The sequence below is a fragment of the Pleurodeles waltl genome, chromosome 5, assembly GCF_031143425.1.
Source record: "Pleurodeles waltl isolate 20211129_DDA chromosome 5, aPleWal1.hap1.20221129, whole genome shotgun sequence".
In the NCBI taxonomy this organism is placed as follows: Eukaryota; Metazoa; Chordata; class Amphibia; order Caudata; family Salamandridae; genus Pleurodeles; species Pleurodeles waltl.
Genome location: NC_090444.1, coordinates 1,610,067,431 through 1,610,139,519, shown reverse-complemented (window position 1 = coordinate 1,610,139,519; position 72,089 = coordinate 1,610,067,431). Strand labels below are relative to the sequence as shown.

General features: G+C 43.7%; 1 protein-coding gene across 3 annotated transcripts; it reads left to right on the top strand.

Moving 5' to 3' along the window:
* The first annotated feature begins 11,597 nt into the window (after positions 1 to 11,597).
* Positions 11,598 to 71,736, top strand: KCTD21 (potassium channel tetramerization domain containing 21). 3 transcript variants are annotated; one of them, XM_069235941.1, is made up of 3 exons: positions 11,598 to 11,718; positions 28,408 to 28,589; positions 69,295 to 71,736. In XM_069235941.1, the coding sequence occupies exon 3, from the start codon at positions 69,321 to 69,323 to the stop codon at positions 70,101 to 70,103; it is 783 nt and encodes a 260-aa protein (XP_069092042.1). In that variant the 5' UTR covers positions 11,598 to 11,718; positions 28,408 to 28,589; positions 69,295 to 69,320; the 3' UTR covers positions 70,104 to 71,736. The 3 variants fall into 3 exon arrangements, with proteins under 3 accessions (XP_069092042.1, XP_069092043.1, XP_069092045.1); XM_069235942.1 differs by lacking the exon at positions 28,408 to 28,589 and having other exon boundaries at positions 11,621 to 11,718; XM_069235944.1 differs by lacking the exons at positions 11,598 to 11,718; positions 28,408 to 28,589 and adding an exon at positions 36,667 to 36,765.
* The last annotated feature ends 353 nt before the right edge of the window (positions 71,737 to 72,089 follow it).

Here is a 72,089-nt window from a genome sequence, read left to right as displayed (position 1 = left end):
TAGGTCTTTCCATCATATGAATGTGAGGAAATGTGTTTTATAGCCAATGTTTGATGTTTGCAAGGGATTCTGAGTAAAAAAAAAAAAAAGAAAAAAAAACTGGTGCCAGCCATGCAAGTCATCCCACCCTAGTTTCGCCGAGGTGTCTACTTTTCAAATATGTGCAAGTTTGCAAGGTTTCTCTAGGTGCCGGCTGACCTAGGGCCCAAAACACACAGCAATTCACCTTTGAAAAAAGGGTCTGTTTTGAGTGGAAAAATGAGATGTGCCAATGTTGCGTTTTGGGCTGTTTCCTGTTGCGGGCACTTAGGCCTACCCACGCATTTGAGGTACCATTTTTATCAGGAGGCTTACGAGAATGCAGGGTGAAAGGAAAAATGTATCTCCCTGCAGATTCCAGAACTTTCCATCACAGAACTGTGAGGAAAATGTGTTTATTTAGGCAAAGTTTGAGGGTTGCAAAGTATTCTAGGTAAAACAACAATTCACCCCTTCCTGGATATCCCAATTTTTCTTGTTTTCAAAAATGTGCATGTTTGCTAGGTTTCCGTATGTGCCGGCTGAGCTAGGGCCCAAAATGCACAGCAATCCACCTTGGAAATAAGGGTCAGTTTTGAGTGGAAAAACGTGATGTGTCCATGTTGCGTTTTGGGCTGTTTCCTGTTGCGGACACTTAGGCCTACCCACGCATTTGATGTACCATTTTTATCAGACTAAGGGGAATGCAGGGAGGAAGGAAGAATGTGTCCCCCTGCCGATTCTAGAACTTTCCATCACAGAAATGTGAGGGAAATGTGTTTAGTGAGTCAAAGTTTGAGGTGTGCAAAGGATTCTGGGTAAAACAACAATTCACCCCTTCCTGGAACCCCCCCATTTTTCTCGTCTTAAAAAATGTGCATGTTTGCTAGGTTTCCGTATGTGCCGGCTGAGCTAGGGCCCAAAATGCACAGCAATCCACCTTGGAAAAAAGGGTCAGTTTTGAGTGGAAAAATGTGATGTGTCCATGTTGCGTTTTGGGCTGTTTCCTGTTGCGGACACTTAGGCCTACCCACGCATTTAATGTACCATTTTTATCAGACTAAGGGGAATGACGGGAGGAAGGAAGAATGTGTCTCCCTGCAGATTCTAGAACTTTCCATCACAGAAATGTGAGGGAAATGTGTTTAGTAAGTCGAAGTTTGAGGTGTGCAAAGGATTCTGGGTAAAACAATTCACCCCTTCCTGGAACCCCCCCATTTTTCTCATCTTCAAAAATATGCATGTTTCTTAGGTTTCCCTAGGTGCCAGCTGAGCTTAGGCCCAAAATCCACACCTATTCTTTTTGCAATAAAGGGTGAGTTTCGACTGGAATATTTTGAGGTATCCAGGTTGTGTTTTGGGCTCTTTCCTGTCGCAGGCGCTAGGCCTATCCACACAAGTGTGATACCATTTTTCTTGGGAGACTTGGGGGAATACTGTGTACAAGGATGTCTGTGGCTCCCCGCATATTTCAAAACTTTTCTTAACAGAAATGTGGGGAAAATGTGCTTTTTAGTCGAACTTTGATGTTTTCAAGGATTTCTGGGTTAAAAAAAAAAAAAAAGATGAGAATCATGCAATTCACCACACCCTGGATTTCCCTGGGTGTCTAGTTTTAAAAAAGGAGCATGTTTGCTACGTTTTCCTAGGTGCCGGCTGAGCTAGGGTACTAAATCCACAGCTACCCACTTTGCAACAAAAAGGTGAGTTTTGAGTGGAAAAAAATGATGTATCCATGCTGCATTTTGTGCCATTTTCTGTCGGAGGCACTAGGCCTACCCATGGTCATTCCTCAAAGGTCTAGGGAGTTTCTGTTGACCTTGGCACATGACGTTCTCCTTGAAGGCCATTTAGGGCAAAGCAAGACTTGGGAAATACTTGTCCCTCACTTTCATTGGCCCTACATGTATGAAGACACCAAGGAGTTTTGTGGCTTCTGTGTCACCTGTCAAGCCAGTGGCAAGACAGGTGGGACCCCAAAGGCCCCCTTAATTTCACTACCAGTGGTTGGAGTAACCTTTGAGAGGGTAGGAGTGGATATTGTTGCCCCCCCTTGACCCTCCAACACCCTCTGGGGACAGGATTATACTGGTGGTGATGGATCATGCCACCAGGTACCCAGAAGCCATTCCCCTTAAGACCACTACAGCTCCTGCTGTGGCCAAGACCCTCCTGGGAATCTTTTCCAGGGTGGGCTTTCCTAAGGAGGTAGTATCAAACAGAGGTGCCAACTTCATGTTGGTGTACCTTAAAGCCATGTAGAAGGAGTGTGGTGCAATTTATAAATTCACCACCCCTTACCATCCACACCCGCAAAGGCATGATCATGGGACTCTCAGGAAAAACTCAGGAGGAGATGAGATGTCCTATTACCACAACTCCTCTTCGCCTATAGGGAAGTTCCACAAAAGGGAGTGCTCTACAGCCCCTTTGAGCTTTTGTTTGAACATCCTGTTAGGGGTACACTTGCCCTTGTGAGGGAGGGTTGGGAACAATCACTCAACACTCCCCCCCCCCCAAACAGGACGTAGTGCATTATGTACTGGACATTAGATCCAGAATGGCTGAGTACATGAAGATGGCATCTAAAAACCGTCAGGCCAGCCAAGAACTGCAAAAGCAGTGGCATGCCCAAAAGGGTGGGCTGACTGTTTATCAGACAGGACAAAAGGTATGGGTCTTGAAGCCTGTGGCCCCCAGGGCATTTTAGGACAAATGGAGTGGGCCTCACACTATTGTGGAAAAGAAAGATAAGGTCGCCTATTTGGTTGACCTGGGCACTCCTAGAAGCCCCCACAGGGTGCTTCAAGTGAATCGCCTCAAACCCTACTACGACAGGGCTGACATGACTTTGCTCATGGCCACTAATGAAAGTCAGGAAGAAGAGAGTGACCCTCTCCCTGACCTCTTGTCCCACGACCCAGCTGATAGTTCAGCAGAGGGAGTAGTTTTTGATGACTGCCTATCTGACCAACAGAAGGATGACTGAAAACATTTCTTAGGTAAATTCTCTGAACTGTTGTCCTTAACCCCCTGGTCAAACCACATGGTGTGAACACACCATTGACACAAGTGACAGTATGCCTGTCAAAAGTAAAATATACAGGCAGCCATATCATGTTAGGGAGTGCATCAAAGCAGAAGTGCAAAAGATGCTTGATGTAGGAGTCATTGTGCCTCCGGACAGCCGTTGGGCTAGTCCTGTAGTCTTAGTACCCAAACGTCACTCTCAAAATGGTGAAAAACAGACCAGGTGCTATGTTGACTACAGAGGCCTCAATTCAGTCACCAGGACAAATGCTCATCCAATCTTTAGGGCAGATGATCTGGCCTCTGCCCAGTATCAGAGTGCATTTGCAGGATATTGGCAGTTCAAGTTGTCCGATGATGCTAAAACTAAAACAGCATTCTCTACACCAACTGGGCATTATCACGTCAGTGTTGCAATATGGTTTGAAGAATGCCCCTGCAACATTTCAAAGGTTGGTGAATAAAGTTCTCCAAGGTCTGTAAAGCTTCTGTGCAGCATATCTAGATGATATAGCTGTCTTTAGCTCCACCTGGTCCACCTTGGAAATGTACTTGAGGACCTGGAAAAGGCAGGCCTCACTATCAAGGCATCAAAATGCCAGATAGGGCAGGGGAAAGTGGTTTATATGGGCCACCTGGTAGGTGGAGGCCAAATTCAGCCACTACATGGCAAAATCCAAACCATCATGGGTTGGGTAGCCCCTTCTACCCAAACCCAAGTCAGAGCCTTCTTCAGCCTGACTGGATACTACAGGAGGTTCATTAAGAACCCCCTTTGTCACCCCCTTAAATGACCTCACCTCTAAAAGAATGCCCAAGAAAGTTTTATGGATAGCTAGCTGCCAAAAAGCTTTTGATGACCTGAAACAGGCCATGTATTCTGCTCCCATTTTAAGAAGCTCTGACTACTCCAATCAATTCATTGTTCAAACAGTTGTTTCTGAGGTAGGAGTAGGGACAGTAATCTTACAACTAAATGATGAGGGCTAGGATCAACCAGTAGATTTTATTGTCACACATGAAAGAAACCACACAATGTTACAAAAATAAAGGTACTTTATTATAGTAACACTAAGTTAGATTACTTATAGGCAGTCCACCCAACTGGAGGTAAGAAAACACCATAGATACACAGTGAATTTTAGGCAACAGCATATAGAAACAACAAGCATTGGTAAGAAATAATGAAGAATAGTTAGGAGCACATGGGGGAGCTAAACCATATACTAAAATAGTAGAATGTGAGGAGAGGTCACCCACCAAAGGATGTGGATTAGGTAGAGGGGAGCTGGGAGAACTCGGAACCTCAAGAGATGAGTGCCTAGGTGACCACCAGTGACCAGGAGAGCAGAGGTAAGTAACCTGCTTTTCCCAGAGACAGCCTAGGGCACTTGGAGAAAGAAGATTGCAAGACCAGTCCAGTGGAACCCACCAGTGAATTTCCAAACAAGAGGACCTGCAAAAGAAGGGGACAGAGTCCAATCTACACAGGAGTGTCCAGGTGGGGCAGTAGCCAATGCCCACCCTTCTGAGGATGCAGATCTAGATCGACAGTGGATGAAGAAGGTCAGCTGCGGACTCTAGGAGCTGCAGAGGAGGTCCCTCGCCGGTCGCCAGGTCGTCGATGGTCAGTGGTCAGCAGGACCACCAACAAGCCTTAGCAAATGCAAGGCTAAGCAGAAGAAGTGTTGCAAAGAAAAAGAGGACCAGCAAGGTCCAGGGGACTCAATCCTTAGAGGGGAGTCCGGGCTGACCCTCAGCAGTTGGAGGAGCCAGCAGAAGCAGTTGCAGCCCCCACAGGCAACCCACTGGCAGCAGGCACAGTAAGTCACAATGAGGCCCAGTCAGCACACCTGGAGAGGACTTCCATGTCGCTGGAGCAGCAGGGAGGAGGCTGTCCTTGCAAGGATGAAGTGCTGGAAGCCAGGGCTACTTGGAGCCTGAAGATCCCTCGGAGCAGGAGTCAACAAGCCTTGGTTGCTGCAAGAGTTGCGGGCACAGGGGTAATGTCCTGCATTGGGTCGCCGGGTCATTGATGGTCAGTGGTCAGCAGGGCCACCAAAAAGCCTTGGCAAATGCAAGGCCAGGCAGAAGAAGTGTTGCAAAGAAGAAGAGGACAAGCAAGATCCAGGGGACTCAGTCCTTAGAGGGGAATCCGGGCTAACCCTCAACAGTCAGAAGAGCCAGCAGAAGCAGTTGCAACCCCCACAGGCAACTCACTGGCAGCAGGCACAGTAAGTCGCAGTGAGGCCCAGACAGAACACCTGGAGAAGAGTTCCACGTCGCCGGAGCAGCAGAGAGGAGACTGTTCTTGCAAGGATGAAGTGCTGGAGGCTGGGGCTACTTGGAGCCTGAAGATCCCTTGGAGTAGGAGTCAACAAGCCTGGGTTGCTGCAAGAGTCGCGGTGCACAGGGGTACTGTCCTGCAAGGAAAGGCAAGGGCTCACCTTCTCCAAATTGGACAGAGGGCAGAGAGGACCCAGGGAACCACTCAGCACCACCACCACCTGTGTTGGAGGATCCACGCAGTTCTTGTGGAAAGCAGATCTCAGCAGCCGGACAGCGTTGCCTTAGGTGCCTGCAGATGCAGGGGAGAGACTCCTTCACTCCAAAGGAGACTCCTTCCTGCTTCTTTTGTGCAGCTGAAGTCTTGCAGACCCCACAGGATGCACAACTGTGGAAATGTTGCAGATTCTGGAAGGAGCCAGAGAAACAATATTGCAAGTGAGGTTGTCGCAGGGTTGCAGGCTCGTTCGATCCTTGTGAAGTCCAGCAGTAGTTCCGGTGGCCAGGAGCAGAAGAGCTTGATGCAGAGCAGTCCTGGTGGAGTCTTGCATGCTGAATCTTGGGACTTACCCTCAAGGGAGTCCTATATAGCCCTAACTGGGGGCTTGGTCACTCTGCAGGGTGACCACCTATCAGAGAGGGCCATTGACATCACTCACCTGTCCTGACCACCCAGATGCTCCCAAGGGCCTCTGCACTCCTTGTTTTCAAGATGGCAGAATCAACTACCAGCTGGAGGAGCTCTGGGCACCTCCAGGTGGTGATGGACAGGGGAGTGGTCACTCCCCTTTCCTTTGTTAAGTGTCGCACCAGAGCAGGGTCCAGGAGTCCCTGTACTGGTGCAAACTGGCTTATGCAAGGAGGGCACCACGTGTGCCCTTAAAAAGGAAGCCTGTGGCGTGGGCTACCCCTCCCCAGCTATGTAAAACCTATTTCCAAGAAAGAGGGTGCTGCATCCCCTCTCCCACAGGAAATCCTTTGTCCGGCCTTCCCCTGCTTGAGCTGGTCAAGCAGCAGGAGGGCAGAACCCTGTCTGAGGGAAAGCAGCCGCATGGGCTGCCTGTAAATCCTGGAAGACTGGTGGAAGCAATACTGGGGGATCCTCTAAGGAGCCCCCAGAGTGCATGGAATCATGCCACCAATACTTGCATTACTACTGCGGTATGATTCAGACATGTTTGATACCAAACATGCCCAGGTTTGGAGTTACCATTATGTGGCTGGACCATAGGTAGTAAAATGGCTTCCATTCACTTACGAAGCCCAGTGCATTGGAACTGGAGTTCATAGGGGTACATCTGCTCATGCAGGGGTGCCCTCACACACAGGAACCTGCACCCTGCCCTTTGGGCTAAAAGGGCCTACCATAGGGGTGACTTACAGTGACCTGGTGTAGTGACCTATTGTGAAAGGGTGCATGACCCTTTACATGCAGGTTACACTGGCAGTCCTGCAGACACATTTTGCATGGGCTCCCAGAGGTGGCATAATACGTGCTGCAGCCCATGGGAGACCCCTGATGTACCAATGTCCTGGGTACCTAGGTACCATATACTAGGGGTACACCAGTATGCCAATTGAGGGGTGTAAAGGATGCCAGGCAACCAAATTTAGAGGACAGAGCACAATCACTGGGGTCCTGGCTAGCAGGATCCCAGTGAAAACAGTTTAAGCATACTGATAGCAGGCAAAAAGTGGAGGTAACCATGCCAAAAAGAGGGTACTTTCCTACAGTATCTGTGATGTATTTTGGGCCATTTCCTGTAGCAGGCACTAGGGGTACTGACACAAGTGAGGTAGCATTCTTTTTGGAAGACATATGGGAGCACAGAATAGTAGAACATTTGATATTCCCAGTTGGATTTTGCTCCATTTGTGGCTTCCAAATGTAAGCCAATGTGCAAGAGAGAAGACATTTTAAAAAAATACCCTCCAAATCATATGCTAGTAGGGGTACCCTCAAATTCAGAGATGTACAAATAACTTCTGCTCCTAAACACCATATCTTATGCCTATTTTAGAAATATATAGGTTTCCTTAATACACATTTTTCACTCTACACATTTCACCATATGAATTGGTCTGTACTCTGTATACAATGAAAAACCATTGTATGGTGAAGCTTAGTTGGTGGTTCTGGGTAACTTGGGTTTTTGGAGAACCTACAAACTCTTTATATCCTTGCAACCAACAGAGACTAGCGGACATAATGGGATATAGTTTTGTAAATCACCCATTGTGATAAAAATTTATAGATGCAAACATCACAAATGGCTGTTTTTTCCTACTCATTTTCAATATTTTTTTATTTCAACAGTGGGAAAACCTTGTGGGATCTACATATATGGCCCATCGCTGAATTCAGAAGTTTGTCTACTTTTCTGAAACCTATAGGTTCCCTGGATCACCCACTGGTTTCACACTATTTTCCTCAACAAAATGGAAGTAGGTTGAGAGCACAAAAAATAGGAAAGGTTTGCTACTTAGGGGCTCAGTAAAGGGGCTGAGGGAAGGTGAAGCCCAACAGTTATGTGGTTGTTTGCAGGAAAGAGCAACATATAGCTAATAACCCCAGGTAGGAGCCAATATTTTATATCTACAAAGAAGGCATTTTAGTTTGCACAACCAATGTATAGTTCGGAAAAATAAAGACTCTTTGTCTAATGTTAGCATGCCCGTCTCACTGACGGAATGCAGGATAACATCTCTGTCCCGTTAACTGAACAGCCGCTCAATCACCAGAAGTGGAGGTGCACCAGTAAAAGATATGGCAATGCTAGCACACTATGAGACCTTTCTATAATAAAATGTTGTGACAGACACTCCAGCGCTCTCCAGCTTTATATTCAGCACTCCAAGAAGGCAACCATAACACAGCCTTCTGCCCACTCAGGGAGACTAACAATTCTTATGTTATTGTGCCACGATCTACCATCTGCATCTTCCACTCTGACTTCCAACACTTGGAGTTTCTTTTGCATGTTGGATATCTTTTATCATGGATTGGAATTCACCCACGATTCTCTAGTTGGCCGATACCCTGTAGGAGACCGGCTCAGAAATAAGGTCTAGGAGATTTTCCATGTATTTGCTTTGTAATGTTGGGGAAAAAAGAAAAAAAGTATTTTTAGCTTCGTAGTAATTATGTGGGTAGGTGGCTTAGGTACTTGAAACCTTCACAATTATTCACTGATTCTTTATTTTCTCTCCTAGGTCTTCCTAATAGGACACCAGTCATCAGTCCCTAAAAAGAACATATTTAGAGTCGGTAAGTAAAGAAAATTATTAAAAATACAAGACAATTCATAAAGTTAGCTCTATTTATCTTTCAGAGATCTTAACTCTCACTCTTAAGGAACATTGAGACTCTGTAGGATATTTGTCTGTCCTGGATTTCTCATTGCCTTTTCCTCAAATGTTTTATCAGGCTTTAGAGAGATAGAGATGCAGGTAGTTTTTATAAAGCAACATGAACGCTCCTTCTAATTAGTGTGACCTTGACGGAGTAGTTTAGGCAAAATGTAGGCTTGGGTTTCTATGCCAAAACAAACACCAGAATAGTGGATAATAATAATAATAATAAAACAAATTCACCTAAATACTACAACACATTTCTTCCTCCCACCCTTCTTACTGCCGCCTGCTGAAATTGGTGCACCACCACTCACCCAGGGTGCCACCATCCTCTTGGACTGTGGCACACTTAAAAGCGCTTATTATTAGCATCAACCACTCCTTCCAGCAGACATCGTCATTCACGTCCTCTTCCCACTCAGGATTCCTTTCTTCCTTCACCATTGTCAGGTCCTTCCAGGGTGTTGAAAATGGTTCTTCAGCCATGCTTCTACTTTTCTCATTCGCAAGACATGACTGTCTTTTCTGTACTTCTCTTGCCTTCTTCTCCCAGTTTTAAATGTGAATCCTCTTTTACTTTTCCTGTCCGTCCCTCTGCCTTTTTCTCCCCCACCCCATCTTGGCTGGTGCTCTCTCTTTTTCCACCCTTTGACGCTGTTGACATTGTCTTTTTTTTCTTTCCATGGACACATGGATCATCTCAGCAGGGTAAGTGATTTTCTTTGTTCATTTGACTGATTTCCTCACATTCACTTTCCAGAGTCTTATGTTTACTTGCTTGTAGTAAGGTAAATGATATGACCACTAAGTCTATTTGGATATTCAACTCCTCTTTTAATTCCAGTGTTCTGTTCAGTTTGTCCTGTCTCATAACACTCTCTGCCTGCAGTGGAGGATAAGCCTAGGGTCCACCTCAGCTGTGGGACCTCCACTTTTAGGTGGTGTTTGTCTGATTATTGGTATCTCGCCAAGGGAGGGGGCAATCAGTTAACTCAAATGAGATCTCAGCCAAACCAGTCCCCATATCTGAAGGACTGGTTTCTCATAGGATCACCCAAAAAGTCCATATTTCACTAAAGGCCAAGTCCGTCCAGCGGTGAACAGCAGTATCCTGTGGTGGACCCTCCACAGGTCAATACTTCCTTTTCCAAGTCACAACAACTCACTGCATATGCATCAAGAAGACGGGGGTGAGCAGCCCGACCCCTCACCACTCGTTTCATGGGCTCCTATAGTGTACTATGTTGTGGGTACAGTATATAGGGCACTCTGTTTCTCCAAAGTGTGGGGGTCAACAACCAGCAAGCCTTGGGTCTTCAGAAAGGGGGACCATGCCATGGCCCAGATAGGATTCTGATGCTTGTCTGTGGTGTCGGCAGGAGGTTGCTCACATCAAATCTGGCTCCACTGGCTACAGGCCACGCAGCCCCCAACCCTGCAACTCGTAACTTCACTTGCCACATAATAATTATATGCTTAATGGAGTTATTATGCAGTACTTTTGTAACAAAGGTAAGACCTGTGGCAATACTTTTTTCGGCATAACTAATCATACTGGTATTAGTAAAGCTTGGTTCTGCTAGATATGTTAATAAAATAAAATGCATTAAATCAATACCCTGTATGAGTGGATTATAGGTCTAAGTAAAGGCTGCATTTAAAACATAGATTTTCCTTCTAAACTGCATGACCTGCACTTGCTTGACTTGCTAACATCAACAAATTCCAAACTGCCATAGCTCTGCTGAAATGTTTCTTTCATGACTTTTCACGACGCAAACTTCTTATTCTAACAAAGAAAGGTCCATGCGGCTACACCGTCCATACGTAATGAAATCAGATATTGAAAACACTAGTCTTGAAAAAGTCACGAGGGTAACGAAACGTGTTGGCTATCGATTACAAAAATGTTTTGTGACGAACGAATGCTTCTGCAAATACACAAGTTCAAAACTGACCTACTTTCTACAGACCCTAAGTTTGGAAGGTGCTTTTCTTTTATTTCTCGACTTCTTTTGAGTGCTACGATATCTTCTGATGTGAAACCCTAGGTCTGGCAAAGGCTTTAAGTCAGTGCTGAGTATAATAAACCATACTAATTCTGTAAAGTCATACATCCTACAGTTCAAAGTTTTCCTGTGTTCTTAAAACGAAACTTGAATTACAAGAAATAAATATTTCATAAAGAATCTTACTGAGTTATCGCATTGGGATTAAATTGACTGTTGTGTGTGGGCACATTCCTTAATGGAATTTGTGGCTAATGACGCGAGGGAGTTCCAATGTCCACGACGTTGGAATTCTCTTGTGGGCAGTTGAGCCAGGATGTTCGTCTGTACGGACCTGTTCCTAAAAGAATTAGTACTCACCTCGGATCCGATTCATCTATTGACGTTTACACTACTACATTGACTGCATTTATTTTTTCAGAGCGCTTGCGCTTTAGTCCTGTCTGGGAATTTGACTAGATTGTCTTCAGGGGTGAACAGTTTACACTAAAAGTACTTAACTACCACGGAGTTGGGTAACGATAACTCCTATGAAAATTGCTGTTGTACTGCAAGACTGACATAAGGTTGACAAAGAACGTGTGCAGCAAAGGGAGGCAACCAAGAAGTGTGTCACAGAAGGCCTAGTCCAGAGTTTGGCTAATCTGAAAATAACGTCTATTTTAAATATGCGAAACTGTGCTCTGAGAGTACCCCACAAAAACAATTCGTGTGTGCTTTCTCTAAGCAGGGAAACGATCCCAGCTCCTCGGCCGGTAATATGATGAGGTGTAATAATCACTTTGTGCAGTGGGCCACGCACGAAGAACGCACCTTCCGCACCGCTCCGGCAACCACTGCCACGCACCAGACCAACAACCCGGGCCTGCGCACCACAGCCCTGCGACGTCACCAGGTAACGTGCTGCGTCGCACCGCCCCGGCGCCGCTCATTCTTCGGAAGCCTCCTTCGCACGGAGGGGCTGTGGAGGGTCGGTCGCAGCTAGAGGGAGCTGTGGAGATCCAAGCCCCTCTGGAAGCAGGTGAGAACGGCGCCCGCCGTGCACCCTGGGAGTCTGGCGGCTTGAGGGAGGGGGTAGGCCTTAAGAACAATGAGAGGGGCGGCAGTCGGTGGCTGATTGCGGCACCGAGTGAGGGGCATGTTCACGAAAGGCATAGTGCTGTCCACTCCGAGTTAAAGGGGTTTGAAAGCTGACACTTCTTTGAGGGAGCCGGCTCGCAGGATGTGACAGGAAGCTCGGACGCACAGTTTGTTGTGTCCTATTCTGCCAGGCTACTGCGTTAATCACCTGATGCAGCACGAACAGCTGAGCGCTCTGTGCGTACACAGGACATGATGGGACAGTGGCCTCAGTTACACTGTGGCAGGGAAACGATTATGTAACAGCATTGACTGAGGCTGCCTGAACAAGAAAAAATTCAGGGACACGCGGTTTCACAGAGGAAACGGAAATAATTTTCAAGTGAAAGTCAGATTATGTGATTTTGATTTTTGGTATTACTGATGTAGAGCTCTCTTTCGAGGCAAAGATAAATCGGCTATCTTCATCATGCATTTTTATTTTAAAAATGTTGAAAGGTTTACCTTTTCTCCCACCAGGTTTGAAAACAGTGATTATCTCCTTAGTCTTGTTTTAAAAAATGTTGGAGAAAGTTTTACCTTTTATACCTCCAGATTTGAAAAGAAAGGAGATTAGTTCCTTAGTCTTGACAAGAGAGCCCTAAACAAGTTACAGAAATACTGTCTGCTGTATTATTGAATAATTCCTAAATCTAAGTCCGTAGCCAACGTTTTAGTGAAGCTCAATTGGCTCCCGGTCACGAAGAGGATTGCTTTTAAGGCTCTCTGTCTGGCATTTAAAGCGCCACATGGATCAGGCCCAGAATATCTTAAAAGCAGGTTTAGCTGGTATTGTCCCAAAAGATCCTGGTGGTCTGCTGTGTCTAGGTCAGTTGTAGTTTCCAGGATTAAGAAAGTGGCCTGGGGAGGTCGTAGTTCTCTTTACTCAACATGTGTTTTGTTTAATAAACATCCTCAGCATCTAAAATGTTAGACTAATTTGCTTTGCTTTTGTAAGTACTTAAAAACTTGGATTTTTTTTCCTCTTCTCTTTAGTATGATAGGTTTAGGTGCCAGCTTTTCATTGTTATTGGTTGGAGCTTAATTCGCTAGCGCCAATACGCTCTTGGCAGGGGTGTGGAATTTAATAAAATATCTACTTGTCCATGGGACAGGTTGCTTCTTAAATCTACTTGTACTGTAAAAAAATCTACTTGTCCCTTTGGTGCCATGTAGTGCGGAGACGAATTATGGTAGCAAACTCATTATGTAAGAGCTCTGGTAATAGCCCCTCTGATTATGCCAGGGCTACTACTATAGTAGGGCTGGAATACTTGAAACCTCAATCCCCACTATAGCAATTTCTTTATTTTTCCACCTTCCGCAGATCTATAGCATCTGCGGAGGATCCAGTAAGTTACATGGCTGGAATGCCATTGAGTCTGCAAACTTACTAATTTACATGTTTTAAGGATTTTCACCAGCTCTTCTCAGATTTTTTCCCATAATGAGAGAGGTTGGAAATTTACTCCTGACAATGGCAGAAGTAGAAGTTCTTCCAGGGTTTGGGGAAAAACGTTGTTGGAGGGAAAGTGAACTTGTAAACTCTCCATAGATTTTCACATGAACAAATCTACACATGCAAATTTGCTCGTGCTAAAATACAGTTCACAATTATTTTGTAGGAGTACGATTTCCTGATCTACTTCTGTAAGTTCTTGTAAATTCATGAAAGGCACTAATTCAGGGACATATACCATGGGTGCACTTTTGTGACTTTCTTTAAGAATTGGGTTGCTGATTAGGTCTGGCGTTAACAAAGGCATTTTGTGCCACATGTACGAAAGCATTTTCCCATAGACACAGAATGGGTAAAATGCTTTGATACATTTGGCCCTTTGTTTTTATTAAACTTCTATTTCTCTCTCGGCTGGCTTTACTGTGAGTGATCGCATTGTGCTCTTCCACAAGGAGCATATTGGCACAAAGTTTTGTTTCAGTGACAGGAACTACTGTGGCAATCTGTGGCGTAACGAAACTGGAGGTGGTCCCCCTGCAAAGAACATGTAGGGGGATCCCTTCACCCTCTCTCAGCGCAGGTGCCGTGCTGAGTGGGCTCCCTGGAGGGGGGCTGCAGGCCTTTGTTAGGCCACTGGTGGCAATGTGTGCTTTTTGAGAACTTTTTTGCTTTTTGCTAATGTTTGTTACAATGGTTAGGGCCTGGCAGCTCCCACAACAATAAAGGGTTACTAAAGCCATGTCAAAACAAGACCCGCATTGACGAAACCAAAAGAATCACAAAAATGGTGGATCGGTTGGCTTTGTCAGTGCTTATTTATTTTCATGTTTCCCATAATCTCATTGAAAATGGTTACACTGATTTTCCATTAGGAATATTTTTTTTTAGAAATACTAGCGTGCATCAACACATTTTACTAAATGACGCTTGAAAGAAATAGCACCTAAAATGTCATAGTATCAAAACTATTTACAAGCGTCTACAAACATTTGCATCTAATCAGAGAGCATTCTGGTAGCGTTATACTTAACCTCACATTGTCAAACTTTTCTAACATGTATGTACACTTTTTAGTTTTTTTAAAAATGGAACCACTGTCAGTAGTGCATTGTGACCATAAAACGTTTTACAGTGCACACCCTAATAATGAAGTCTTTTCATTAATGAACCATAAATACAAGTTTGAACAGCATTCAGGTATGTGCAAATATGACTTCAACTGCAGACAGTTCACTTCTCTGTAAAATGGCAGCCAAAGAGTTTGTGCTGCAGGGGGTTGGGCCCACCTGTACTAAGGACAAAAAAAACATGAAAACTTGTTGCCCTTGGCCGGGTGTCCGGCGATAGGAATTCCACATCCCTGTCTTGGGCAGTCGCGCACACCAGAAGTTTTGTAACTCTAATCATTAACTACATTTTCGGTGACATTGAATTGATACCTAGCTGTTGATACAAATTTAATTGCAAATGTTGTAGGAAATTAAAATATATATATATATATATATATATATATATATATATATATATATATATATATATATATATATATATATATATAGTAAGGAAATGCCTCCTTGGCATGGTTACCCCCTAACTTTTTGCCTTTGCTGATGCCAAGTTATGATTTGAAAGTGTGCTGAGGCCTGCTAACCAGGCCCCAGCACCGTTGTTCTTTCCCTAAACCTGTACCTTTGTTTTCACAATTGGCACACCCTGGCATCCAGGTAAGTCCCTTGTAACTGGTACCCCTGGTACCAAGGGCCCTGATGCCAGGGAAGGTCTCTAAGGGCTGCAGCATGTCTTATGCCACCCTGGGGGGGACCCCTCACTCAGCACAGACACACTGCTTGCCAGCTTGTGTGTGCTGGTGGGGAGAAAATGACTAAGTAGAAATGGCACTCCCTTCAGGGTGCCATGCCAAACTCGCTCTGCCCATGGTATAGATAAGTCACCCCTCTAGCAGGCCTTGCAGCCCTAAGGCAGGGTGCACTATACCATAGGTGAGGGCATAGGTGCTTGAGCACTATGCCCCTACAGTGTCTACGCAAAAACTTAGACATTGTAAGTGAAGGGTAGCCACAAGAGTATATGGTCTGGGAGTCTGTCATACACGAACTCCACAGCACCATAATGGCTACACTGAAAACTGGGAAGTTTGGTATCAAACTTCTCAGAACAATAAATGCACACTGATGCCAGTGTACATTTTATTGTGAAATACACCCCAGAGGGCATCCTAGAGATGCCCCCTGAAAACATACCCAACTTCCAGTGTGGGCTGACTAGTTTTACCAGCCTGCCACTCACCAGACATGTTGCTGGCCACATGGGGAGAGTTCCTTTGTCACTCTGTGGCTAGTAACAAAGCCTGTACTGGGTGGAGGTGCTTCTCACCTCCCCCTGCAGGAACTGTAACACCTGGCGGTGAGCCTCAAAGGCTCACCCCCTTTGTTACAGCGCCACAGGGCATTCCAGCTAGTGGAGTTGCCCGCCCCCTCCGGCCACGGCCCCACTTTTGGCGGCAAGACCGGAGGAGATAATGAGAAAAACAAGGAGGAGTCACTGGCCAGTCAGGACAACCCCTAAGGTGTCCTGGGCTGAGGTGACTCTGACTTTTAGAAATCCTCCATCTTGCAGATGGAGGATTCCCCCAATAGGATTAGGGATGTGCCCCCCTCCCCTCAGGGAGGAGGCACAAAGAGGGTCTAGCCACCCTCAGGGTTAGTAGCCATTGGCTACTAACCCCCCAGACCTAAACACCCCCCTAAATTGAGTATTTAGGGGCCCCCAAAACCTAGGAAAACAGATTCCTGCAACCTGAAGACGAAGAAGGACTGCTGACCTGAAGCCCTGCAGAGAAGACTGAGACACCAACTGCTTTGGCCCCAGCCCTACCGGCCTGTCTTCCCACTTCAAGAAAAACTGCAACAGCGACGCGTCCCCCAGGGTCCAGCGACCTCTGAAGCCTCAGAGGACTACCCTGCATCTAAAAGGACCAAGAACTCCAGAGGACAGCGGCCCTGTTCCACAAAGACTGCAACTTTGCAACAAATAAGTAACTTTTAGAGACCACACATTTCCCGCCGGAAGCGTGAGACTTTCCACTCTGCATCCGAGGCCCCCGGCTCGACCTTCCGAAAACCAACACTACAGGGAGGACTCCCCGGCGACTGCGACACTGTGAGTAGCCAGAGTTGGCCCCCCCAGCGACGCCTGCAGAGGATATCCAGAGGCTCCCCCTGACCGCAACTACCTGCTTCAAAGAACCCGACGCCTGGTAAAGATACTGCACCCGCAGCCCCCAGGACCTGAAGGATCCGACTTCCAGTGCAGAAGCGACCCCCAGGTGGCCCTCTCCCTTGCCCAGGTGGTGGCTACCCCGAGGAGCCACCCCCTTGCCTGCCTGCTTCGCTGAAGAGACCCCTGGGTCTCCCATTGAAACCAATTGCAAACCCGACGCCTGTTTTGCACTCTGCACCCGGCCACCCCCGTGCCGCTGAGGGTGTACTTTCTGTGCTGACTTGTGTTCCCCCCCTCCCCCGGTGCCCTACAAAACCCCCCTGGTCTGCCCTCCGAAGTTACAGGTACTTACCTGCTGGCAGACTGGAACCGGGGCACCCCCTTCTCCAATGAAGTCTATGCGTTTTGGGCACCACTTTGACCTCTGCACCTGACCGGCCCTGAGCTGCTGGTGTGGTAACTTTGGGGTTGCCCTGAACCCCCAACGGTGGGCTACTTTGGACCCAATTTTCAACCCTGTAGGTGGTTTACTTACTTGCAAAACTAACAAATACTTACCTCCCCCAGGTACTGTTGAAATTTGCACTGTCGAGTTTTAAAATAGCTTATTGCCATTTTTGCCAAAACTCTACATGTTATTTTGCTGATTCAAAGCTCCTATGGTACCTAAGTGAAGTACCTTTCATTTGAAGTATTGATTGTAAATCTTGAACCTGTGGTTCTTAAAATAAACTAAGAAAATTTATTTTTCCATATAAAAACCTATTGGCCTGGAATTGTCTTTGAGTGTGTGTTCCTCATTTATTGCCTGTGTGTGTACAACAAATGCTCAACACTACCCTCTGATTAGCCTACTGCTCGACCACACTACCACAAAATAGAGCATTAGAATTATCTCTTTTTGCCACTATCTTACCTCTAAGGGGAACCCTTGGACTCTGTGCATGCTATTTCTTACTTTGAAATAGTGCATACAGAGCCAACTTCCTACATATATATATATATATTCATTCATTCAAGTGTCCCAAGGACGGAGAGGTATTTTTTTTTTTTCCTTTTTCCAGAGGACAGATTTTGTGTTTCGCTCAAGTAGAAAATGACCAAGGCATAAACCATGTATGCACGGTGTAGTATACTTTTTATTACCATTGTGGAGGCAGGGAAGGTACATCATGAGACACTGAAGCATTACCCTCTCTTATTCATGGTTCCTCCCCACACTCAAAAATGTGGAGCCTGGGTTTGGCCAGAACCAAGGGAACCTTACCAACCTCAGTAGTTTCTTAAACATAATTGAGACCAAGAGAAAGGAAAAGGTGGTGTGGCTTTTGTGGCTCCAAGGATACATTCTTACCTAAAATGCCCTGCAGTAGTCCAAGTGTGGGTCATAAGACGCAGTGTTCCTCACATTTATTTGTCAGAAATCTCTGGCACTTTCAGCCAGTGGCAAAAGCCTTACCATTCTGCATTCCCCCATGTCTCTTGAAAAGAATGTACTCCATATTTGTGGGTGAGCTTAATTTTTAGCTAGGAATGGACCAAATCTTTAATAATTTGAAGAATACATTGACAGTACATTGATTTGAACATGATCTAAGTTTTGATTGGGTCCTGCCCGATAAATTAGGTAGGCCCACCCCCACACATAGGGTAACTTTTCTATTTAGAGAAGTGTTTGAATCCTGGTCAGGGATGTGGAATTCCTACCGCCCCACGCCCGGGACATCTTGTTTGGGGTCAAGAGCAACAAGTTTTTATGTTTACTTTGTCCTTGGGACAAGTAGGCCCAACCCTCTGCAGCACAAACCCTTTGGCTGCCTGTTTACAGAGAGTGGAACTCACTGCAGTTGAGGTAATGTTTCCGAAAGATAATGTTGTTCGAACTTGTATTTATGGTTCATTATTTGAAAGCCTTCATTATTAGGGTGAGTGCTGTAAATAAATGTTTTAAGGTCACACTTCACTACTGACGTTGGTTCCAGTACAAAAAAAAACATATATACACGTTTGAAAAGTTTAGGCTATGAGGCTAAGTATAATGCTCCCAGAATGCTCTCTGATTAGATGCAAATGAAGTGTCATTTAGTAAAATGTGTTGATGCATGCTAGTATTTCCCAAAAATATTTCTAATGGAAAATCAGTGTAACCATTTTCAACACGATTATGGGAAGCATGAAAATAAACAAACACTGACAAAGCCAACTGATCTGACATATTTTTATAAGTCTTTTAGTTTCATCAATGCGTGTCTTGTTTTGACATGGCTTTTGTAACACTTTATTGTTGTGGGAGCTACCAGGCCCTCAACATTGTAACAAACACTGGCAAAAAAAAAAAAAAAATGTTTTTGAACTCTAAAAGCACACGTTGTCACCAGTGGCATAACAAAGGCCCCGCAGCCGCCCTCCAGGGGACCCCTTCAGCACAGCACCTGCCCTGAGTGAGTCTGGAGAGGGGGCTCCTCCATGTTCTTTGCAAAGGGGCACCCTCCAGTTTCGTTACGTCACTGATTGCCACTGTAGTTCCCGACACTGAACAAAACTACTTTGTGTGCCAATATGCTCCTTGTGGAAGAGCAGAATGCAATCACTAACAGTAAAGCCAGCCGAAAGAGAGAGAAATAGAAGTTTAATAAAAACAAAATGTCTTTGTTAACACCAGACCTAATTAGGGACCAAAACCCACATGTAGGTAGCTTTTTGCATGTCGCAAACAGCGACTTTCGCTGTTTGCGACGTGCAAAAAGCACACTGCGATGCACAAACCCAGTTTTGCGATTCGGTAACCTAGTTACTGAATCGCAAAACAGGTTTGCGACTCTCAATTAGGAAGGGGTGTCCCCTTCCTAATTGCGACTCGCAGTGCAATGTAGGATTGTTTTGGGACCGCGGGCGCAAACCAATCACAGTTTGCACCCATTTCAAATGGGTGCTAACACTTTCGCAAAAGGGAAGGGGTCCCCATGGGACCCCTTCCTCATTGTGAATGTCACTGTAAACATTTTTTCATTCAGGCAGTGGTCCTGCGGACCACTGCCTGCTCTGAAGAAATGAAAACGTTTCATTTTTCGTTTTTGTAATGCATCTCGTTTTCCTTTAAGGAAAACGGGCTGCATTACAAAAAAAACCGCTTTATTGAAAAGCAGTCACCAACATGGTGGTCTGCTGTCTCCAGCAGGCCACCATCCCTGTGAGGGCCGCCATTCGCAAGGGGGTGGCAAATTGCGACCCACCTCATGATTATTCATGAGGTGGGCATTTGCGAAGCCCTTGCGAATCACAGATGGTGTCAGGGACACCATCCTACATTAGGATTTGCGACTCGCAAATTGCGAGTCGCTCTGACTAGCAATTTGCGGGTCGCAAATCTGAACCTACCTACATGTGGCCCCAAATTCTTAAAGTCACAAAAGTGCACCCATGGTATCTGTCATACCCCTATAAAATATTTGTGAACTGTATTTTAACATGGGTAACAGGGATGTGGAATTCCTATCGCCCGACGCCCGGGACATCTTGTTTGGGGTCAAGGGCAACAAGATTTTATGTTTACTTTGTCCTTGGGACAAGCAGACCCAACCCTCTGCAGCACAAACCCTTTGGCTGCCTGTTTACAGAGAGTGGAACTTTCTGCAGTTGAGGTAATGTGTTTCCAAGAGATAATGCTGTTGGAACTTGTATTTATGGTTCATTATTTGAAAACCTTCATTATTAGGGTGAGTGCTGTAAATAAATGTTTCAATGTCACACTTCACTACTGACGTTGGTTCCAGTACAAAAAAAAAAAAAACGTGTATACACATGTTTGAAAAGTTTAGGCTATGAGGCTAAGTATAATGCTCCCAGAATGCTCTCTGATTATATGCAAATGAAGTGTCATTTAGTAAAATGTTTTGATGCATGCTAGTATTTCCCAAAAATATTTCTAATGGAAAATCAGTGTAACCATTTTCAACACGATTATGGGAAGCATGAAAATAAACAAACACTGACAAAGCCAACTGATCTGACATATTTTTATAAGTCTTTTAGTTTCATCAATGCGTGTCTTGTTTTGACATGGCTTTTGTAACACTTTATTGTTGTGGGAGCTACCAGGTCCTCAACATTGTAACAAACACTGGCAAAAACCCCCCAAAACGTTTTTGAACTCTAAAAGCACATGTTGCCACCAGTGGCATAACAAAGGCCCCGCAGCCGCCCTCCAGGGGGCCCCTTCAGCACAGCATCTGCCCTGAGAGAGTCTGGAGAGGGGGCTCCTCCATGTTCTTTGCAAAGGGGCACCCTCCAGTTTCATTACGTCACTGATTGCCACTGTAGTTCCTGACACTGAATAAAACTACTTTGTGTGCCAATATGCTCCTTGTGGAAGAGAAGAATGCGATCACTCACAGTAAAGCCAGCCGAAAGAGAGAGAAATAGAAGTTTAATAAAAACAAAATGTCTTTGTTGACACCAGACCTAATTAGGGACCAAGACCCACATGTAGGTAGCTTTTTGCATGTCGCAAACAGCGACTTTCGCTGTTTTGCGACGTGCAAAAAGCACATTGCGATGCACAAACCCAGTTTTGCGATTCGGTAACCTGGTAACCGAATCGCAAAACTGGTTTGTGACTCGCAATTAGGAAGGGGTGTTCCCTTCCTAATTGCGACTCGCAGTGCAATGTAGGATTGTTTTGCGAATGCGGGCGCAAACCAATCTCAGTTTGCACCCATTTCAAATGGGTGCTAACACTTTCACAAAAGGGAAGGGGTCCCTCTGGGACCCCTTCCCCATTGTGAATGTCACTGTAAACATTTTTTCAGAGCAGGCAGTGGTCCTGCGGACCACTGCCTGCTCTGAAAAAATGAAACGAAAACGTTTCATTTTTCGTTTTTGTAATGCATCTCGTTTTCCTTTAAGGAAAACGGGCTGCATTACAAAAAAAAACAAAAAAAAAAAACTGCTTTATTGAAAAGCAGTCACAGACATGGTGGTCTGCTGTCTCCAGCAGGCCACCATCCCTGTGAGGCCGCCATTCGCAAGGGGGTCGCAAATTGCGACCCACCTCATGAGGTGAACATTTGCGAAGCCCTTGCAAATCACAGATGGTGTCAGGGACACCATCCTACATTCGGATTTGCGACTCGCAATTTGCGGGTCACAAATCTGAACCTACCTACATGTGGCCCCAAATTCTTAAAGAAAGTCACAAAAGTGCACCCATGGTATATGTCGTACCCCTATAAAATATTTGTGAACTGTATTTTAGCATGGGTAAATACGCATGTGTAGATTTGCTCATGTGAAAATCTATTGAGCATTTGCAAGTTCATTTTTCCTCCAGCCACTTTCTTCCCAACCCTGGAAGAAGTTCTAATTCTGCCATTGTCAGGAGTAAATGTCCAACCTTTCTTATTATGGGAAAATATTAGAGAGAAGCTGGTGAAAAACTTTAAAACATGCAGGTTAGTAGGTTTGCAGACTCAAAGGCATTCCAGCCCTGGAACTATTGCTTACTGCTTCCTCCAGCCCCAGTATGCAGATCTGCAGAAAGGTGGCAAAATAAGGAAATTGCTACAGTAGGGATTGAAACTGCAAGTATTTAAGCCCTACTATGGTAGTAGCCCTGGCATAATCAGAGAGGCTATTATCAGAGCTCTTACATAATAAGATTGCTGCTATAATTTGGCGCCACACTACATGGCACCAAAGGGACAAGTAGATCTTTTTACAGGACAAGTAGATTTGAGAAGCAACCTGTCCCGTGGACAAGTAGATATTTTAATAAATTCCACACCCCTGGGTAAATACGCATGTGTAGATTTGCTCATGTGAAAATCTATTGAGCATTTGCAAGTTCATTTTCCCTCCAGCCACTTTCTTCCCAACCCTAGAAGAAGAAGTTCTAATTCTGCCATTGTCAGGAGTAAATGTCCAACCTTTCTTATTATGGGAAAATATTAGAGAGAAGCTGGTGAAAATCTTTAAAACATGCAGGTTAGTAGGTTTGTGGACTCAAAGGCATTCCAGTCCTGGAACTATTGCTTACTGCTTCCTCCAGCCCCAGTATGCAGATCTGCAGAAAGGTGGCAAAATAAGGAAATTGCTACAGTAGGGATTGAAACTGCAAGTATTCAAGCCCTACTATGGTAGTAGCCCTGGCATAATCAGAGAGGCTATTATCAGAGCTCTTACTTAATGAGATTGCTGCCATAATTTGTCGCCACACTACATGGCACCAAAGGGAGAAGTAGATCTTTTTACAGGACAAGTAGATTTGAGAAGCAACCTGTCCCCTGGACAAGTAAATATTTTAATAAATTCCACACCCCTGCCTGGTGGTTGGACTTTTATGGATCCACTTAGACTGCAGAAATTTCCTTCTCAGAAATGTGATGAAAGCTTTGATTTGTAATGTCTGCAGGACATTCTGGGTAAATAAAAGTGGTGGGATCCACGTAAGCCACACCATGCTTGGCTGCCTTGAGCATGTATTTTTTGGAAATGTCTGAAGTTGGTAGGTTTCCCTGTATGCCAGTTGCCACTGGGCCCAAATACTGCTGCTACCCATACCCTCAGAAAGATTGAAATTTCAAGGGAAAATCTTGGTGTCTCCACGTTGCAGTTTTGCACCTGTACTATCGCAGGTGGTAGTCCCACTCCCCCAAGTGGGGTACCATTTTTATCAAGAAATGTGTGGAACACTGGGTAGTAGGACTTTTTTCAGTCTCTGCAGATTACAGAACTTTCCCTCTCATAAATGTGAGAACAATCCATTTTACCCGTAGTTAGATGTTTTCAGGATATTTTGAGTAAGAAAAAGTGGTGCTTTCCATGTAAGCGACTCTATTCTGGATTCCTCAGTGTGTCTAGTTTTCAGAAATTCCAAGGGGTAGTAGGTTTCCCTGGGTGACTGCCCATCCTCGACCCAATGCTGCACCTACCCCCATCCCCAGACAGATCGAAGTGCCAAGGAAAAATACTGAAGGGTCCATGTTGCACTTTGCAACATTTTTTTCTGTCATGGGTGATAGGCTCAGCCGCGCAGATGGAGTACAGTTTTAAACAAGATAAATTTGGTAATACAGAGTAGAAGAATATTTGTTGTTATCTATAGAATTTGTCTTAATTTTTGGCCTCCAAATGTAATACTGCTTGCAGGAAACAACCCATTTTGCAAAAAACCCACTGAATTACGACAGTATAAGCACATAAAAAATGTATAAGACATCCTTTAGACCCATTTTTCACTCAGTAGATTTTACCTTATTAATTCAGGCATGGTTGGCACACAATGCAATACATTATAATCTCTGACTTGCTTGGTGGTTCTGGGTAGGAGTTATTTATGGACAACCAATAGATGTAGATTTCCGTGAGGAATCTGAAGGGCGTAGTGTTACTTGTGTAGCTTAGCTATCAGGGCAAAACATTACAGATGAAGCAATTGTCACATATCTAGTTGTTTCCTACTTTCTCTTTGATTTCAAGGAATAGTTTATTTGAGAACCTGTGACTGATCTATACAAATAACTTGCGGAATTCATAATTTTGTCTGGTTTTCAGACACGTATTGCTTTCCAGTTTCACTAGTGGTTTAACAATTCTTCCTCCCAATCACAAAAATAATAAATAGTAACACCACTTTGAAAATTGCTGTAACAGTGGTGAAAAAATGGTAAGAGTCTGATCTCCGCACATCAAACCTTTTGTTGATGCCATTTTTAGGATGAAACACATACTTGTACATCATTTTCCCATTTTTTTATATTACTGCATTTTGGCTATGTTCCTGTAACCCCCAATGCCCCCCAGTGGAATCTACAAATGTTGGGTACCTTGGTACCTTTAGAATCCAGATCATGTGGGGAAAGAAATTATGCAAATTTGGACTGGGTGTCTTTTTTTTTTTTTGGGAAAGAAACTTATGAAGACTTAAGCGTAAACGACTCCAAATATAAAAAGGGCTCCATACTGAGATGAGGGAGGAGTGTTGGCATCAGCATTTAAGTGGTTAAATATATATCGTTAAATTAAGTTGTTTATTAGTATAACTATTATGCATTTAGGGACAAGTTATGATTTTGAGTCTGGGGTCATGAATTCTGGTTGCTAGCAGACCATAACTAGCGAATTTCTGGAAGTTTTATTACTTAATTTTGAACTTCAATGCCACCTTAACTTTTTTCCCAGTGAAAATATATATGTGGCAAAGTTGTGCTTAAGTATCTTTTGGTTCAAGTATAACTTTGGTGGTGTTTGAATCTGAACAAAACGTTCAATTTATATAGTGTAATTGTCAACATTTTCAAGCATGACAGGTTTTTGTAGGGGTGTGTGAAATTCGTGCAGTTCCTGTTTGCATAATTGAGAAAAATTGAAAAATAAGTACACAAAATAACGCATAATTATATGAAATGCGTCTCCTGCACCTAATGTTAAAAACACATTTCATATTAAAAAAGTAGTGTGAAACAGAAAGCTGCACTGCACAAGCTCGCTCCCATTTTAGTTATTCCAGATGGCTCCTGCCTAGCTATACAACGTTTCCCTGTTTCCTAGGCCCATCCACTCCATTTCTGTCCACTTGTCCTTCTTTTTTTTTTTTCAACTTTATTTTCACTTTTTGTTGCTTTTTGACTACTCCGTGTCCTTTTTTTCCATCTTTTGTCCCGTTTGACTTTTTATTTTATTTTATATATTCCCCTTTTTCTATAGAGTTTTCTATATTCCCTAACTATAGCAGAGTGAGGCAGTGCTGCTGGGCCCCCCGATCCCTTGGTGGTTGCCCACTGCGCAAGGGGTAATGCCCCACCAAGTTTTAACCCCTTCTGTGCCGAGGACGTAGTGGTTACGTCCTTTGGCACAGTGCTGCTGTGCCGAGGACGTAACCACTACGTCCTCGGCACACAGCCCAGAGGGAGTGCTCTCACTCCCTCTGTGTGCTTCCCCCCCCCCCCCATCCCCACCAAAGGCAGGGCCGCTCCCAGGGGGGGCATTTTTTTGGGAAGGCCTTTTCTGCCCCCCTTGGGGCAGATCGGCCTATTATTAGACCGATCTGCCCCCGGGGGGGCAAAAACCTCTAGACACCAGGGATCCTTTTTTTTTTTTTTTTTTTTTTTTTTTTTTTTGTGTTTCAGGTGTGGGGAGCGGCCCCTTAGGCAAGGGTCGCTCCCATAGGGGGCAAATTATATTTAGGCCATTTCTGATTGGCCTATTTTTATAAGGCCAATCTGCCCCCAAGGGGGGTAGAAACCACTAGACACCAGGGAGTTTTTGTTTTTTGTTTTTTGTTTTTCACGTAAGGGGAGCGGTTAGGCAAGGGTTGTTCCCCTGGGGGGCAAATTTATTTTAGGCCATTTCTGCCCCCCCCAGGGGGGGCAGAAACCTCTAGGTGCCAGGGCATTTTTTTTTTGTGTGTTGGTTTTTTTTTGTTTGTTTTTTCAGAGATGGGGAGCGGCCCATCAGGCAAGGGTGGCTCTCCTGGGGGGCAAATTGTATTTAGACCATTTCTGCCCCCCTTGGGGCAGATTGGCCGATTTTAGGTCCATCTGCCCCCAAGGGGCAGAAACCACTAGACACCGGGGATTTTTTTTTTTTTGGCGCCAATGTCACGCAGGGGGAGCGACCCCGTAGGCAAAGGTCGCTCCCGGGTGGGTTTGGGGTGTGGAGGGGCAAATTTATTTTAGGCCATTTCTGCCCCCCCTGGTGCCGGCTGAGCTAGAGGCCAAAATGCACAGGTAGGCACGGTTTTCTATGAAAGTAATCAATGAGGCCAATCTGCCCCCAAGGGGGGTAGAAACCACTAGACACCAGGGAGTTTTTTTTTTTCATTTTTTTTTTCACGTAAGGGGAGCGACCCCTTAGGCAAGGGTTGTTCCCCTGGGGGGCAAATTTATTTTAGGCCATTTCTGCCCCCCATGGGGGCAGATCAGCCTATTGTAATTAGGCCGATCTGCCCCCAAGGGGGGCAGAAACCACTAGGCACCTGGGATTTTTGCTGTTGTTGTTGTTTTACAGATTGGGAGCGTCCCCTTAGGCAAGGGTCGCTCTCCTGGAGGGGCAAATTGTATTTAGGCCATTTCTGCCCGCTTTGGGGGCAGATCGGCCGATTATAGGTCAGTCTGCCCCCAAAGGGGGCAGAAACCACTAGGCACCAGGGATCTTTTTTTTGGCGCCAATGTCACGCAGGGGGAGCGACCCCGTAGGCAAGGGTCGCTCCGGGGGGGGGAGTGGGGGCAAATTTATATTAGGCCATTTCTGCCCCCCCCCGGGACCGGCTGAGCTAGAGGCCAAAATGCACAGGTAGGCACTGTTTTCTATGAAAAAATGTGATGCGTCCACATTGCGGTTTGGGGCATTTCCTGACGCGGGCGCTAGACCTACCCACACAAGTGAGGTATAATTTTTATCGGGAGACTTGGGGGAACGCTGGGTGGAAGGAAATTTGTGGCTCCTCTCTGATTCCAGAACTTTCTGTCACCAAAATGTGAGGAACATGTGTTTTTTTTTAGCCAAATTTTGAGGTTTGCAAAGGATTCTGGGTAACAGAACCTGGTCAGAGCCCCACAAGTCACCCCATCTTGGATTCCCCTAGGTCTCTAGTTTTAAAAAATGCAGAGGTTTGGTAGGTTGAGCTAGAGGCCAAAATCTACAGGTAGGCACTTTGCAAAAACCACCTCTGTTTTCTTAAAAAAAATGTGATGTGTCCACGTTGCGTTTTGGGGCATTTCCTTTCGCTGGCGCTAGGCCTAACCACACAAGTGAGGTATCATTTTTATCGGGAGACTTGGGGGAACATAGATTAGCAAAACAAGTGTTATTGCCCCTTGTCTTTCTCTACATTTTTTCCTTCCAAATATAAGAGAGTGTGTAAAAAAGACATCTATTTCAGTAATGCCCTGTAATTCACATGCTAGTATGGTCACCCCGGAATTCAGAGATGTGCAAATAACCACTGCTTCTCAACACCTTATTTTGTGCCCTTTTTGGAAATACAAAGGTTTTCTTGATAGCTATTTTTCACTCTTTATATTTCAGCAAATGAATTGCTGTATACCCGGTATAGAGTGAAAACGCACTGCAGGGTGCAGCTCATTTATTGGCTCAGGGTACCTAGGGTTCTTGATGAACCTTCAAGCCCTATATATCCCCGCAACCAGAGGAGTCCAGCAGACGTAAAAGGATATTGCTTTCGAAAATGTGACATTGCAGGAAAAAGTTACAGAGTAAAACATAGAGAAAAAGTGATGTTTTTTTCACCTCAATCTCAATATTTTTCTTTTTCAGTTGTTATTTTCTGTAGGAAACCCTTGTAGGATCCACACAAATGACCCCTTGCTGAATTCAGAATTTTCTCTACTTGTTTCAGAAATGTTTAGGTTTCTGGGATCCAGCATTGGTTTCACGCCCATTTCTGTCACTGACTGGAAGGAGGCTGAACGCACAAAAAATTGTGAAAATGGGCTATGTCCCAGTAAAATGCCAAATTTGTGTTGAAAATTGTGTTTTCTGATTCAAGTCTGCCTGTTCCTGAAAGCTGGGAAGCTGGTGATTTTAGCACCGCAAACCCTTTGTTAATGCCATTTTCAGGGAAAAAACCCACAAGCCTTCTTCTGCAGCCCCTTTTTCCCATTTTGTTGAAAAAAATGAAATTTTCACTGTATTTTGGCTAATTTCTTGGCCTCCTTCTGGGGAACCCACAAAGTCTGGGTACCTCTAGAATCCCTAGGATGTTGGGGAAAAAAGGATGCAAATTTGGCGTGGGTAGCTTATGTGAACAAAAAGTTATGAGGGCCTAAGCGCGAACTGCCCCAAATAGCCAAAAAAAGGCTCGGCACAGGAGGGGGAAAAGGCCTGGCAGCGAAGGGGTTAATAAGTTTGCAGCACTATTTTGTTTTTGTGCAGCACCATCTCCTCCTCATGCTGGCGGCAAGCAGCAGGCCATGAAAATGGTAACAATTGGTAGATTGCAAGTTGTGACGTGGGAGAGCGCTGCACAGTATGCACCAACCTGCAGGTGATGTACTGCTGAGCTGACCTAATAGACCAGGAGGAGGACCTACTTGGCATTGAGGTGGCAGAGCTAGGTAAGTCATGTTTTCATTTTATATTTATTTCTTTTCAGGGGGCATTATTTATATCACAGTTAAGTTTAATTGATATTTATTATATGTACATAAATATATATAAATATGTATCACATGTACACATTTTGTACATAAGTAAATGTATCTAATATATAAATACATATTTTATAAATACAAATGAGTATAATACACAAAGTATATGTGTAGATATATATACACAGATGGGGCTAAAGTATATATTCATATTTTATATCTATATGGTTGTATTTTAGTTATTTATTTGCCTGCTGTCAGAATCCCTTTCAGATGGCCATGGGGACACACGAGCTACTGGGCCCAACTGTTGTGGTTAAGATCTTTTATTGCTGATGTCCTGGACCCTATCTACTACGGCTCGTGAGCAACTGGGCCAAGTACCGTTTCTGTGCTTGGCTCTCAGTGGTAGGTGTGGACGAGCAGTCAAAAGGTTCCCTTGGGGGGGGGAAGTGTAGATACAGAGTAGTGAACGAAACTCATAGCTCAAAGTGCACTCAGTAATGTCAGTAAATCAATGTCCAGACAAATGCTTATTTTTATATTAAAAAATAAGTATTTTATTTCTAACTTTATACATTTAAAGAAGTATTGCAATAACACAATCCCCTTGAGTTGGAGGCTCTAATGTTTTACTGGGAATTCTCTGTCCCACTCTCTTCCTTTTAGTGCAGTTGGGTTATTCCCCATTCACTAGAGGCCACAACCATGGAATGCTCAGTAGTAGGCCTTAGTCAAGAGTCCACTCTGATTCTTAGGAAACAGTCAAGTGTCCAAGTGCCACATCACCACAGAGTTCCCCGGAGCCTGACAGACCTGTATCAAGTCTTAACTGCCACGTTTTCTCTGTGACAACTGATGCATGTATTAAGGTAATCTCTCCTTGAAACCAAGCCCGGATACCAATCCTTTTTTAATTATCCATCTTCCTATGTTTCTGTCTCATCCTCTCTTTCTTTGACAGTAATTTTGAGAAGAATGGGTATTTTGCTCAGTGCCTACTCATACCGATCACCCACTTTCCCATTCAGTCCCAGCTAGTCCACAATCCCATCTTGGCACATATCACATTCCTCTAACAGTTTCTGCCTAAGTATCATCTTCTCGTAGTTTCCATTACATTGTTCCTTCTTCTACATTCCATTAGCCACACAACTAATCCTACTATATTTGACATTGACCCAACCTGCCCATAGCCAAACCTAAATCTAGCCCAAGCTCTGATGTTCTAGTACACCTTACCTTACCCATTACTCACTTGCTCTGTTGCTCAGGAATAAAATATGTTGTACATTTAATGAATTTGTGGTGGAGGATGTAGTGTGGGACTCAGTCTAGAGACTCCGGGTGGATTCAGGAGGGAGTAGGATAAGAGCAGGGGCTCTGGAATTGTTATGACATGCCATTAGTTGTCCAAAAATAATTAAAAAAAATGCTGCCCTTCAGGTTGGCTCAATAAGTGTTGCAGAGTATATACAGGGCTCGAAAAATCTACTGGACTACTTGCTATGGCAAGTTTTATTTTATGAGGTCGAGCTACTTTTAGATTCCACTGGTCCCTTCTGGCCAGTGGGCAAATAACAGGCATTCGGTTCAGTCAGAAACTGAATTAGCAATTAAGATACCTTTAAATATTGTTCTTGTCACATTTCTGTGTTCAGAGATAGAGGTAAAAGGTCATTTTGTTTTCTTGCAATGCAAACACTTTTCCTTGTGACTGCAGAGTTCCAGGATTTTGTACGTGAACTGTCTGACCTATGTTAAATGAAAGGCTCTTGGTGTGAGGTTTTTCCTAACATAAAACATTTATATAACTAAGTCACTTTTACAAACTTTTCAAAATATATTTCAGTAGCTGTGAAAGACTGTTTTTTGTACTTCTGTGTGATGAAAAAATATGTTAATAGGATGAAAAAAAAGTCTGAACACTTTACTTGATGATGTGCAAATGATAAATGTTTTCTGAAACCCAGTTTTCACAGCTTATTGTTAATACATTCTATAGTTTTATCAGTAAAGATGCAAGTTAGTGGGAAGGTTTTTGGATATTTCTTGGAAATTTACTGTCTGTAATTAACAGTGCGATACCAGTAATATATTTATTAAAAGGGAGTGGTTAAACGTAAACTGAAAAATACTCCTACTCTGATGGCAAAGCTATTAGTAAACTAAGAGGCTAGATTTATTAAACATGGAGCAAACATTTAGGCGCTCATTACAACTTCGGCGGTCTTTCACAAAGACTGCCGAAGCTGCAGGTGCCAGTATACCGCCAGTGGCGGTATATCTGGCTCCCTATTATGACTGTTCTGCTGGTCCAGCAGACGGTAACAGTGTTTCCGTCCGCTGGCCCAGCGGAAAAGTCACATCAACATTGCTGCCGGCTCGTAATAGAGCCGGCGGCAATGTTGATGTGCAGCGGGTCCAGTAGCACCGGTCGCACATTTCACTGTGGAAGCCTGGCGGTATGTTGGAGGGGCCGGCGGTATGGCCTTGGCTTTTGCTCCAGGGTCATAATAGCTGGTGGAACACCGCCAGCCTGTTGGCGGTGTTACTGCCAGCTTGCCACCAGGGCCGTAATGAGGCCTTTAGTGTATTTAATCAAACAAAACAGGATTTTTTTTTTTTTTTTACAGCAGAAATAGAGAATGAAGAAAAAGACAATTGTAAAATAAATATTTGCCTAGGATCACACAATTTGAGAGCCATTTCCGTGTCAAGTACATTACAGTTAGGTCGAGTAGATTATTCAAGCTACTCGACCTGCAGGTCTAGTAACATTTGAATGATTTTTTGAGGCCTGATATATCATTGCCAATTAAATTGTGCTGCATAGATTTACACACAGAAAAACCACCAGGGAGACCAATTTTGTCTGCCTGCGGGTCTATTTTAGGACCCTTAGCGCAATTTGTGGACGTTTTTTTAAAAACCTTTTGTCACCCAAACTCATTCATATGTCTGCGATTCCATGGACATGATCAACAAGATAGAAGCGTGTCCCTTTAATGAGAACACACAGTTGTTGGTCACATTTGACATAGAATCACTATATACGAACATCCCCCAAGATGAATCAATAGAGGTGATCAGGAAAGTGCTAGACACCAATATTGGGCCAAAAAAATACCCCCACAGAATTTCTAGTCTCCCTAGCCACACTATGCCTCAAACAGAATTTCTTCAAATACAAAGGAAACTGGTACCGACCAATTAAAGGTGTAGCTATGGGGTGCAGCTTTGCACCTAAAATAGCTAATTTAGTTATGGACTGCTTCAAACAGGAGTGGATTTATTCACACTCCAATCCCTTCGAAAAAAACATCAAGAAATGGTATAGATATATCGACGATGTGTTGATGATCTGGGAGGGTACAGAAGAAGTGCTCAGTTTGTTCCATGATTGGCTGAACCAACGTACAGCTAATTTCAAGTTCACTATAAGTAAAGATAACAAAAGAATACATTTTCTCGACCTGTGGATCCTAGCAAGAAACGGGCAATTAGAAGTAAGTCTCTATAGGAAACCTACATACCGTAACACGCTACTGCATTTCTCAAGTGGACATCCGAGGAGAGAATCTGCCATATGGTCAGTTTCTCCGGATCTGGAGGAATTGCAGTGATAAAGAGGATTACTTCCACAAAGCTTTGGAGCTAAAAGAAAAATTGATACACAGAGGCTATCCTAAAAAGCTAGTGAAAGCAGCGTCTAAAAAAGCCTGGTATACCCCCAGGGAGACACTTCTAGTTCCTAAAGTAAAGAAAAAAGAAACTCCTCTTACCTGCGTCATCACATTCAGCCCCAAGGCCAATAAAATTCGTTCCATCATAGAGAGGAACTGGAAAATAGTTGAAAACCTAGTCATAACAAAACCCCTGTTTGCATTAAAAAAGCCAGAAGTTTAAAAGACCAGTGGGTGAGAGCAGCTAACACACATACACAAAGAAGTGGGCTCAGAACAATGTTGCAGTTACCAGCCATTCAAGGCCATTTCAGATGCTGTAAATGTTTGGCGTGCCAGTATACACGAGATTCGAAAGAGGTGGTACTAAATGTAAAAGATCACTTCCAAAGAGATTTTTCTAATTGTAACACTAAAAATTTCGTTTACTGCATTATGTGTCCTTGCGAAAAAGTATATATCGGACAAACTTCCCAATTGGTCAAGACTCAAATTTTGCAACATAGATCAAGGATAAAATGTGCGCCGTTGGTGGAACATTTTACTGAATCCAAACATACAGCAGAGGATATGCACTGGACAGTGTTGGCTGTGGTACAAGCCAAGCTAGATGGACAATCCACAATGAATAAACTGTTGAGACTGGAAGCAAGGCTAATTGAAAACTACCAAACAGCCCGTCAAGGGCTAAATGACATTGAGGAACTCTGGGCACTGATTTAGAAAATGTAAAACTGTACCTTTCTGTTTTCCTTCCCCTGTGTATAACTTTACAAAATTACAGGTTACACTGTGCTTACGCAAGCACCGCAACATGTGTATGTAGGATTATTTCCAGACACTACATCTTCCACACACGGTTCTCCCTAGGGATCGCTCTGCTCTAATTCTATGTAGCAAGTACACTCGTCACGTTAATGCACCCCCCGATTCTCTTAGTCCTTTACATGTTGCAGTTTGGTTTCAGAAAAATAAGGGGAGGTTGATTGTCCGAGAGTAAGAACAAGAATCAGATTGCAGTGTTGGCCCACAATGGCTGAAAGTTTTTTTTGGTATAGACGCACTGCAGATTTGGTAGTACTAGCACCGTAATGAGCAGCGATTCTCTTTTTGATTTGCACTTTTTAATTTCCTCAGGGAGAAGGACGATTGACACGACCGTCTACATAGGTTCCTTAGTGCAGGCCCTTTGTAAGTCGCAACGAGGACCTCCTTTCCCTTGCACATGTCACACTAGTTGAAGCAGGGGTCTCAGCCCCCCTTTCCAGCCATCCAGTCTTCTCCAAGATGGCCGATACATTTTTAAAGGGGTTTCCTCCTCCTGGAGCCGACGCGTGTTGATGACGTGACGGCTATTTAGCAATGAGCTTCCCAATCCGGCGTTGCACGTAATTTCCATACGCCCGCTAATCGGGCTCGACACTCCGCTGCATTCGATGGGAGAATTGCCTCCTGTGCCGGATGCACGCTGTGCGCGGACTAGCGACACAGCAGAAGGACCCTCCACTAACATACTTTACACAGTAAGTCCAGATTTTTAGCCAGCGCTAGACTTTCTGTACTGGGTTGACCAGTTCCCCTTTGTTCCCTTCGCCGGACTAACAGCCGCGTTATTTTCTATTTTCTCTTCTTGTGTTAAGGCTTCCTTAGGACGAAAAACCCCTGGGCCCAGACAAAGGTTTTGGACCAGTTAAGGTATTTAGCTCTTGGCTGCTCCTTCTTTTACCACGGCAATAGACCCACCAGCCAGCAGCATGTGAATATGTTTTACATGTTTGTCCTTTAGCCCACGATGGGACATTGTGCATGAGTTTCACTTTAAGAGTTTGTGGCATATTCTTGATTCACACAGGCACCGTGTGCTCATTTTGGTTTTGTAGGGATGCATGTAGGGGCGTTTAGACTCCATTCAGCCACATAGCCTGCACCAATAAATTTTCGGTCCTTTTTAAGTGTTTTCAGCTTATTGTGTCTTTTTCGGTTTGTTATTAGGCAATGTTGTCCCTTTGTAGTCCTGATGAGGCCCTTATTGAAAGGGCCTAAACGCGTCGACATTTTGTGGATCTCGGCGAGGGTGGATATAAAGTGTATTTGACCCTTCAAAGTGGCACCACACATTGCAAGGAACACCAAGAAGAAATTGATAGGTGTCCAGCATTTGTGGGTACAGGAATCCACAACCATTGCATTTGAGTGGATTACGACTACAAGTGCTCTACGTAACCACTACCTCTTATTGAGGAGATTAATTTGGGGCAATCTACAGAGGTTTTTTTTCTTTTGTGTGATTTCCGATGACGTGTTTTTTAACTGTTGATGGCTTTCTTGTGCTATGTTTTGATATCACTGAGACATTTCGTCATTTTTGAGTCATTTTTGGGTGTTTTCTTTCTTCATCCTGCTTTAAAAACGTTCAAATAAATGTTATAAAGAAATTACTTCTCGAAGAGAGTATTAATCACTTCCTTCATAAATAGGATAATTAATCCCAGCCTTTTGACCAATCTTGTTTTGTATTATTTTTTCTTACCTAGGTCAGGTAGGGTTTGTTGGGTAAACCTCTTCTTCTCTACAAGAATAGATTTAATGTGCCATAGTTTTCTTTGGTGGTATCTATGCATATTTTGCAGGTCAGTCATTTTTAATAACACATTAAGGGGGTCATTACAAGTGTGGCAGTCTAGACTTCTGCCAATGTAGTGGTCTGACTGCCATATTACAACTCTGACGGTCGGACCACCAGGGAACCGGCAGCTCCAGCTGTGGCGGAGATTCAAATTCGCTAGGGCAGCTCTATAGGCAGCGCTGCCCTGGGGATTATGGCCTCATTCTACACCAGCCTTTTCATGGCGGTAATACCGACATGAAAAGACTGGTGGAGAATAGGTGCAGGGGGACATAGGGAGGGCCCCTGCACTTCCCATGCACTTGGCATCGTCTCTGTAGGGGCCCCCCTGCCCAGTACCGTTGCAATGTTTACCGTCTGCTCTACAGACAATTAACATTTCAAGGGTGCTGGTGCACCATGTAGGCGACCGCATTCCCGCCGGCTCAATTACAAGCCGGATATTATACTGTAGCCTGTTTCCAGCTAAGCCAGTGTGCGGAAACTAAGGTTTCTGCCCGCTGATCTAACGGGAAACCCATAATAACTCTGGTGGGGTGGTTGCTGCCTAGGCGACGGCCACCCTGTCGGGGTCGCCAAACTCGCAATGACGGCCCAAGTGTGTGGTAATAGTCACCTCACAAATTTATTTGAAACTTTTCACACATTTTGGCAAAAAAATCTATTTTTGAATTTGGCAGTGTTTGTTCATTATGTCAATTCTTTGTAGGGGGTGGGGTAATCCCTGTGACAAATAAACAAAAAAAAATCCTAGAGGCCCAAGGCAGGGCTCAAAAACTCTACTTGACTCTTCGCCAGGCCAAGCTATTTTTAGGACTCGCTCGCCCCTTCTGGCGAGTTGACAGAGAATGGGTGTTGTGTTCAGTTGAAAAGTGAAAGTGCAATAAAAAATTCCTTCAAATCTTGTTCTTCTGTCACATTTACTCTCTCTGTTCACAGACAAAGGTCAAAAGTCAGTTTGCCCTACAATGGAATGAAAACAACTCAGAATACACTGTGTTGATGTGCAAGGGATGTCTTTTGAAACCCAATTGTCCCATATTGTTAATACACTACATAGTTTAGTCAGTAAAACTGCAAGTTAGTTGAAAGGTTTTGGGCATTTCTTGGAAATTTAGTGTGTGTAGATGACAATATGCTAACAAATCATGGTTTAGTAATATATTTATTAAAAGTGAGTGTATAAACAAACTGAGAAACACTCCTGCCTTGATGGCAATGCTGTTAGTAAACTAAAAGAAGTCAGGAGTCACGTGTCCCCTGTATGTGGGCTAGATTCTTGTGATACATGCAGCAAACTTTGGTCTACTTAATCAAACAGAAGAGTTTTTTTGTACTGCAGAACTGCTGAGCTCACATATTTGAAGTTGCAATCATATGTGAGAATGAACAAAAAGGCGACTCTGTAAACTATTTGCCTAGGATCGTACAATTTGAGACCCGTTTACGGGTCAAGTACATTACAGTTGGGTCAAGTAGATTATTTGGGTTACTCGACCTGCAGGTCTAGTAACATTTTAATGATTTTTCAAGGCCTGTAAGGGACGAGCAATGTTGTTACTGTCTGACAATGTAAACAGTTGTTTGTGGTGAATACTAATATTGTTTTCCTTCCTTCCTCCATCCCTTTCTCCCTCTTCTCCTGCCAGACCTATAATACCGGTTAGAGATAGTTGCTCGGCTTCCCCTCAGAAAATGAAAGCCATTTCACATGAGTATTGTTTGCTTGTGGTTCTGGAATGGGAAGAAGCAGTCACCACAATTACTGCAGCTTCCTTAGATAACCAGGAGCATTCTGCCCACTGCATCGCTACCACTGTAGGCAGCTGAGGTAAGCAACCACCCTTCAACCACAGAGACCCTCCCAATCATAAAATGACTGAAAGAGGTGAAGGAGGTCCATTGGGCCCTACAAAGTACCCAGAAGGTCATTCTAAGGATCCTGGATTCTAAGGCGGGATATTTCTATTAGGGTAGAGTTGGGACCTCTGTGGGAGGTGAGTTTGGGAAGAATATTTGGGGCTGACGCAGGTAGTTTAGTGGGTGTATGAGGGCAAGCGTTAGGCTCAGGGGTGAGCTTATTGTGAGAGGTGAGGTTGGGTGCTTAGATTCCTTTTTTTTAATTTTTTTTATTAAATGTAAATGGGTTTCTTTCTTGAATATTGGTCTCTTTTTAATTTATAACAAAACATTACTTGTTAGTCTAGCATCCCTGTTAATTAAACAGGAAGATCCAGCAACTTAGTATTAACCAAAGCTGAGCCCCACCCCCGGCAAATGTCCAACTATGTCTATCACTTATCATCCTTTCGTTAGTCTCTCTCCCTCTACTTGAGCTCACTCCTTTGCTAGGTTAGGTAGGTTATTATCTTTAGCTTATTATCTTAACTCTTCTAGTCCATTAACTGTTATCAGTGCTGGAAATCTGTTCATGACCATGCCCAACCCCCCCCACCCCCTTTCCCATTTCAATGGTTGATCGGGCTTACTTGCACCTAACATGCATCAGTAATAGTAGCGTACTTAATGCTTTTGCCCTACCGCTCTTCACGTTCTTAGAACTTCTTTTCTTACCCGAATAAAAACAGTGATGCCTGCTATTTCCTCCAGTCAGCCCAATACCTTAAGGTTGGGTTTTTTCAAAGGGCATTAGTGCTGGTGGTAGCCCAATGCTAACAGGGAAGGTATCACTGGCAAAACAAGGTTGTTTCTATTTTGACTGATGCTGGATAACCAGTCAGAGGATTCTTATTCTTCATCAAAGGTATCTAGAATAGAAGAAAAAACAGAGTTCAAGACAGAAACCATCACAATAAAACCACTAGCAACAAAATAGCGTTATTTACTAAAGTAGGCAGTTCTAAAGCTCTTCGAGTTGTTAGGAGAGGGTTACTCTAGTAGGATCCGTGGACTATAGTTTGTGGGAAGAAAAGTGCACACTGCCTATGCTTAGCCAACCTGTGTTGTAATTTATAATACGTAGTATGAAATAGCTTTGTTCCCTTGGTAGGAGGTGTGGCGGGTGAATTTGCATTTTGTTAAAAAAAAATTAATCAACTTCTCCTGTAACAGTTGGCGTAGCTTTAACCACATCTGCCCCACCAAGTTTGAGATCTGTTGATGGTGGAATTTATCAACACAATAGATCACACAGTGTGGGGTAAGAGGGTTAGGGATTTCATGAATGGGGGGGGGGGGGGGTTTAGATAAAGGTGAGAGATAGACCAACGCAACCTCCATCAAGTCCATGAACTTGTTGAATCTTTCATGGAAAGATGATGAGAGATCAGTTGCCATATTCAAAGAATCTTTCAGCCCCAGACCTGTGATGTTAGACTGAGTGACCTAGCTAATCATTACCTAGACTTCAAAAATGCAAAACAGGGAAGAAACAATGCACTGTAAGAAAAATTATACTATATACAAATGACCAGTGCCACTGTATTCTTTTGGCATTTTCTGTCTTGGGTGCGGGGGTGAACCCAAAGCAGGAGCGCCATGGAGTTTTCTTGCAGAAGAGAAGGCCTGTAGAATGCAAAAATAAAATTACAGTATTGGAGAGTCAAGCATGGTGCATGAGAGTCAGAGGGCGGCACTTAGGCTTGTACAGTAGTGTGCCATTAACTAAGAGCCTATCTCGTACATATAACAGACAACTAGCTGCATGTACCTGGCTGATAACCCACACGATAAAAACGTTTATCTGTACCCATCATGTGAGATATCCAGACCACAACCACTTAGTTTCCACTTGACCCACTAGTCTGCATTTTCCTAATCATCACACCTCTCTCCACTACAAGGGGTATGAGCTTAGAGTTCTCTTGTTTCCCTTAGAAGTAGATAGTCATTAGTCCTTGTGGCTGTTGTCGACAGTACTTGAAGATTTCATCTAAAAAGAGACCAACCTGTTGAACCAGAAAATGAAAATAAATTGAGTACTAATCTAGTCTAGGTAAACCGTGGTCTCCAAAGGACCTAGAAACGAAATTCTTAAGTTAACAAAAAGACAGTACCTGTAAAGACCCTCCCATCCATCACATTAATCACCATAATTTGGTAATCCTTCATGCAGGTTACCTATTCAAGCATGCTGTAAATTTTCCTATGTCTCTCTCTCTGTGATGGAAATGTTATACAATACATGGGATCAGTGCAGCCTTTTTAGAATCATCACTGGCATCACAGTATGGAAATGAAACAAATGATAGCGGTGGAAGAGAACTCTGTTCTTTTATGAAATGGAGACTTTCAGTGCAGGCTTTGATGCCTTTGCTGTTTTCTAAGTCCACTGTTGAACCGAAGGTTTTAATTAGTCTTTCTTACCTCGCACTGCACGTTCAGCCCCAGCAAAAACATTGCAATGTCCTTGAGTGATTATCTGTGCTGTTGTTTTGCTACACTAATGACCAAGCTAAAACACTCGTGCACTGGCAAAAATCTCTGGAATGTGCTTCTTAGTCCAAAGAAGACATTTATTATTTCACTACGCAAAGTTCCTAAAAGGAGATTAGCATGCTGAAAACACACGTTCAAAAATGGTCACAGCAATGAAATCTCCACTGCAATATACACTGCAAATATATGTATCTATATTATAATGCAAAGCAAATAATGAAATAAAAAATATGCATCACCATGAGAAAAGGGTATCACTGCTTCATCTCCCTTCTATTCAGAATCAGATCGCCAGAATCGATCAAGGAGAGAAAGATCAATTATCCTCACGGGAAGGATGGGACACTCCAGCATCCTGGAGGTGCCCGAGATCTGCAAACACACTGTCCCCACTCCATCTGGTCTCGGCTTTTTATACTTTGAACAAACAAGAGAGGAACATTTTAGAACCTCTCTCTCCCTGCAGAAGTTTTATTTAATCAAAAAATTTTGATTGCTTAAGGCCTGCTTTGAAAAAAAAACATGTCGGGACTTCGCCACAATCCCAAGGTGTCAATTCAAAACAAGACCATTCCCTGCTGTCTTAGTACACTTTTATCAGCCTAAGCCCTTGGTGGGGAAAAACACGAAGAATAAAAAGTTGTGCACCTTGTACAATGTGGAAAACTACTTGCAGCTTTTAACGTGGCAGTTTCTAATGCTAAAATAAAGTCAATAGCAAAATGAAGTTGGTGGTCACTAATGTGACGGTATGCTGCTAAGCTAAGTGCAACATGGAGTCAGTGGTCAAAACACACATCATTACATTCCACTCTTTTGACCAATGACTCATATCTTATAGTCCTAAAATCAACTTCTCTTTTTTTTCTTTTAAAAAACAACATGACAAGCAAATTGGGTATGCATTGTACACAGCAAAGTAATGAAATGACGAGCAATTACTATAAAGCAATTGAAGTGGGATTTACTTATTGATATTATAAACAGTTAAACCAGGCACACCTACAATAAAAAGACTGAAGCTTATATTTTCTGATTGGGATAATAACTGATTGAATAGTGTCTCTAGTATAACGAGTTGGTATAGAGTTAGATGGAAAACACATGAGTCCTAATCATGTGATGATACACGGTCCACCTGTAAGGTTTGCTGGAATGTAAGTAAAAGTAAGGTTCCCATACGAGAATACTCCGCCAACTGGCAACTTAACATGCTTAATGTGACTGGCAGCAGTCATCCGGTGATAACAAGCCATGTTGTTTGTTCCATTCAAATTGCAATCAAACGGGTTGATAGAACATCCATGGTACTCTGCATTATTCCCATGCAGAACTTTAAACGGTGAAGCATGATTTGTACCACATGCTTCCATAGGTATTGCCCATCAAAAGCAACAGGAGTGTTGCACAACGTTATTGATAAATCCGGTTCAAGTTGGGGTTGCTGTCTTACCCAACTGCACACGCCCGAAGGGAGACCACACGGCACACTCATGGTCAGAGGCAAGTTGTAGTATGATATGTAAAAGGAACAAGTATGATCTTTCTTGCCAATAATGTTTTTCAGTGGAAAGGTACTCCCCTTTTCCTTTCCTTGTTTTATGATAAGCAGAACATTATAAGGGCCCTTGCCTATAATTTCTGGAGGGCCATTTGTGGATTCCACCCACACCTTAGCATCAGGGTTTTTGTCAGTTGAACTAAAACCTCCTTTTCCTTGTACTGTCAGAAGTGCTGGGGCAGTCCCCTTCCTCACCAATCCTCCATACACCGGACTTATGACAAGTTGGGCAATTGTGTAAGCATGTAGGGCAAGTCCTGCAGATTCTGGCATAGCTCTGTAAGGAGCTGAAGCTCCAGGGTTGATTTCCCAGTACACAATGGTGTTGGTGGCCACATGTGATTGCATCTGAGTTAACATTTTCATCAGGGCAGTCTCAGCCTTTTGTTATGGTCTGTTATTCAGAATCTGGAGGGCTTCCGTTAAATGCTCTCTCTAGTTTTGCAAAGTCCCATCAGATTTTTTTTGTCCAAAACACCAGGGACACTACTGTTCTTCTCTGCTTTTGCCACTTGCTCCAATCCACATATTGTCCCTGGATAGTTACATGTAGCACAATGTCTCCTTCCTGCACTGTCCACAAGTCTAAAGCGTGTTGAATTATTTATTTTGCCAAATCAAAAGCACACTGCTGCACTTCACCCCATTCAAACTCATGTTTTTTTTTCTTGTCACTTTGTAACAAAGGGTTAAGATTTTACTCCGATGACCGTCATGCTGTCTCCAAAAATCAAACAATGTCCTGAATCGCGGTGTCTCTTGCCTAGTGCTAGAAGTAGCAAACTCCTGAAACTTTTGTTTTACCTATAGCAAATTCTCTCTATGTCCTGGCCACATTTTACTCTGCAAAAGCTCCGTGAATATATCGTTAACATCCTTAACATCTTGCTTGGCGTAATCTTTTAAAGAATGCATTTCAATGCCTGCCAATTTCTGTGAGCTACTCTCTATTTTTCGTCTAAACATTGGCTGTGCATACACAACGTTCTGCTCATGTAGCTCACACTGGCCCCCACCTTTTTTAACCTTCCCATTACTAGAATGTGAAAAATCAGTTTCCCTGTGACGGCTTGGTAGATATCAGCCTTATCTTGTAATAACTTATTCTGACAAGACAGTATAGTTATAGTATTTTTTTTGTGTCAATCTGTGTCTGTAATTTCTGATTTTCATATTCTAACTGTTTACATCTCTCATGCATTTTTCTGTAAGAAGATAAAATTATCCAAACCCTCCTATCAAGAAGAAAAGGAACATCATTCCATTCAAAAAGCGCCTTTAAAAAAAATATAAGTACAGTTATTAATTCTGTTTTATCCAAGCACCCATGCCAAAACTTAGAAAGTCCTGATAAACAAGAAAACACATTGGCCAAGACATAAGGCATTTTAATTTCACATGCATTTTCAGAAACGGTTTGCGGTCCTTCCTTTAACTCTCTGAATAAAAACATATTTTCACTTTTAATTCGTATACTTTCAACTTCCAACCTCCCTTTAGACTGCAGACTGCAGCAAAATGTTTTGCTACACTAATGGCCAAGCTGAAATGCTCACGTACTGACAAAAATCTCTGGAACGCGCTTCTTAGTCCAAAAGAAGACATTTAAAATTTGACTACGCAAGGTTCCTAAAAGGAGATTAACTGCTGAAAGCACACGTTTAAAAATGGCCAGTGCAATGAAATGCTCCACTGCAATATACACTGCAAATATATGTATCTGTATTATAATGCAAAGCAAATAATGAATTAAAAAATATGCATCACCATGAGAAAAGGGCATCACTGCTTCATCTCCCTCCTATTCAGCAACACTCTCTGTCCCCGGTCCATCTGGTCTCGGCCTTTTATACTTTGAACAAACAAGAGAGGAAAATTTTAGAATCTCCCTCTCCTTGCAGAAGTTTATTTATTAAAAAAATGCTGAGTGCTTTAGGCCTGCTTTGAAAATAACACATTGGGACTTGGCCACACTCCCAAGGTGCCAATCCAAAACAAGACCATTCCCTGCCATCTGAGTACATTCCTATCTGAGTACATTCTTATCAGCCTAAGCCCTTTCAGGGAAAAGAACACAAAGAATAAAAGCAAGTGCACATTGTACAGTGTGGAAAACTACTTGCAGCTTTTAATGTGGCAGTGTCCAATGCTAAAATAAAATCAATAGGCAAAATGAAGTTGGTGGTCACTAATGTGACGGTATGCTGCTAAGCTAAGTGCAACACGGAGTCAGTGGTCAAAACACACACATCATTACAGCCGTGCATACTGATCCATTTAGTTTATTTTCAGTAGCCACCAAAAGCTGCACTACTTCATACCAAATATATTTACATGTGTTTTATTTACCTTTTAAAGCAGTCATTGGTTGGTTTCTTATGTATTTAATTAGGAAAGTATAGTTTTTCCCCAAACTCGGGGGGTGGGGGGTATCATCCTGCATATGATCACTCACTACACTTGCGATGTCAAACCGAGTGCCCTCATACACAGGTGTGTCTTTGGAGTCTTTTCATTTTTTGGGAATTAAATATTTACTGTCCACATTTCGAGGAGAGGGAGAGACTGGTCCTTCTGACTGTGACAACTGCCCCAGCTGCCTTGAAAATGCTCCAAAGACAAGCTGACTACCGGACATTCTAGATACTTTACTGGAAGTCCCTGAGTTCTGGCCACTGTTCCTTCTTCCTAAGCCAGTAGGTCAATGGGTCTGGATCCCGGTATATCTCAGTGGGGTCAGATTCGAGCTCACTCAATCTGTAACTCTTCCAGACTACTGGACTATCCTTGTGATAGTATGGATACTTTTTTTTTGGAATATGGATTCAAAAACTTGAGAACTTGATGGTCTTGGATTTTTGAAAGACTATGGGGCTGATTCCCACTTCAGCGGAGGGGATTACTCCGTCCCAAATGTGACGGATATCCCGCCTGCCGAATTACAAGTCCATTATATCCTATGGAACTCGTAATACGGCAGGCGGGATATCCGTCACATTTGGGACGGAGTAATCCCCTCCGCCGAAGTCATAATGTGGCCCTATATTTTGTATACTGAAAGCCCTGGTGAAGGGTGTTGGCGAAACGTGTTTGATGGAACATGATTGACGGAATGGAACTATTTCATGGCTAAGAGCAAGACCATTGAATAAAGAAGACTTTCAATAACTTATGGACTTTGGGTTGATTTGGGAAATTACTTTCAAGATTTTAGTGTATGATTGAGGGATACAGTTGTATTTGAGATCTATTTGGTCTTGTCAAGAGTTGGGTGGTCACTCTTTAATGCTTCTTGGAGCACCACCCAAAAACATAAGTTTTTTTAATTATTTTTTTTATTATATGTGTTCCTTAGTAGTGCACCTGTATTATGTTCCCACATACCTGTGATTGATGCTTGGGCCAAAGTTTACATGGTGGAAAGAGATAAACGTTTGCTTGGATGACACAAACAAATGTCATTGGGAATTGTTTTGTACCTCAGTCATCCAGAGCAGGTGATGGTAATGAGAAGTAATAGCATTGTGGAATGGGTTCAAAAGTTTCAGTCTGTTTACTGCAAAGGTAGGGTATTTGAAGACATTTCACTGTTGCATTGTTGAAAGAAAATTCCCAACCATGCTTTCTCAAGGTACAGAATGTTCCATTGTATTTGCTGAAGGAAGAACTGGATGTTTTATGCAGTGCCAAGGTGATGAACCATTGAAATCTTCAGAAGGTTGAGTCCTGTAGTAATCCAAGGATTTGTGTAGACCTTGTCTACCTCAACCACTATATCTGGTTGGACAGGCATCATTTGCCAGACAAAGATGAGTGGCTGACAAGTGTCAGAGTTTCTGAATTGTTCATTTCCCCAGGTATTTGCCCTCCTTTATGATGTTTGTGATGTTGGAGGGAGCATGTTTTTTTTGTACGAATGCCATATAGTTTAGCGGTGGCAACTGTGATTTTACAAAAGACCATACAAAGACTTTGGGAGGTTTATAAAAATGTATCATTTTTCCAGGATGATGTATTTGTGTAGGAAAGAACAGAATGGAATATGATGAAAATCTGAATGAAGTGCTTGGTACGTTGGAAAAATGAGGTTTGGCATTGGAAGTGGACCAGTGCAAGTTTGCTGTTTATGAGGTAGATTATTTAGGTGCTGTTTGGAAGCTAAAAAGGATTCTTCTAACCCAGACAATAAAAAACAGCTTTGTTCATTCTTAGGACTGGCTGAGTATACGCCACATTTGTGGATCATTTTTGTGATTGCACAAGGGCATTGAGAGAGTGTTAATGGAGAAAGGTGAGACATTTCTGTGGTTGAAGCAATGTCGGTGACGGCAACAAAGGTTTTGTAAATGCTGTGTAACTAAAGCCTTATGTCACAAAGGATTAATCCATCATAGTCACTGATGTAAGTTCACATGGTTTGGGAGCAGTTCTTATGTGGTCTAAAGATGATCATGAAAGAGACCTGTCGGCTGCTTCAAGAACTCGCCATGGTGCCAAGGCAATTTACTCAGCAATAGAAAATAATGCTTTAGCTTGATGGTGGGGTTACAGCATTCCAGAAAAGTTGCTCGAAAATTGATTTTCCAGTAGAGAACAGATCATAGACTGCTCATTGATCTATTTCCAACAATAGGATCAAAAAAAGTTACTCCCAGCACAACCAACTGGCTACTTAGACTGCAGGAATACACATTTGAGATAAAGTATGTGCCAGGCATAACGATTGTAAATGCAGATTGCCCATATTACCTCTCATGGACGAAAGCTGGGTGGAAGTTGATGATTGGCTGGTGACCTAAGTCAGACATGTCATGGGACGATTATGGAGGAAAAGTGGCAGTGGCTGAGAAAGTCTTGAAAGAGGTGATAGAAAGATTATGTGAAAATTGGCAGAGGTCATGGAATGACACTATGGAATTGATTAGATTCAGGCCAGTCTGGTCAAAATTATCTGTAGAGAAAAAAGTATTGATTAAAAAAGGACAGATTGTTAGTGCTGGATTTTTTTTATTATTTTTTTTAAAATTATTTTAATTAAGATTGATTAAACTAGTATGTATGCCTTAAAAAGAACAGCTTGCCTTTACTTCTGGTGACCCAGCATTTATAGCAATATAGAGCGTTTTGTAAGGGGATGTGTAGTATTATGCGATCAGTGACCAGTCTCGCATTTCACTAGAGATGCCTTTATTATCTTGTTGCATTTCCTAAGCGAGCATGTTAAAAGTTGAGAATGAACATTTATGGCCCATTTAGTTCAAGAAATTTCACTGCCATTGATTATTACTGTTAATGCCCAGAAGTAGGATTTTTCAAGGAAGTGATAAGTGCCAACGCAATGTGTTTTTGTGCAGAACTTTGCAGGAAAGAAGGTTTTCCTGAGGAGGTGATAATGGATTTGAAGTTTGTCATAACACAGGCCTTTGCTATTCTAGAGAGAATGGTCAGGTGGAAGCTTTAGTTGCCCTTTAATAATGCACAGCTTAAAACTTCACTTACAGATGGTCAGGTGGAACCTTTAGTTGACTCTTTTTGAGTGCAAAGCTTCCAATTTCAGTTAAACCATGCCACCCAATTTCTATTGTCTTTTTGTACCCATACATTTTATACGGTGTCGTTAAGCATATGTTTCCTGGGCAAAATGCACCCTCTTCCTTAAACACCCATTGTTCCCTTTTTGTTTTTCTTCTGCACCCATCCTTTCCATCCAACCTGCTGTGACTACAATGCTTGGAACTCTACTGTTTAGACAGATAATCAGAATCTTACTAGTCTCCATACTCCTAAACTCAAAAAAACATGGCTTTATTGCCCATGACTATTCCTCCTGGGTCTAGTTTTCACCTCCACCTGCCTCCAGGACACTTGTAAGATACTAATGCACTTAAGAAATCAATTAACATTAGCCAGATCCCAAGGAAATACAAGAAGTGAAAACTTAGTGTGGGCTTTCATCATGGCAAAAGGTCAACTGTGGTGAAAGTCACTGCATGTAGTGAGGGAGAAACAAATTGTGGAGAAAAGATCATGACTGAAATGAGAAGTATTATGATGTGGTTGAATGAATGAGGAGAGCGAAATCATTTTGTGGCCTGTCTTGCTAAGGTCTAAGAAATTAGGAATATGTCCGTATTATCAAGAAAGGAATGTGAATAGCTATACAACTAACATTTAGTGTTGGTTTTGGATAACCTGCAACGTTTTATTGTTTAGGTAAATAGTTTTAGTTTGTATGCATACTTTTTCATAAGGTTGTACCTTGTTTTCTGTAAGTCACTTGTTCAAGGAGGATATTATGTAAAAAAAAAAAGAGGGATCTGTTGTGTTTTCTGATGTGTTTTCTATGTAGTTATGGAATCTTTCCTCTGTTGCTAATTGGTGTCATCATGGATTCCAGAATCGTAGAGAGTGATATTTTTGGGAAGTTTCTTGGAGTAGACGATGAGGGCTGCTACTCTGTTGCCTAAATGTTCTGTTTTTAAACTTAAGTAAAGGGCTGAACGAGACCCTCTGATTACAGGATAATTTTAACACCCAGTATTGTGGCACAGATGTATTCTTGGTTGGGCACAATTTCTTTTATAGCCTTTGATTGGTGTTCGAGCGAATGATTGAGCTATTGGCCAAAGCAGCTGCATCTTCATTCCACCTTTTGCAGATATTCATGCAGTAGGTGCCAGGTTTATTTGGCTTATGTCACTCTCACTGCCTTCATGTGTCATAATCTCAAGTATCAGGCACTTCACTAGCTCCTTGGTCATTGGATTGGCAGTTGCTTTCTGTCTCCTTTGAAGTACATAATCATTGATATGCTTGTACTGCTCAAACATGCATTACAGCATGTCGGAGGTGGAGTTCAAATTTGTTGGCACCTCCTTATGAGAATTTTACAGGCTTTTACTCTTAGTGTGCTGAATGATCCTCGTCTGCTTCTGGGCTTAGAAATAATGACTATAATTATTTCTAATTCTGCAACAGTTGACCATTATGTTGTTGATGACTACTTTTTTTGAGGATTTCCTACACAATTCGGTTTATGCAGTGCGCTAAACAGAGGACTCTGTAGTATTGTCTGCTAGGCATAGCTTTTACACTATTACTGCCATTATCAGTGGCAACTAATCCAGTGCTGAGACCTCTGAGTTGAAGCCATTCGTAGACTTTGGTATTGAATTTGTCCCAAATGTTAGCTGCTGTATACAATTTCCTCTTAGCAAACATCACAACTGTGCATGCGGCCAAATGCCCTGGAAAGCATCATCAATAGTGAGACCAGCAGTTAGCTCTTGCATCACTTCCTTAAAGAAGATCCAGTGTGCAGTGATGCACATATAATCTGTTGCAAGCCAACTGGTCAACATCTGTTGTGAGGTGGATGGACTGAACAGAACTTTCCTTTATAGCTTTGTCGACTGGTTGCTGCACGTAATGGTGCAGGGCTGGCACAGCAACATTAGAAAAATGCACCTTGGAACCTTCCATATTAGGCAGAGGGTTTCCACAAATTCAAGATGCCCCTCTCCTTCCATAAGAGAAAAAGTGAGGAGGTGAATTAGTAGCTTCTTGGCCAGCTTCTCATTGTATAAAATGAACTTTGTTGTTTGGTTTGGTGGTACGCCAACTTCTTGATGAACATAGCCTTGATAGTTGGGTGGTGTTACTGTTTTCTTTGTGATACCTCCACTATTAACCTATGGGTGGCAGGTAAGCGATTTGTGCGCTTTGGGAAGACCATATTCCTCAGTCCCTTGTGCCATTCCAATGTTGCTGTGGGTGACGACTGCACACTATGAGCAATGGTCACAGAGCTGCTTCCATGGCACTGACATCTCTTCTTCTGTCACAACTTCTTCTTTCTCACCAGCAGCTATCTTTTGAGGTGTTCTTTCCACACAATTGTTGTTTTTTCAGATGTCAATGGCCACTGTAATGTCCACCTGGCAAACCACGGCATACTTTTGTGCAGGGAGTTGAGCATTGTGGGGTTGCTTCCCATGATGGGGAGGAAAGCTTTCTTATTCTGCCAAAACCTGAAGAACTTGTTGATGAGGAGATAGGCTGTTTTGTTTGCCTTTCACTAGAGTGGGCTGTGACTGCAGTGGTGTAGTGATTGCTACAGGGTTTTGGCATTTTGAAAAGATGAAAGCAAGCAGTGTTGATGGAACTACGTGACTCAAAGCAGATTGAATACAGGTGATCTGTACTTCTCCTGTGCCACTCTCCACACTAACAATCACTAGCTAATTGTCATCTCCCTCACTTGGAAGACTTTCTGGAACCTTCCCTTTTCTCTTGTGGTAGGTTTAGTTCGGGTTCCAATCCATGTCAAGTTCATTGGAAGAGGGGCTTGGAGTAGATGGGGGGGTTATTGGTGGTGATTGTGAAGCTGATTTGTCCACTGGAAGAGCAGTCGCAACAGCATCCTGCTCTGCAGCAAGCTCAAATCGCTAATTCCGTAAGATAGTGTTGTATGCAATGGTACGTGTGGAATCCTGTGAAAATTAGTTTTCTGCTGGGACAAACTGATTTCAGTCTAACCTCTCTCCATGATTACAGCCATTGCCTCACTGAGGGACATGGGTTTGGTTTTGGTAGTGGTGTCATTGAGCCAAGGGTGATTCTTCTCCTTCCAGACTCTTCCTCCACATAAAAGGACGCAGTTGGTGTCACTTTTATGGAAAAATGAGGAGGGCTTGATGTCAGTAGTGACATTGGCATTAAACTTCTTCTCCTCGCTGGCCACTTTCTTGGCGGGAGCCTCCTTCTTTGGGGCTATCTTTATTTGACCCTAATCTAACGGGCAACCTCTGCTGAGGCCTTAGCCAGAGGTAGTGCCTAGAAGAGGTTAGGTGTACAGAAGTTGGGTGCAAGACTTGACTGAAGAATGTGCAAGGCCGCCGTTTGGTGTATAAGATGTGATGTGTGAGGTCATGAGCAGTGAACTGCGGGGTCGGGTGAGCTATGGTTTGCCAACAATTAAAAGTCCTATGTTTCTGTATTACTTTATTCCTAAGTCACAGTCATGGTTGTCTCCATGGTCTGACCTCTCCTCGATATCCCAAACAGCTAATTTCAGCTGTACATGGTCTTCCACCTTTCACTGAAGGCGCTGACCTGAGGCCTGAGAACCCACATGCAACTCACTATGCTGTTAACTACCACTGTGCATGGCCAGAGGCTGTGCACAGTGGGGATGGCAGCAGAACTTCCACTCAGCCCTCCTGGGACCCAACCTGTGCTACATATGCCCTTTCTCCGTGCACCCTGCTTGTCACATACGCACAGCTTCCCATGCACCAAAACCAAATGGCAGGGTGTAGCAGGGGGTGGGCCATTTGTTAGGCTAGAACATGCCCTGCGTTATTGAAGGGTTCACAAAACTGGTGCTGGAAAAAAGTTATATTTTTACTTTCTTTCTTGTATTTTTTTATTTTTTTAAGGGAATTATTCAGGTCTGGAATTCAGTGCTAAATGTCTGTTCACTGAATCGGTTAATCCAGGGGCTTTTATTTTTTAGAGTTGGGGGGGGGGGGGGGTAGGATCTGCTCTTCTGGGCTGTCTCTTTCCCATCCTCCAAACATCCACTCTTTGGTCTGGGCATAATCCCTCTGGCCCTTATATCCTGGCTCTTTTTTCAGGAGCTGGATTTGTTTCACAGCAGCTTGTTAGTGTGTGGTTGACATCACTATATAGATTGTGAAATTGTTGCAGTCAAGTATTTTATCAATTCTTGGTTCTGACCCTGCCAGCTGGATTCTCGTGCTAAGAATAAAAACTTGACCAGAATGCAGAATCTTGATATTTTTAGTGGTGATGAGTGCTGACAGGGTTCCCGTGAACTCATATGAGTTGCTGGCAGCTGTGAGTTCCTGGCAGGTAGCCTTTGTTTTCACTATGGATAGCGGATAGTTTCTGGTCTTTCCTCATCTCAGCCTATGCTGTCCTAGAGTCTTAATTACCTGCTTCACCCCTGTAGTACTTAATCGTCACATGGAGGACGTTTCACCTTTTTAAGGAATTTCAGTATTGGCCCCACATTTCCCTTGCAAGGAGGTAAGGTGTGTGTGTTTGTGTATACATACATGTATATATTTTCACTGAGAAAACTAAGGGTTACAGGGACGTTATAGTTGGGTTGACATTTTAGCCACACAAAACCATAGAAATTCTTCAGTTATAGTTATACTTCTAGTTATATCTGAAGAAACTATGACTCGTGCCTTAACGTAACTTTAGGCCACGAGTTATAGTTACTTAACATATTTATATCTACAAATATAACTATAACTGCACATTTCTATGGTTTTGTGTGGTCAAAACATCAACCTAACTATGACTATATTCACTGAAGAAACCAAAGGTTACAGAGACGTTATAGTTAGGTTCTGAATTTACTCATACAAAACCATAGAAATTCAGCAGTTATAGTTAGAGTTCTTTCAAGTAACTATATAACTCTTGCCCTAAAGTAACTATAGCTTGGGCCATCGCCTTGCACTGCTTTTTCTTCACAAATCTGACTGCTAATGTTTCAATAATACTTTTAAAGACTATACAGGAATTGTAATGTCTGCTGTAAAATCTGGGGTAATTAGCAGTGCATGGCAAGAGTTGCGGCCAACCCCTATAACAACCCAACACCACATGTCGTCCCCAGCAGATCTTTTCTTGGGGGAGGTATGTGCCCCCCAGTTCAAACTCTGCCATCGGAGGGATCCCACCCCCCAAGGCCTGGCCCAAATACTTTTGTTTTTTGGGGGGGGGCAGGCGCACAGCCCACCTCCCCAGCCCGATCAAGGCCCTGTGGACCCCATCCCCCAGGGCTCGGGTTAATTATTTATTAATTTCTGGGAAGGCGCATGCCTCTTCCCTCCCCCCCCCCCCCCCTCCACTGGCCGAACTAGGCCCCCGGGGGCCTCCATCCCCAAGGGCCTGGCCATGTGACTTGGGTGTCCCCCAGTGCACCCAGTCACAATCTTGGGGACTGTGGGGGAGCCTGAAGGCCTCTGTGGTGCCAGCTGGCTACCTGTCTCCTTCCGAAGCCAGCATTGCTGTCACAGAGAGGGCCTGTGACAGCAGTTGGTTCCTCTGTCTCCATGCCTGCGTCTCCACAGCCCGAGAGACCAAGGTAACCTCTGCTCGCAACTAAGGAGAGATGTTTTGACAGCTCTCCCTTGCTGCAAGCAGAATGTTTGCTGTGGCCCGCCAGGCCATAGCAAATAGCTATGTCCCGGGGTTGGGCACCCTAGACATAACAGGAGCTGGCCCTAGGGGGGTGGTGGCTCCTCAAGGGCAGCAGCGTGGCCCCCCTCCAACTAAAATAGCCCCAGGGATGTGTTGGTCCCCAGGGCTGCTGGGGTCCAAAACTGACCCCCCTTTTCTTTTTTTTATGTTTGACCTGGGAAGGTGGTGTGGTCCATGGGGCTGTGAGGGGGGGCGGGAGGATTATGGGGCCCTGCACATAATTACAGAAAATTATTTTAATAGTTTGGGCTGTAGTCGTCAAACTGTGTCAAAAATATAGGCAAGTCAACTAGGTAATATACAAAATGTCCAAGTGCAAATAATTCACCACACTTCATGGAGTGAGGTTTACAAACTTTATTGGCTTGCTAATAAAGTTTGTAAATTGCGCTTTCTGGAGTGCAGCAATTTATTTGCACTTGGAAGAATAATTATCGGAAAGGATTGGTCTGCCTTCCTTGCCGGCACCAGTTGACAATGTGCGCCTTGGTATCTGTATCCCGACCACATTGCACTATACATCACTAAAGAAATAAAGGATAAAGTGACATTATTGTTAAAATTTTTAATGAGAACGTAACTGTTTAAAGGTTATCTCTAATGACTATAAATCGTGCAGCCGCCATACACACTTTTGTCAATTATGTAATTTTAAATGTTGCAGTGATGTTATCAATGGTGTTATAGAACATGCCATGAGTGATGTAATATGTGGACTAATTAACTTTGCATGGCAAGTAATTGTTACTTTAGGGCACTAGTTAGGGAGTTAGAGTTAATAGAGAAAGATGTGTTTTTTTTTCCTGTGAATTTCTTGTGTTTTTTTTTTATTTTATTTTTTACATAGTGATATTTTACTATACGTAAAACCAGCACTTTGCCACATGTGGACAGGCCCTGCATACAAATGCACCCCCCTCACAGACCGCTAGCCCCACGTCACACATGGCCTTCTGGCTTGCACTTGGTCTCACTGGCCACATTCCTGCAGATTCATTGACTTTCTCAGTCTTACAACACCAAAATATGAAAATTGAGGCTATTGGCTTTCTCAAGGGGTGACATATCAATATATATAATAATGCAGATCTATCACCTTTCTCCAAAAATCACCAATATTTTTAATCTGTCGTGCATTGCAGTAATTCACACCCTGCAGTGTTTAATAATAGTGATTATCATAAAAATGTTTAAACTTCTGAAAAAAAAAAAAAAATATGTCTGAGTCTTTTTAAAAATAGTTTTAATATGACATTTCTGGGTTGAAAAATGTTAAAAGAAAAACTGAGACCGTTTTTTTTTTTTTTTTTTTTTTTTTTTAATGCAACCAACGTATCTCAGTCTTCTAGCATTTGTTTAGCCCACAAAATACAATCATAAAAATAATAAAAAGAGGACATTGTACTCCACAGAGTTCCAGCCAGGAGTGCTTTAAAAATATATGGTAAGTTCTTCTTGGTGGAGTTTACTACACTCCTTGCTGCCCCCTACAGCATGAGAAAACATGCTTTGTGGTGTCCCTGCCCCTTGTAGGGACATTACCATGGTACAAACAAAAAAAGAATATATAAATAGCTTTCGCAGGGCATTACGGGGCGCTTTTCAGTGAGCAGTGAATAATAAATGAACTTCTCCTGTCACTCATTTATTATTCATGTGTCTTTTAAAAGATTTTTGTTGGTGTCCCTTTACCCTAACCTTCCTCCCCCCACCCCGACACCCACAACTTGTATTTGGAGTCATGGGTGGGGAGCCCGAGTGCCCCCACAGTCCCATATGGCTACCAATCCGGCACACATTGGAGGTCATTAAAAGTTCCCCGCTGGATCAGCGGGCGGAAACTGTGTTTCCACCCACTGGCCTAGCGGGCAACAGCCCACAACATTGATGCTGGTTCATAATTGCGCTGGCGGCAATGTTGCGGTGCGTAGGGTGCAACAGCACCCGTTGCGCTTTTCACTGTCTGCATTGCAGACAGTGAAAAGCACAACAGGGCTGTCCATGGGGGCCCCTGCACTGCCCATGCCTACCCCGTTGCACTGCCATGTAAAAGCTGGAGCAGAGGGGGGTCGTAATCCCCAGGGTGGCGCTGTATGCAGCGCTGCCCTGGTGGCTTAGGACCGCCAGTCCGTCCAGTGGAGGGAAACTGGTGGTGCTGGCTGTCCGACCATGGCCCAACCGCCACAGTCATAATGTGGCAGTCTGACCACCGCAAAGCGATCGGACCACATTTTTGGCGGCGGTCAGACCGCCAGGGTATTAATTAGGACCATTGTGTGTGCTGGCAAGAGCCAGGGTATTTATCATTATGTGGTGGGAGCAAAGTGAAATTCCCTGCCCGCAAGTGTGCGGGCCGTATATGGTTGCATTCTTCCGAGCCAGGAACCAGTGTCCCAGGGATAGTGATGGGGTCCTTGGGGTGGATACCAGCAGGAGGATGGTGGTGTGCGGCCACACCTCTTCTTGCTCAAGAAATTGAGCCCAGGGGATAGGGTCCCTAGCTCCCAGTGGTGGCTTGGAGAGGGGACCGCATGCCACCTCCCCTTTAATGTGCTTTTGGACCCGGGAGAGGGGTGCCCAGGGCCAGGAGTGGCTCAGAGAGCAGATCCTCTCAACCCCCACCCTCTCCCCTCCCCCCCAACCCCCCAATAAGAAAGTTCCTTATCTAGGATAGTACCACAAATGCCAACCTGTCTATGCTCCCTGTCTGACTAAATGGAGTCAAATTGAAATGAGAAATCTTCTCAGGAGTATGGACGGGCATTTAGTCGTATTCATTGCATGGGAATTATATTGGTTAGGGAACCTGAATGATTTGAGGCGAGGTGCATCTCGACCTATGAGATGGTTCGCTTGACTTTAGTACCACATCAAATTCTGGTCTTGGTACTGCTTTAGTATTGCTTGTCTCTCAATCTGGTGATTGAAAACCTAGATGTGAGGTCCTATAAAGTGGGCAATCATGCCCCAAGAATTAAGGGAAGCATCTGGGTCAACAAACTGGTTGGGGGGGGGGGTGGAGAGGGGTGGTAGGGCATCCAGGGACCTCCCTGCCACCATAAAGTGTTTTTGTAGAGCTGAACTTTGGGAAGCACGTCAGGAGGTAGCTTTTGGCAAATTTGATACGCTGAGTAGATTGTGTGTTCGGTCAAGTGTGCTATCCACTCAGTTGTCAGAGAATGTTGACATACCATTTGAGTTCCACATTGGTAAGTTCCAACTTGATGCCTTTGATCCTAATGTTGTTTCTCCTGGACCTGTTTTCATTGTCATTGTCCTCCGATTTCTCTAGGATCAGAGTTTTGGTGAGCCTCAAATGCTTCGATTCTCGGCGAGGACTTCCTGCTCATGTGCTTGGTCTGCCATGAAGGTTTTGATTTTGATACATTTCTTCTAGGGGGTTGCAGATTTCAACCCAAATCAGATATGGATTTTGCCAAATCTTAACGAAGAGCAGACATTTCAGCTTTGAACTTCTTGATGAGGAGCAATTGCTAGCTGGGCATCTAGTATTGGCTGCGGCAGTTGAGCCCCAAGGGAAACTTCATTCTGTCTGCTCTGCCTCTCTTCTGGTTTAGAATCAGATCCTTAATGGATGTCATCTTGATTGCCTTTTGCATAGAGGTTGCCAGGGTTTCTGGGCACAAATTGAGGGCCACAGGAGCTAATCCCCTCCCACTGTATCTCGTTCCTGACTGGTGTCCGTGGGTCACACTCGCTACTGGACCCGTGTCTGTTACCACCGCCCTGTCCAGAAGTGAAACCTCACCCCTCCACCCACTTCTCCGGCATTGGAGGTTGGCCCCCCACACCAGGCATGCTGGCCAACCCCTCATGCAAGTCTCAATGATTTCTGAGCTACGGCCCTCAAAGAAGACCATGAGCTGGGCAGAAAGAGCCACAAACAGTAGAAATTCATAGTCATCGTTGAAAATAAATCGCATGTCACCTTAGGCGCGCTCCTGATTACTCCAATGAGCACTCAATCAAGGTACTGGTCTTCTTGCTCACACCTTGTTACCACTTACCTTGTTGCTAGTCCCTCCACTGGGGTGGAGCCACAGACTTGGGACTCCGAGTTTAGTGTTATCATATCTTGGTAATCTTTTGTGGCCTATTGTCTGATAAAGGGAGGAACCACCAGGTTCAGGGTTGTCTGGGGCCAACGCCTGTCTCTTGCCGCTTTCTGGATCAATATGAAAAATGGGTGCGGAGCAATATCAGTTGCTCTACCCAGGGTCTAAAAATTCAATAGGTGGGTTCTCAGGTGGCAACTTTTGGATCAGTTATAGCAGGCATCATTGCATGCACTTGGCTAGTTGCAACTGCTACACCATCAGGGTCACTATTCTCGCCTGTGGCAGGGATTGACGTAATTCAGTACAGGTGCACTTTCCACTCTTAGTCGATGTAAGGGGGGGCTGCCTCCGAGGGTCCAAAACTGCAGCAAGTGAGCCCCCAAACAGCACTGTTTTGATCTATTGTTATAGGGGCCATCTTGTTTTCTCAGCCAATCACACATGTGACACCACTGGCCTTATTTTTAGCTTTGGCAGTCATCTGATGCAGGGGGGCTGCATGTCTCAAATGTGCTCCAGGTTCTTGTAGTCTGACCTCCAAAGCACACTGCTGACCTCCAGCTGTGAGCCTTGTGCAGAGTTCAGTAAGGACGCCTGTTGCCACAGTCCCCTGTCTGAAAATGCCCCCCAACCACTCCAAACTTAACACTTGATGTAGCCGTTGAGGGTGTGTCATGTACTGAAAGCACTGCACCTTATGTGGGTGAGATGTTGTTAATGCAGTAGCGACCTTGTATTCACAATGTGGATTCTGCCTTACAGGAGGAACAAGCAGTCATCATCATATGTGAAATCAAAAGGGTTAGAGTACTACTGAAGTGGCTGCAACAATCACTTGGGCAGTAGTGCCTAATGCTGTCCTGCTATCACTCGAATTTGCAACAAATATATATAAAAACAAGCCACTTTTGTCAAAGTGTGCAGGTATGTGAAAAAAAACGACTGTCAAGTCTGACAGTGCTATATGTGATGTAAATAAGGAGGCCAAGGGGTTAGATTGGGCTCTATGTCCTTAGAAGAGCCACTTTGCCAAACCAGTTTAGGAAGAATGGATGTAAGAATTTTTGGAGAGTCACGTTCTCCATTTACACTAATTGGTGTAGGTGAGTGGGCTAAATTCGAGGATATAACTTTGAGCTAGATCCAAGTCAAACCCTTAGCTTGTGGTGGTAAATCAATGTATGTGTTCGAAGACTTTGAAACAGTATTGAAGTTTAAGGGGAATACAGCACCAGGCACTGCATGTGTGGCCAGGGATGATTTGTGCTAGTTGAAACAATGAAACTCAGGAATAATTTTGGACCTCAACAATCCTGAACAAGTCCTACTCAGTCATGAATGTTTGAAGATATGTTTCTTGCAACAGTCTATATCGGTCCGGAGGTTCCCTCAGGTGTTTACTGATTGATTGGGAAGACTCTAAAGATTTCATGTATAAAATTAATTTGAAGTCAGAAGTGAAGCCTGCAGCAAATAAGGTCAGAAGAGTTCCTTTAGCTGTGAGGACAGATCTCAGAAGGGAACCGGATAAATTATGTGCACAAGATGTGGTTCAACCCATTGAGGGATTGTACTAGTTCCCCAGTATTGAATCTTCTGTATTGTGATGGTAGGAGTCCCACAGTAATAGTAATTGAAAACCATAGAGACATCAAGTGACATTGACAACCAATTCACATTCTTTTTCTTAGAACCAAACTTCAACCAGTCAGCGTTTAGACCCTGAATCACTCATCCCCCTGCAGGGCCACCACACCTCAAATTTCTAACAGCATGTCGTGTGCGTCTGCTGAGTTACACTGCTTCAGTCAACCTCTGACCCTTTCCTTTTATCAGAAGTGAGGCATTTGACCCTACAAGCAACTTTGAGGTAAAATTGTCTTTTCACTAACATCACCATGTGAAAGGGATCTAAAAAAATAGGCTTTTCGGGCTTTGTAAGTCTTGTGGAAAGCCAAGCCTGTTCTCTGAGGATCCCCATAAGGAATGCATTTATTGCTTGCATCCTCATCATAAACCTAAGGATTGTAAGAATTGCAAAACCTTCCCTGCTTAGACTTTAAAAGATAGTGAGGCCAGGCTACACTTTCAGCTCCAGAAGGAGAAAACTCATTTTGATTCCAATTCTGAAGACGAGGGGCAGAGTCTTCCTTCAGCAGGTAGGAAATGTAAAAATGAGGGCTCAACGTCCTATGACAAGGATCCTAAAAAGTCAGAATCTCACAGCAAGGACTCTAGCTCAGTAAAGAGGACTCTATTCTATCTTCTGCTCACAGAAAATCTGCCCGTGACTCCTTTTAAGGAGCCCTCATTGACAAAATCCTCTTGTCGACGGATCCATCGCCGTCAGGCATTTTGTCAGCGGCTGCAGTGTCAATAGGAAAATCGACAACTGCAAAGTCACCCACCTTCGCACTAACTATGGCCTTGGTAACCCCGAAGATGACATCTTCTTTGTCAATGAAGAAACTGACAATAACCACTTTGTTGACGGCGATCCTTTTGACTGGAATTTTTCATTCTCCAGCAACTAGACCAACATCACTCCCCTAAGTGGTTTGTAAGAAACTGACCCTTTTTTCGTTGTTGGCAACGAGCTCGTTGACAGCTCAAAATTAATCACTATTTACATTAGAGGAAGGGGTTCCAGCGACCTTGCGCGCAAATGAAAAATCATCCAATAAAGCATCTCCTCTACTTCTGTACATCTCCTTGAGATGGAAGAGTCTGGTGATGAGGGATCCTTTGGACCAGCTTACAGTCCCACACAACTTGATGTAAAATGTCAAGACACTGAAGAAGATGACCCCAGAAAAGACTTTTCCACATATTTGGGAGGAGATTTCTCTTTTCACGATAGTAAGCAGTGCAACGCTACAACTCATTTTAGAAAGACTACCCACGCAATGAGCTGTATGAGGAGCACCATGGCTCTCGTGAAAACACAATTTCTGTACTTCTTTCCTTGGTAAGACGTACGCCATATGCAAAATGACTATTACAAGAGGTTTCTCGAAGCAAATGCTCTAGTGCCATGTACTCCGGGGCGTTCTGATACACCCAGTGTGACTCCTGTTCCTGGAAACCCTTCAGGCTTTCAGTCACAAAAAGAAATAAATATTTTACCACCAATTTCTATCAGAGATGACTATATTGAGAGTTTTGTGGAGGAACAACTGGAGGAAAGGGAAGTTCTTCTGGATCCAGTAAGTTCTAGTCAGGATTGGGATGACTATATCTCTCCTTTGTCAGCTTCGCCAACACCATCACCGACTAACACTCCTCCAGACGACATAGGAGGATTTCATAAACTCTTACGGCGGGCTTCTGAGTGTTTGAATTACCATTGCCAGAAAAGCAAATAGAATGTTTCCTTTAAGATTTCAGGAAATCAATTTGATCCATTGCCATTGTGGATAATATTTGGGAGGAAGGTTTAAAGCTCATGGAAACTCCAGCTTCAATTACAGCAGTCATTACTCAACTAGATAAAAAGAATAAGATGACTGAAAATTCGCTTACATGTCTGATAGGCCATCCTTGTCCTGATTCTGGGGTCATCCAGGCAGCCCAAAGACAATTGAGGAGTCCTTCCGCCCCATGATCAACACTAGTGTACAAAGCATGAAGATGGCTGCATAATATTGGCAAACGTTTTTCAGCTATGACAGCGACAGCTATTAGAGGTTCTAATGCACTAGCTATTTTATGATGATATGACAGGCAGATGTGGTTGGATATATCAGCTTGTATAAAGTTTTTACAGGATTATAAGATTAAGGAAGATAACAAAATATTTAAAACATATGGTAGTTCCCCTCAGCCAAAGCCCCTGCTCAGAGTGAATCCCCACTGTTCATTAACAGCACACTTATGTGGAGGTGCAAACCAAGCAGCAAGATAGGACATTGTCAGGCTAGAGAGAAAAAGATGCAAGAAATATAACCATAAGATAGGTCCACCTACACATCCACAAGCTGGAACAATATCCTTATTAAAATCAAAACTACGCCAATACACCTGCAGTTCAGGAAGCAACTGAAAGTACATCTCTTCAAGGAGCACTACCTGCCATGGCCCAAAAATATTTTTTGCTTTCCTCTTGCAAGAGAATTGTAACTTTCACTGGCTGTTGCCCCTATTTAGAGGGCCTGTCTCTTCCATCTCTTTTGGCTTTTCACCTCCATGGCAGGCGCTTCTGCATCACAGCCAATTCACTGATGCCCAAGGACGTTTGCTCCTCTTCCCTGTTTGACAACTGAATTAGGCTAACTGCACTTTTATTCTGGCTAACATCCCCTCCTACAGCCAGTCAAAGTCCAGATGTCCCCAGCTTAGCTTAGGGGAATGAGGGCCTTCTTTGTAGGACTCGTCAAGGCTGATTTTGTCATTGACCATGTTTTTTGTTTCAGTCTGTTTAACTTAGCACATCTTCACCCTTCTCGGTCTCCGGTTTCAGAGCGCTGTTCTGAGCAGCATGTTTTCTGCTCATCTCCTACAAACATGAGTAGGGGAAAAGTGCTTCAAGGTTTGGACTTTGACTGGTTGAAGTTTGGTTCCAATAAAACAATGTGAATTGGTTGTCAATGTAACTTGACTTCTCTATAGCTTTCAATGCTTCTTAGGTCAGTGTCAACCCAAACCTCTGTACATGCCAAAATTTGTCTTCTAGGATAAATGTAGTGGACCTAAGTGTTTGTATCTCACAAAGTGTGAAACCTTATGATCCCATAATTTGCCCACTAATTTATTACTTTTTCCTGGGAAACTGGGGCTGTTATTGGCTAAATGGCATTGTTCTTTGTGGGTTACCTGTTGTATTGAAAGGCCATCAAAACTATTACTCTCAATTGAATACTCAGTTTAGATACTTGTTGTTCTTAAGGTAGAGAAGGTGGGGCAGGATACAATGGGGAAATTTAATACCATCAACATCAAGCCAATCCAATGGCCTGCAAGAGGTATAAGAGTTTTCATTACAGGTAGGGCATTTGAGAAGTTATTAAAATTAAAAAGAAACACAAAACAGTGAAACAACCTAAAACATATTTATTGCTCCTTTTAGCTAGGTGCTGGATTTTTGTAAGATTGGCAATTTAGCCATTCTTATCCTGTTGAGAAGTGCCTGGGTTGGCAGATACTCTCAAGACTTGTATGTTGGTTACTTTGAAGGTTTACTGGGTTGTTTGATGCTCTAGATATGGGAAGTAATGCCAGGCCGTTTTATGATAAGCCTGCCTTTATTTCTGTGGCAGTGATCCTGGGTGCAAGTATTGATATCTGTGGGTCTAAGTTGCTACGTTTGTAGCACAACAGTGGTGGAGTTCCTGAACCTGCTCAAAACATCCAAATTAAAAGGGAAGCCACCAAGTGAAGTCACTGATACAGTTTGGGGTTCTCTCACAGCCTCGAATTCCCAAGACAGTGTTTTCTTGACCAGCAGTTTCTGAGCATGACAAAGTCTACTGTTTCAAATGCCAGTTAAGGGCAAACTACTTTTAAGTCTTGAAGGGGTGGTGGGAAGACCGGGGTACAGGTTAGATAGTGGATCACCACCAACAATAAAGTCCCTGGAATACCTATCTTTAGGAAACTGAATCACAGAATGTACACATTCTGGTTAAACCTTTGCAGTGGCATGGCACGGCACCCATAAGCGCTGGCATGGCGCCCATAAGTGCTAACATACCCACTGGACTCCAAGGCTTCATCATTTCATTTGGAAATTGGATGTTAAGGGTAGGGTCCAAATATGATTCAACAGTTATGGATTCAAGACAACCTTTCCAGCCAACAGAATGCGAGGGAAGACTTTCTCTTTGGCCCACTGTGAACTGGAGAGGGGTGATATGGTTTATGATAGTCAGAAATACTGCAAAGTTAGCCGTTCGATGTTGCAGAGTCCTTTCTGGAGCTTCACAGCCAAGACAATGTTGGTCTTTGTTTTGTGTTGTAGTAAGATAGACTGCAGAAACTTTGTAGCTCCTGGATGATCTTAGGTTAGTGGAGCATTCTCCATGCTGTTTCTTTAGCTCTTAAGCAGTTGATTGAGGGAACCTTGGTTATATTTGTCACAATAACTTTAACAGTATTTTTTTTTTTTAGCTTTTGGATTGTAATTCTTACTTTCCTTAACCGAGATTATTTTCCAATGTAAGTACTATAGTTTTAATAATACTGTACTTAACTCATTTTGATGCTTAACAACAACGTTCTTCGAGTGGGCTTTTTTCTATGATGTGCTTGTACAAGTGAATGCCAGTCCCATGTAACCCTGCCCTCTCTGCTAACTGGCCGCAAGTGTGGCATCTAGCCACACATTCCACAGCTGTGCTCAGTGGACTCTAGGCACATACCTTGACTATTGCCATGCATTAGGCCCAATTTGCCCGGTTTGTGGGTCTCAGTGGGCACAGCACTTGCCTGTGCCAAACGTGTTCTTGGTGTCTCTAATCTCTCTGCTCCCAAGGCCTTCTGGGCATGGCATTTGACTGTACCCAATGACATCTGGGCATAGAGTGTAGTCTTTTAGGCCATGCCCTAGAACCAGGTCCCATTGTGCTGGAGCCTGGATGGCATGGCCTTTAGCTGTGCCTTGTTTCCCTATATCTTGTGTCCTGTGGGCTTGAGCCGTAGCTTTTGATGAGTCTTGTAGTCATCCTCCTTGCTCCCACTGCATTTTAAGCACTGTTTTAGTCATGCTTGTGGACTAAAAGGCACCTCCTTCTGCCACTCCTTTCATCCAGTTCTCATGCTTCCATAGTCCACTTGGTATCGTTTGCAGCCATACCAAGCAGGGTCTGAATTCTGGGCATGGTCTTCATATTTAGACCATTCTGTTTGAGACCCCAATCAATCAGCCATGGCCTTCAGCTATGCACAATGTGCTCTGGGTGCAGGGTATTGCCTTTTGTCATGCCCTTTAACGAGTGTCTCCAGACACACTCAACATTGTTACATTCCTATGATCAATTCAATTTGGATTGCAACCATAACTTCTATTTAGCTGGGCATTTTTACCAACCATAGTGCTGAACTATGTCATCTGATAGAGACTTCTAGTCTTAGATTCCATACCTTTAGAATATTATCCTTGTGTCAGACTGGATCTGGAAACTTTTGAGCAATGCCCTTGCATGCCATAAGGTGGCGGTGTGTGGCTATGCATGGCATCTTCTGTGCCAGAAGTGACATGTGGGGTGCTTATATAGAGGCCGCCCAAGCGTGCTAACTTCAGTTTCTTCTTTGTCCGTGCCATCAGAGCAGATCCAGACATGCTCCCCTCAGTCATTTTGTGGCTGACTTTTTCTCAACCGTTTTGTCGAATTCGAACCAGTGCACCTTTTTTCTAATACATTTTAAAGTATGTCTCTGAGGAAACCTACTGGTTTCAAACCTTGTGGTGCCTGTCACAGGCAAATGTCAGTGACAGACTGCCACTATATCAAAGATATATTTGTGCTGTTATTCAGATGTTTCAGTCTCTATCCTAGTGTGTCTGTGGTGCATGGACCGAGACCATGACACCATAACCTGCATAGATTGCAGGACCGTGAGTCCAAAGACCAATCTGGAGTGGGCCATGAAGTTTCTGGCCGTTTGCCACGTGATCCCATTCACGAGGACCGCTTTGAGTCGCTTACTCCAGTCAGCTCACAGTCTCGGACTTCTTCAGGTACGTTTCACAAGAAGTCGAAGTGCTCTTTGACTTCTCTGCATAGGTCCCATCAGTCGGACGATGTGCAGGAATGGCACCACAAGCCAAGGCCACGCTCCTGGAGTCTGTGCCTCCTGCTGGGTCTACTCTGCATTTTCCTGGGTTCTCCTGAGCCGAGGTGACTTCTCGCCCAGTGGGTTAGGGGGAGTCTCCAATAGGTGCTCCGCAGGCGATTTCACCCTAGTCTCTCCTGATCTCCGAATATGCTAGTGGATAAGGATTGACCCTGGCCACGAATTAACTTCCTCTAGGGACCTTTCCAGTGGTGCTGTTCCCAGTGCCGCAGATGCCCATTAGTGACACCTAATACCTTGTGATTCCTGAGTTTGATACTGTGCCAGAAAAGCGATACCTGATGTTGGTTCCGATGCTGACCAGGCCCGCACAGCCTCCATTGGAGATGGAGACCTCTTTCACAAAAGGGCAAGTTGAGGAGGATAAATGATGGCTTCTGACCCCTCAGCAGAATCCATGGCAGACAACACCTGGTATGAGGACCTGGCTGATGCCAGTGGTCTGTACACCTCACCAGACACTGGCCTTCTTGCTCCTCCCACAGTGGTTCTAGAAGAGGGGGCTTTCTTTGAGATGGTGGACCGGAGTGTGGCTGAAGTCCTGGACCTTCACCTGCCCACGGTTGAAGTCAGGCCAGTGTCCTTGATAGAGGTGATCAAGCCTGGTGTATCCCCTTCAGAACCCAAAACTCACCTTTACTGAAACCCTAACTGATGTTCAGCTTTGGGCCAGGGCCAAGCCCTGCACAGGCACTCCTGTGCCCAAAATTATTTCCCTCTGGTTTCACCCAGCGCCAAGGAACCCAGCCCTCCTTTCCAGACATCCTGCCCCTGATAGCCTAGTGGTCCAGGCCATAACCTCCAAGTAAATTCCATCATGCTCCCTACTACACCACCAAATAGGAAATTCAATAGGCTGGATACCAATGCGGGTAAAAACAGATTTTCTCTTCCATCGGCCTAGCACTGCGGTCAGAGAATGCTGCATGCCTATTGGGCCATTATTCCCATACAGTGTGGGACAAAGTTGCGAAAGTCCTGTGTATGGTCTCAGCGGCTCGAGCCATACTCTCCTATGCTGTTGGCTGGCTGAAGGGATGCAGCAAACCTAATCATCGGATGGACATTGGATACAGCTGACTCTCTGGGGGGAGCAAGTGCTCGAACAGTGGCGCTCCAGTGTCCTGCCTGGCTGAGGACAACTGGATTTTTGAGGGATGTCCATGCATCCCTTATAGACATGCCCTGTCATGGGGCTGCCCTTTTTGTTGACAGTTATTTGGCCCTAGACTGTTCAAAAGTGATCACAGCCACTGCTAGGGCACACCATGGCTCTGCAACAGCTGCAGTCTGCATTCCACGTCTTTTATGGGTATGGTGGCTGCTGTCATCTGTGTCCTTTTTCCTCCTAGCCACTACAGCCAGCAGGCCCCCATCCCACAAGCATCGTGAGAACCAGAGGCCGACCCAATCCATCCTCCCCTTAGCCTACCCTCTATCCCCCAGCAGCCACAATGTCAAATCTTCTTTCTTTCCTATCATGGGTTGGTAGGATTTGGCACTATCTGTTTACTTCGGACTAATCTGTGCTTCAGATTATCCAGAAGGGTTACCCCCTACCCTTCCAACAAGAAGCGCCACCTTTGCCACTACCCCACTGATTGGCTGAGGGCCACCGTGTGCCCTTGCAACAATACATTTAGGCTCTTTATGCCAGAAAAAACATCGAGAAGGGACCAACAGTAGTAGGTTGTGGTTGTTATTCCTGCTTCTTTCTGGTGCCAAAGAAGGTTGGAGGCCTCTGTCCTATCCTAGACCTTTGCCCTTTTAACTAGTTCCTGAAAAAGGAAAAATTCAAGATGCTCACTATGTCCCAGGTGTTGTCTGCTGTTGGTTCTGGAGACTTCATGGTAGTGTTGGACTTGCAGAATGCCTACTTCGATATCTCTGTCCTGCCTCCCACAGGCATTTCCTGCAGCTCACTGTACGCCAGGTGCATTATCGAGTTTACTGTGCTTCCTTTTGGCCTTACCAGCGCCCCCCAAGTGTTCCTCACGGTGATGACGGTGGTTGCAGCACATATGCAGACGTCAGGGGTCTCCGTCTTCCCTGACCTCGACGACTGGCTTTTGAAGACAGACTTGTCCCAATCATTCATCTCTCACTAGACTATGGTGAGCCTCCTACACTTGCTGGCGCCCACTGTCAATGTGCTGAAGTCACACCGTCTCCCTATCAGATGTTCTCTTTTATTGGAGTTGTTCTGGATACAGTGCAATTTCGGGCTTATTCTCCGAAGCAGCAGGTCAAAGAAATGTGTGCTGTTATTCAGATGTTTCAGTCTCTATCCTAGATTTCAATTAGACTGACTCTCAGGCTGCTGGGTCTCCTAGTTTTCTGCATCCTGATGCATGCCCATTGCCATATGTGGGCTCTGCTGTGGGATGTGAAGTCCCACTGGGTGCTGCATCATGGGAATGTCTCTGCTCTGGTTAAGATATCTGAACTGCAAAAGATTTGCAGTGGTGGTTGAGGGACTGCGATTGTCGCTGACTCAATTTCCCCCCCACCCCTCTTCCCTCCCTTCCCCCCCATTCCTTTGATCATACCCCAATGGTGTCTTAATTTAGTTCTTACCGTTCTAATGTGCTAACCATTTGAGCCTGTGCAGAGTTACCCTTTAATACTGCTGACCATCAAAGCAGCCTTCCTTGTGGCTTTAAAATCTGCCAGAAGGGTTAATGTGTTACAGGTGCTTTTGGTTAATCCTCCATGCAACTCCTTTTTCCTGGATAAGTTGGTCCTTTGGACCCATACCTCCTTCCTATCAAAGGTGATCACACCTTTTCACACCAGGTAGAACATCACACTGCCTACTTTCTTCGTGCCCCCTAAACTCCCCTTCCCTCTCCTGGCATCCTACTGAGGAAGTGGATAGACGCCACCATCTAGACCCATTAGGAGCATAGTCATTTTACATTGATTGTGTCAAAGACTCTGGGTGGATGATCAACTCTGTTTTTTGCGGGTGCAAAGAAAGGCAATGCATTTCACAAGCAAGTCATCTCCAGATGGATTGTTCTCTATCAAAATCTGCTACGTAGTGGCTAAGAAGCAGAACGAAGGCTGTGACCACTGCATTAGATGAGTCCCTGTTCTAGACATCTGTCAGGCACCAGTTTGCTGAACTCTACCACCTAGACAGTCGGGCCTGGAGTAATTGGCATTTCATCTGTTCGGTCCCCTGGGACTTCCTATTATAATAGTTTGCAGACCCACCGCTGGGGGGAGATTGTTTTGGTATCTATTCTAAGGTAAGGCATATGCAGCTAGAAGTCTCTATTAGATAACACCTTATGTGGAAGAGACTCTAGCTAGCTGCAGGTTCCTTACCAACCATCCCCTCCTCCCTGTCCTGCAAGCTGTACGTCTCATATTAAAGAGATCCTTCGGGACCTCACCTTGGCACACTGGTGCCTCCACCTCAGTTTAGCTCTTTGGTTCTCATGTGGGAAAACAGTAAACGGAGGTGAGCACGCTGTATTGGCACCTATATAGCATGCATGTCACTTCTGGCGCATTCAGCGCCACCTCCCAGCACGCAAGGCGATTGCTCAGAAGCTTTCAGATTTAGTCTCACTCCTGGGAAATATTCTAAGGTAAGGATTCTGTGGCTAGGTGGCCTCTAACAGATAAAGCGTTACCCATGGTAAGTAACTTGTTCTTCTAAACCCTAGTATTTTCTTTCTTGGCAGTTAATTTTATGGGCAGTGGAGAAGGGGAACGGGTAAGGTTCTTGGACGGGTGTCTGAAATTTGTCTGATTCTTCCCATGTCTCCAGTGACCACCTAGCATAGCTTCCAGTAGTGCCCATCTAACTCTGTACACTAAGCGTGGTCAGTGACTATGCTCTTTGCCCAGTGCTTCTGGTCTTGGTGCACACAAAGCATAGTATTTATCGATGCCCATAAGACTCTGGGAGTCAGAGGTGGTCTTAAGCCATGCCATGTACCTAGTTCTTTTGCCCCTGAGCGGGATGGTGATAATATTGAGAAATACCCAGCAGGATATTGGTACATAATGTGGCCTTTGTTCATTGTTGGTGCCTAGCAGGCTTTGAGTGGACCGTTTTGCCATCCACTGCCCCACAGCCTAACCGGCATATCCAATGGCTAGCATCTGCACGCAGCCCCCTGTTACAGGCTTGTTTGACAGGGAAAGAAATCGGTTGTATGATGGTGCCACGCATGCCGGAACAACGCATGCGTTAATGCAGTCGGAACCACGACCACGTCGTTTTCACGCATGCCTTTACCACACATGCCTTTACAACAAATTTCATTGTAAAAGCATGCCTAGTAAATGCTTGTGTGGAAATGGCATGCATGGTTCCGTCATGCAACCCCCCACCCTCTGTGAGGCCCAAAGCTAGCCTCAACCCACCCACCGCACCCATTCTCCGCCAGCATTTTCATGGCGGTGGTATCTCCATGAAACCGCTGGTGGAGAAGTGGGGGTCATAATCCCCAGGGCAGCGCCACCTCCAGACTGCAAGGATCTCCGATCCTGGCGGAGCTGGTGGTTTCCTGGCAGCCTGACCACCAGGGTAGTAATGAGGCACACGGACTGACTCCCCGCTCCCCTCCACCTCCCCCCCCCCCCCCCCACCCCCACAAGTCCGCCAGACTCGTAATGAGGCCCAAAGTCTGAGTACAGTAAATGTATGTCTGAAATAATGCTAGTACAGTATAACTTCAATATTTAAATGAATGTAGGGTCTGGGATTCCAACTCTTCATGTTATCAATTGGCAATATGCTTAATGTGGGTAACCAACGTGAGGAAAATGATACCACATCATAAAGAAGAAAGTAGTTTGATTATTAACAATGTGTAAGAAATGTCTTTCATACAAGGTTTTTCATGATGTAACACGGAATTCTGTATTTAGTCAGATCCTGTAGAAACGTATTAGTCACAGCTGTCTGTTAGTAAAAGCATAGGTATATGGTGCATTGCTTGATACCAGTGCTGCATGTTGGCAAATATACAGGTAGCTGCTGTATTGCTTGCTTAATAGTAAACGTTTGTTAATATGCGCAAATCTGACAATGGCTGTCAAACAATTTTTTTAAGCTGTAGATGTTTCATTAAATCTGCATTTGATACACAACTGCCTATGCACTAACCTTTCACTGCACAGTTTCCTGATTTTCGCAGATAAATTAATTATTTTCAGTATATTGAGCACCATTTGGCTTTCCATTGCTCCAGGTTGTACAATATATTATTTGTGATTTTGTTGTACTGTTAACTGCAATAAAGCTGTGCTTTGTTTTTCTCAACAGAACAGACAATACTGTGGCACCCCAAGATGTCTGATCCTATAACATTGAATGTGGGAGGGAAAATTTACACCACATCTTTGTCTACTCTAACAAGTTATCCAGATTCCATGCTTGGTGCTATGTTTAGTGGAAAAATGCCAACCAAGAAGGACAGCCAAGGTAACTGTTTTATAGACCGGGATGGTAAAGTATTTCGATACATCCTGAATTTCTTAAGAACTTCTCATTTGGATCTCCCTGAGGATTTTCAAGAAATGGGATTGCTTAAAAGAGAAGCAGATTTTTATCAGGTTCAACCACTGATGGAAGCCCTGCTGGAAAAAGAGGTAGAGCTTTCAAAGGCAGAGAAGAATGCTATGTTAAACATAAGTCTAGAGCAGAAGAAACAGACCGTGCATTTCACTGTCCGGGAAGCACCTCAGATTTACAGCTTATCTTCATCAAACATGGAAGTATTCAGTGCTAACATTTTCAGCACATCTTGCTTATTTCTGAAGCTTCTGGGATCCAAACTGTATTACTACTTCAACGGCAATCTTTCATCTGTTACAAGTTACCTAGATGACCCTAACCACTTGACTTTGGGTTGGGTTGCAAATGTGGATGGTCTGCCTGAAGAGGAGTATACACGGCAAGACTTGAAGAGACTCTGGGTCATTCCAACTGGCAAGCAAATTAATAGCTTCCAGGTATTTGTGGAAGAGGTGCTAAAAATAGCCATGAGCGATGGCTTTTGTGTTGATTCCTCCCATCCACATTCTTCTGATTTTATGAATAACAAAATAATTCGACTACTCCGTTACAGGTAAAACAAACATAACTCCTTCACCTTCTGGAACTTCTTTATTTTATATCGGGTCATGTGCAGCTCCCACATACTCTTTAAGCAGCATCAACAACTTACAGAAATGTTAAGTTACATAACGGATCATCATTTGAGCTGTTTCTCCCAATTCCTTCTACTTAATGGGCTGAATTTCATTCTACCTTTTGCCAGAAGTGGCACAAGCGTACTCTTACAAACAATTCACTCATGATATTTTTAATTTTATGGAAGTGTTTCAAGCTGAAATCAAAAGCAGACACTCACAAGTCACTATAAAGAAGACCGTGCTGATACAAAATGGTCGCCTCTTCTGTATATGTTCAGACTCTTCAATTTATCCTTCTTAGATAAATGATACGGGTACCTGTTCCAATTAAGTGTTTTTTTTTGTTTTTTGTTGTATGTGAATTTTACAATAATGTGTTGACACAGCAGAATCTTGAAACAAATGGTAATTATGTGTGTGTTGCCTATTTATGCTACTTCAAAGACTCATTTGAGGAACTTGCACCTTACGCACTTCTCACCTTCAACCTTATATGATAATCAGTTGATGGTGGATATTTATGGGATGATTGCCGTTCCAAAAGAAGGAAAACAAGCTGTTTGGTGTCTACCCGCAAACACTGCCTCACATCTTGAACATTAATTCAAGAGTTTACAGGTTGGAGAACATTGCTGGTGCAGCAAATTACAAACGTGTCCCCTATAATGTAAATAATTCTGACAATGTTTTAAAGTAACGTCTGTAATAAAGTATGTGTTGTTTTGCAAAAAAAAGGGTAAAGCGTAATCTCTTGTGTGCTTACTGTGCATCTCCTCAGTAAACACATTGTTAACTGAAAACAAAATGTGGATATCAATATTGAGCTGTTATTCCAATGTTTCTCTCTGGGGAAACTAAAAATTGTTTTGTGTTCTGAGTTGAGCTTGTTTCAACCTGTCAAACATTTGTCTTGTATCATACTTGTCAGATTTTAGGATATCGTATACATGTTGACACCCTTTGACTCAGTCAGATTACAGTTGTCAGGGTCATAACTTCTCCTGTTGCAGCAGGTGCAGTGGCACCGAGTCCAGTATGTCTGAGGGGCACACTGAACCTAATTATTGCTGTACTTTACAATTCAAACAGCGGCCAGGGGCCCATTTCCTTCCTTGCACTGAGGCCCATGACACACTGGCTACGCCACTATTTGTAGTCTTGGGAAAACAGGTTCTGTTTTGCAACCAAGAGCCTCTGACCATCTCAGTTTTTCGGACCATCCAATACATTATTCCTTCTTGTCATATCAGAGTATTAGGTCTCTTTAACGATCAAGATGGCTACATTGTGTGTAAAAAAAAGATTGAACGAAATGTATCTCCAAAAGCCAGTGCCTAGCTAATGTTTTATGCAGAAACTACTGATTTTGTCCTTTGTTCCTGACCTGTAGATATCTTTTTGATTTGATTTTTTTATAATTATAATTAGCTGTGGTCTGTTGAATTTTGTTGATGGGTACAGTACATATTTACCAACTATGCCTGAATGAACTAGAAAGCAAACAGTCTGTGGAAGTGTGCCGGCAGCAAGTTTATTCACTTGAAGATAATAATTAAATGTGTTTTCAGCATGCCATTTCCTGCTTTCCGTTTTTTGAGAATGTTTTTAACTTCAGTTCTACCTTTTTATCATTTTAAGACCTGTGTTTATGTTGTTCTTTCATGAATGTGGACAATTGTAGGCTAGAATACCGGATTCCATCTTTGTAAAGAGGAATAAACGTTTTTGTACCCTGCATCAATAGCCAGTCATTCACCCAACTGAGCTTTTTTTTGGACAAAGAACCAAAAAATTAAATATTTGAATGTTGCAGAAACTGTTTTTTTTTTGTTTTTTTGCATAATGGTTTAATCCCTTCGCTGCCAGGCCTTTTCCTCCTCCTGTGCCAGGCCTTTTTTTGCCTATTTGGGGCAGTTCGCGCTT

Coding starts and splice junctions, on each gene's coding strand:
- KCTD21 (XM_069235941.1), top strand. CDS start 69,321: ATGTCTGATCCTATAACATTGAATGTGGGAGGGAAAATTTACACCACA.